The sequence below is a fragment of the Monodon monoceros genome, unplaced genomic scaffold (genome assembly GCF_005190385.1).
Source record: "Monodon monoceros isolate NGI ecotype Baffin Bay Population unplaced genomic scaffold, NGI_Narwhal_1 Super_Scaffold_6, whole genome shotgun sequence".
NCBI classification, from domain to species: Eukaryota; Metazoa; Chordata; class Mammalia; order Artiodactyla; family Monodontidae; genus Monodon; species Monodon monoceros.
Window position 1 is genome coordinate 37,581,678 of NW_021703783.1, and position 67,904 is coordinate 37,649,581.

Below are 67,904 nucleotides of genomic sequence, written 5' to 3' on the forward strand. Positions count from 1 at the left end.
AGGAGGAATTTTGCATGCCTTTAAGGAATCAGAAGGCATATTTCCCAGGAGTTGGGGAAAATCTCTTGCTAGAGCAGCTTGTATCATTCTGAAGGTAGAAACCTGACCTTGAACATCTAATGTGGCTACAAAGCGAAGGTCTGGTCTCTGGTCTTGCCTAGTAGTTCATTAACATATCTGTGGTTTTCCAAAGCATTTTCTCTGAGTTAGGCTGTTGCTTGTGAAATAGTCCCTGGGCAGGAGTGGCCTCCAGAAATGTGCTGATCTCTTCTGAAGGTTAATAGTCATTTACAGTGAATCATTCCTAAATGTCCCACCTGATGTCATGTTCTGACATTTCCTTTCTTCCTCTCACAGCGTGAGTGCATCTCCATCCACGTTGGCCAGGCTGGTGTCCAGATCGGCAATGCCTGCTGGGAGCTCTACTGCCTGGAACACGGCATCCAGCCTAATGGCCAGATGCCAAGTGACAAGACTATTGGGGGAGGAGATGACTCCTTCAGCACCTTCTTCAGTGAGACAGGCGCTGGCAAACATGTGCCCAGGGCAGTGTTTGTAGACCTGGAACCCACGGTCATTGGTGAGTTGACCTCAGTAACCCCAATGAGATCCTGGGGGTCCGGAACAGGAGGTGTATCCTGGGGGCTCCATTGATGCTCTGGGGTCAAGCAGACTTGTGCAGGTTGTTAGTGATGGGTGGCTGCTTCATTTTCCTTTTCCAGATGAAGTTCGCACTGGCACCTACCGCCAGCTCTTCCACCCCGAGCAGCTCATCACAGGCAAGGAAGATGCTGCCAATAACTATGCCCGAGGTCACTACACCATTGGCAAGGAGGTCATTGACCTCGTCTTGGACCGAGTTCGGAAACTGGTAAACACAGTACTTTATTTAAAGTGGATGAGAGTTTTCTCTTACAGTTTTGAGAGACCAAACTGCAAGAATCACTCTTTGCACACTAAAATGAACTTTATACTGCCCACTAAATAACTGGACTTCTAAACCAGAGGGTCCTGAGCTATGGGACAACTATGTGGGGTGGGGATAGTGTTCTTTTGCCTCTTTCTGTGTCTTACAAGGCAGATTTGGGCAATTGCTCATTCAGTGAGGGCAGTTTACCTGAAGTCAAGGTGAGTACCAGGACACCTTAACCGTGTTACTGACATTTAAGACCATTAAATATCCTTGTTCATATTAATCAGGCAGCTTCCCAGCTTCAGGCCGAGACATCCCTTTTTAGGTCATCCTAGTCACAGTGAGTAGGTGGCTGACTGACATGTAACTAGTTGATCAAATTCATAAAAATTGGGCTGCTGACATGTTATTACAGAAAGTTCATAGCAAAAGAAGCCAGTGTAACACTGACTAGAAATAGCTGACACTGGGAAATTCCATCAACACTGAAAGTGGAGTCAGTGGAGCTCCCTTGTTACAGAAGCAAGTATAAGTCATTGGAACTTTGAAAGTATTAAGATATAATCACAAAAAAGCAGTACCCTCGTTTTTGTACTAGAGCTCAGGGCAGTGTGGACGGGCCCTGTGGCAGAAAAATCTAAGGCAACTATTCACATCGGTAAAGTTGCTAAGTGTTCTGTTCGCATCATTTTAATTAAGAGTCTGGCAATCAGATGACTCTGCTCCTTAGGCATGTGGGCAGCTTGTAAGTAATTAAAAATCAAGAATGAAGGCCTGGGTGGAATAGCTTGTCGGGAAAGTCACATTATGCTAAGCCCAGCAACAACTGGTCTATTTTGAAAAGAATGGCCTTACATCATTCATGGCTTCATACTTTTTCAGATGTTTATCATCGTCTTCCCAGCAGAACTGGGCTAATGGTTCCTATGTTTGCAAATCAAGCTTCAGCTACAAGTACTGACTTGGAAATCAGGACCTGCCTTTAGGGACAGGTAAACCTAGTAAAAGCCATTGAGGGTTCTGGAGTGAAGTTCATTAACTACCAAAACAATTGCATTTGTCCTTGGTGTTATTACTGTGTCCACATGAGGCTTAATGGGTGAAATTGGTAGACTAGGGCCTGCCCTGGCATTGATCTCATTCAGAGTATGGACCCACAGGAGAAGTGAACTAGGGGCTCAGTAGAGAATGTCCACAAATCTCTGGGCACCTTGAGAAGTGAAGACTGTCAACAGAATACTTTGTTTGAAATGACAAAATCATCCTTTCATACAATAGTCAGAATAGCTCAGTTAAGTGGCGGAAAGCCCCAGTGACACAGGGACATGGAATTGTGACAGTAAATCGCCTTTCCCAGAATGAATAGACTTTCTGATAACGAGTGCTTGCTGTGCTGAGCACTGTTCCGGATACTCATTTAATTCTCAACAACCTGAAGTAGGTTACTATTCTCCTCATTTAATAAACGAGAAAACTGAGATTAAGAAATGAATTTGGTCAAGGTCACACGGCAAGGAACAGGTAGAGCCAGATCCAGACCCGGCCTTACTTCAGCACCAGGGCATTGGATCTTGGCTATTCTGTTGTGTTCCAGCTCAGAAAGCAGCTGCCGAAATCTGTAAGACATCCATTGTATGGGGCTGGTGGTCCCAGGCCTGCTGTTGGTAGCTCTCCAACTGATAAGAGGTTGCCTTTGTTCTGCGGTCACAGCAAGGGCACCAGAGGTTGCCCTCCCAGTCACCAAAACTTGAGCCCTGCATCCATTCCAGACCTCATGATTCCTCTGCCTGCAGAAGTGAAAACAGTTCATTTAAAATAGCCTTTTAACAGATCCCCTCCCTCCAGCTCCCAAGAGTTGATTGTGAAAAGTTTCTCTGAATCACTTAGCACTTAGAAGCTCTTTAGGGCTGCTTTCTTAGCAGATACTGTTCAGAGGATTTTTTTAAAGATCTCAGTCAATGTAATTATGGAATTCAAAGAAGTCATTGCACCTTTCACCAAGGCTAAAATGAAAACTCCTTTCTTTCTTAGGCTGACCAGTGCACAGGCCTTCAGGGCTTCTTGGTTTTCCGCAGCTTTGGTGGGGGAACTGGTTCTGGGTTCACCTCCCTGCTGATGGAACGTCTCTCTGTCGATTATGGCAAGAAGTCCAAGCTGGAGTTCTCCGTTTACCCAGCCCCTCAGATTTCCACAGCTGTAGTTGAGCCCTACAACTCCATCCTCACCACCCACACCACCCTGGAGCACTCTGATTGTGCCTTCATGGTAGACAACGAGGCCATCTATGACATCTGTCGTAGAAACCTCGACATTGAGCGCCCATCATACACAAATCTTAACCGCCTTATGAGCCAGATTGTGTCCTCCATCACCGCTTCCCTGCGATTTGATGGAGCCCTGAATGTTGATCTGACAGAATTCCAGACCAACCTGGTGCCCTATCCCCGCATCCACTTCCCTCTGGCCACATATGCCCCTGTCATCTCTGCTGAGAAAGCCTACCATGAACAGCTTACTGTAGCAGAGATCACCAATTCTTGCTTTGAGCCAGCCAACCAGATGGTGAAATGCGACCCTCGCCATGGTAAATACATGGCTTGCTGCCTGTTGTACCGTGGCGATGTGGTTCCCAAAGATGTCAATGCTGCCATTGCCACCATCAAGACCAAGCGCAGCATCCAGTTTGTGGACTGGTGCCCCACTGGCTTCAAGGTTGGCATTAATTACCAGCCTCCCACTGCGGTACCTGGTGGAGACCTGGCCAAAGTACAGCGAGCTGTGTGCATGCTGAGCAACACCACAGCCATCGCTGAGGCCTGGGCTCGCCTGGACCACAAGTTTGACCTGATGTATGCCAAGCGTGCCTTTGTTCACTGGTACGTGGGTGAGGGCATGGAGGAAGGAGAGTTTTCTGAGGCCCGTGAGGACATGGCTGCCCTTGAGAAGGATTATGAGGAGGTTGGAGCTGATAGTGTTGAGGGAGAAGAGGAGGATGAAGAATATTAACCTGTCTGCTGTAATTTTACACTCTTGTCTTGGGACTGTCTCATTTGTGTTCTGTGGAGCTGCCCGTTATGGCCTTATCTTGTCAATAAAAGCGATATTTCTGTTTTCAGTGTCAAGCTGTATCATAGTAAATATTTGCTCTGCTTATTCAAGGCCCGTGTGGGATGGAGGAGGCTGGCGGTTTCCATCTTATCATTTGCTCAGTGTTTCAAGTGGCTTCTGTGTACTTGTGCCATGGGGTTTGTCTATTTCACTTAGACCTGAATTGACGACTGGTTATAAAATCATTTTGTGAGGCAACGGGCTCACATTGGGCCAGTGTTTTTCAAACTTCAATGTGGATGTGAATCTCCTGCAGATCTGAATCTGTAGGTCTGAGGTGAAGCTTCAGATACTGCCTTTTTTCTGGTTTTTTTTTTTTTTAAAGCTCCCAGGTGTTCTTGGTCAGCTGAGACCGTATGTGGAGTATCAAGGGGGTAGGTAACATAGCTAATAAATGGTGGAGCCAAAATTCAAGTCACCAGCCAGGCTGCCAGAACTATTGCCGTCATTATTCATAAAATATTGGAGTCATATGGGAAGGGCTTGGAATTGTGCCGATTTATCCCATACTTAGCCAAAACCTCCAATGGCAGATAAGATTGTGCTTTAAGAAGTTACTGCTTGGGGACTTACCTGGTGCTCCCAACTCAGGGGGCATGGGTTCGATCCCTGGTCAGGGAACTAGATCCCACATGCCACAACTAAGAGTTCGAATGCCACAATTTAAGATCCCAAGTGCTGCAATGAAGACCTGGCACAGCTAAATAAATAAGTAGAAGTTACTGCTTGGAGAAAGTGGAGCAGGCCGAGACACAAAATTACAATAGTCTCAGGTTGTTATCGTGTTGGTCCTTGACCCAGTGTGTGTCATTGGAAATATTTGAAGTAGGGGAATAGAATAATAAGGAAACTGAAGGAATGTGTGTGTAAGGAAGGTTGGAGAGGAGAGCTCCCTAATTCGGACACTCTTCTGAGAACCTGTTGGAAGCAATGTGGTTCTTGAGCAGGGGCAGGAGGCAACTATGAGAAGATGAGGGTGGGGGAAGAATGCACATGAAAGTGTGGGTGGCTGGAGAGCTTGGTGACGTGCTCAGGGACTAGTGGTGTGGCCTGTAAGGTTGAACCAAGCAATGAAAAATGACAAGGATGATCAGAGGGCCAGGTCATGCCAAAGGGAGGAGCCAGCTTTGGTGCTTAGGTGCTGGCCTGAGAGGGGAGGAGCTCTCAGTGGTAGGAGCTGGGGGTGGGTGCAGATCCGTTCACCTGAGCTTATTCCAATGGTGCTCTGTTACCATCTTTCTTTTCCTCCTGGTGTTTTCACCCGTTACCCATTGCTCACCTCTGCACCCTTAGTCTTTAAGGAGAGCATTTTATTTTTTAAAATATTTATTTATTTATTCGGTTACACTAGGTCTTAGTTGGGGCAGGTGGGCTCCTTAGCTGTGGCATGTGAATTCTTAGTTGCGGCATGCATGTGGGATGTAGTTCCCTGACCAGGGGTCAAATCCAGGCCCCCCTGCATTGGGAGCGCGGGGTCCTATCCACTGTGCCAAGGAGAGCGTTTTAAAAATGAACATTCTGGGGCTTCCCTGGTGGCGCAGTGGTTAAGAATCCGCCTGCCAATGGAGGGGACACGGGTTCGATCCCTGGTCCGGAAAGATCCCACATGCTGTGGAGCAACTAAGCCCGTGCGCCACAACTACTGGGCCTGCGCTCTAGAGCCCATGCTCCGCAACAAGAGAAGCCACTGGAATGAGAAACCCGCGCACCGCAATGAAGAGTAGCCCCCGCTCTCCACAACTAGGGAAAGCCTGCGCACAGCAACAAAGACCCAACGCAGCCAAAAATAAACAAATAAATAAAATGCACATTCTGGGAATTCCCTGGCAGTCCAGTGGTTAGGACTTGGCGCTTTCACTGCCAAGGGCCAGGGTTCAATCCCTGGTTGGGGAACAAAGATCCAGCAAGCCATGCAGCACACCAAAAAAAAAAAAAATTTCTGTCTTGGAGCATAGCACAGCTTCCAGCCTGCGCTATTTCAGCTTTGTGCTTGGAAGGGTCTTGCAGCATTCATCATGAGAGCAACGGTGGTCTTATGCCCCGCAGGGCGAGGCCCAGCCCAGCCCCATCCTTGAGTACGGAGTCAGCTATTGCTATTCAAAATGATGGGCCACATTCCTTCTACAGCCTGAGCATGGGAGTTCCGGGGTGAAAATGAACCTTGGAGTGGCTGGTCACCCCAGCTGTACTCAGAGACCTTCCCAACCCGGGGTATCTGCTGATTGCCACAGTGCGAGCTCTGGAGGGAAGAGGACATTCGGGTGTGAGAAGGAACAGATAAGTCATCCAGCTTCAGCTGGGCATGATACCCCACAATACCTGAAAGGTCCGTTCTCTGAGCCCGCATGTACCAAGCTGGGTGCCCCGAAATGGGATTCAGGCCTCGCCAATTATCATCCCTCAGCCTTCAGAACAGGCTGGTGGAAACTAAAGAGCCTGAAGCCCCTGGGCCAGTCACCCGTGGCCAGTAGCGAGCCCCTCCAATGACCTCTGTAAGCCTTACAGGTGAATTCTCTTCTGCCAGGATGTGAAGAGGGTTGGAAGCCTTTAAGCAGCCTCTACGGTTTCGGGGGGAAAGAAGGTGAAAGAGTTTAGCTGAGAAAAAGTATTCCGGTAGAACAGAGCCTGGAGAATTGAAAGAGCAAAGGGCCAGAGGTTGAGGAGGGATCTGTCCTTGCAGTGAGGATTTCTCTCCCTCCTGTGCTGGCAGAGAGAGTGAATAGAAGTTAGCCTGCAGCAAGAACAAACATACCCCAAGGTCTAGGTCACTGCTTTGTGGATGACAATCATCTGATCTGCCCTTGAGCACAAATGGAAAGTCTGGGCTCAGAACTGCAGCCATTGCTGAGGCCACTGAGGCTTGATGGGGATAAATGGAGAAAGCCTAAGAGGGTACAGCTCCAAGACTGGCCAGGGCCCCAGATTCTGGCTGTGCAGCTTATACGCTGCCCTCACCTGACCTGATCCGTGGAGCAATCTGCTTCCACCCCACGGAGGCTGCCCACCCTGGGAGAGGCCAGTGGGCAGCCCAGCAGAGCTGAGGTTCAAGTTGGGGTGAGGAGGAGAGAATGGCTGCGAGGACCAGTGTGCTGGCTTGTCTACCTGTCATCCCAGGTGTTTGGGAGGCAGCCGGCAGGTGTCTCTGCTCCCGCGGGAATCTGTCAAACAGCCCGCTATCAGGCCAGAGGTGGCCAGGTGGGGTAGAGCTTAGAAAGAGCCTGTCTTCAGGCCTCTAACTTCTGGAAGGTGTGTGGCAGCCCTGCCTGGGGTTGTGGGAGGGAGGGGAGGAGGCTCTGTCAGGGTGGCAGGAAGACCCTTTCATGTCTTGGGTGTTGCATGATCTTCACAGCACCTGTGAGGTGAGGTCATCACACCCCTCTCCACAGCTGAGGAAATCAAACCTTGGAGCGATTAAGCATCTAGCTTAAAGCTACAGAGCGAGTGGCCGAACTGAAATCTGAGCCCAGAGCTCTGACTCCAAAGCAGCACTCCACTCTGCTGGGCAGTCTCCGAGCACCCTGAGGGGAAGCTGTCACCGTGCCCGGAAGCCTTTCCAGTTCTCAGGGAGAAGGGACACGGAGGCCAGCCCTTGGGTGGAGCTCTAGGTGGAGCCACCGTTGGAGAAAGGATATCTCGTTCTGCTATTGTCAGATCGCCTCCCAGGAGCCCCATTCCTGGGACCAGGCGGCAGCACACTGATCCAGGGGCAAAGTCAGCTGGTCGCCACTGTCCAGGCGGCAGCTTCCTAGTGAGGGAGCCTTCATTTCAGGCCTCCTTCTGATCTCAGGGAATCAATTCTCAGATCGTAGAGATACGGAGTCTCTCCTTGGTGGGTAGCTGCTACCACCTGGCTGGACTCGTGCAGACAGGACAGCTCTCACCTGGAGCGTTGCTCCCCTAAGCGCTGGGGCCAGGATGGTCAGCTTCTGTCCACCAAGGCCACAAGGTGAAGCTGGCAGAGATGACCCAGGCAGATGGCTCCTGCAGCCCACTGCCATGGCCCATCATTTTGAGTAGCAATAGTCACAGGACAGCAGAAGGTGAAGGGAAAATACACCCAGTGTGTTAGGGTGGGGAAGGTTCCCATCTTCAGCCCCGTGAAGAAAGAAAGTCCCCTTTGCTGACATCTTATTAGCCTGTCACTGCCCCATTCATTGCAAGAGACTGGTGTCTCTTGAGTTTGTCAGCCCTGATCAGGTTCTGGAAAAACTGTTCTTTCCTCCTCTGAGGGTCCCTCTGATTCTGCAGCAGGAGAAAACTATTCAGGAGCAGAGTCTTACAGAACTAGAGACATGTCTTCTTTAGTCATAATACAGGAAATGCTTTTGAACACTGGTCTCCCCACCAGAAGACTTCTTTTTCTCTCTCTTATAAAAAAGAGAACAGAATATAAAGCATTCCTAATTACATGAGAATTTTGTCTACATTCACAAATTAGTTTAATTCATTGGGGAGGTGGGTATAAGTACAATCTCATTGCTGTCACACTTCATCCCCTTCCCCCACTCCACTCTGTTCTTATTAAATATTTCGTTTGGCTCACTGGAGATGTCTAGCCCAACAGTAAACTAATACTGAAGTGTCTTTGACAAAGGTAATCATGGCCAATTATACCATTATAACAGTTACTGCAGTTTTTAAGTTTAATTCATTCATTATTTTTGAAGAACCTGTTTGGTGCAAGTCACTGTGCTGGGTTCAATAGGGAATATATTTAGCTTTTTTGTCCCCATCAGTTTTTAGAGACAGATCGCATAGGCACAGTCCTAATTCAAGGCAGTATATGCCGCATGTCAGAAGAGGTGGGCAACCGTGGCAGCCACTATCGCATATCTACCCCCAAAGCCATTCCCAGCTGGTGGTTTTGTTTGCCAGCGCACCCTCTGGGCCTCTCCACCACCAGGGCAAATCTCAGTCTAAGCTCATCAAGGTAATTCCAGTTCTCTTGCCTGGGACTGGTTAAGGAAGCAGCAGGTGATGCAATTATGCAAATGAGAGGGGAGGTAAAGTCTTCTGGATGGGGGTTGATGGGAAGATATTCTTGGAAGAATTTCCTTGCTCTTAAAAAGGAACACAGCGGGGCTTCCCTGATGGCACAGTGGTTAAGAATCCGCCTGCCAATGTAGGGGTCACTGGTTAGAGCCCTGGTCCGGGAAGATCCCACATGCCGCAGAGCAACTGAGCTTGTGTGCCACAACTACTGAGCCTGAGCTCTAGAGCCCGTGAGCCACAACTACTGAGTCCACGTGCCACAACTACTGAAGCCCGTGTGCCTAGAGCCCGTGCTCCGAAACAAGAGAAGCCACCGCAATGAGAAGCCCGCGCACTGCAATGAAGAGTAGCCCGGGCTCGGGGCAGCTAGAGAAAGCCTGCGTGCAGCAATGAGGACCCAACGCAGCCAAAAATAAATAAATAAATTTATTTATTTAAAACAAAAGGAACACAGGGGGCACTTCCCTGGTAGTCCAGTGGGTAAGACTTCTCGCTCCCAATGCAGGGGGCCTGGCTTTGATCCCTGGTCAGGGAACTAGATCCTGCATGCATGCCGCAACTAAAAGATCCCGTGTGCAGCAACTAAGACCAAGTGCAGCCTAAATAAATACATAAATAAATATTTTAGAATTAAAAAAAATAATAAAATATCCTGCTTATATTAAAAAAAAAGAACACAGGGAAAGGATTTTCTCTTTTGAACCTTTGACATTATTTTGTGAGCACATAATACTTGAAGTTGCCACAGTTATCTTGTGACCACAACTGCACAGATATGACGACAAAAGCTAACATTCCCAGCCTAACAGAACAGAAAGATACAAAGAACCTGGGTCCTGGATAGGATGTTGAGCCCCTCAATAACTAGTCCTGAAACTTCTCTCCCTCTGGATTTTTCATTATGTGAGATTATAATCCTTTTATTGTTGGGTCATTTTGAGTTGGGTCTTCTATTGCTTCCTGCCAAAAGTATTCTAACTAATATAAAAGCCTCATGTGACAGTTCATAGAAGAGTTTAGTGAAATAGTAATAAAAATATTAAGACCCTTTTAAAATTGTATAATCCCCTTTCCAGTGCAGACACTGGCCTGGGAGAGTAAAGATTCCATGCCTCCCTTCCTTTCTTTGGTTTTTGACCTTCCTCTGCCTGCAGTGCCTGGTCAACCAAACTGATCTGCTGCTTCCTTTCAGTCTTTCCAGGAGCCTTGGATGGACTTAAGCCACAGATTAAAAGCACCCAGAAGACATCTGCAGGCCTGAAAAACTTCTTCCCTTTGACATGCAACGGTGAATGGAGCCATAGCCTGATCTGTGGATCAGAAGATATAGATACCTTCTGATACAGAAGACCAAGGAGGCCCACTCTGGAAGAACCAGCTCCTCCTAGGAAGCCCAGCCAGAAGGAGCTGAACCCCAGGGCAGTCCCAAATCTTGCAGAGCCTAAGGAGCTTTGAGCTGCCCTTGTAGACAAGGGGGTGGTACTGGGGGACTCTTGGGACAGGAACCAGGCCAGGTTCTGGGGACTCCAGGGTATGAACAGGGGTCATTTGACCAGTTATTCTCTTGTGTGGGGGGCCCTTGGATCCTTGAGAGGAAAAAGCCTGAGAAGCTTTTTCTCCTTCTCTGGCCCATTTGGTTTCTTTTACTCTCCCCCACTGCTCCCCTCTCTCCCCACCCTCAACTTCTCCCTCCACTTCCATTTCTCCCTTCCCTCTCTCACTCGTCTCCTCCTTCCCCATCCTCATGTCCTCCATCACCTCCTTTCCCTCTGGCCAGGTGCTAACACAACAGTGTGTGGCGGAGAGAATTCACCTGGAGAGTGAGACAACGTCTAACAGATGCTGACAATTGGCCCTCAACAGCTGTGAGATCCAACAGGCTCGCTCTGAAAGCTCAGGCCCAGCCAGACCCAGCTGTCAGATGAGTACCTGTGCGGCCTGCAGGCAGAGGGCAGACAGGGCCGTTTGTAGGGCATCAGATGCTTTGAACTTGTCCGTTCAGCTGCCACCTGGCCTCTCCCTGCAGGAGGTGGGGGGAACGTAGATGGCAGAGCGTTACGGCTGCAAAAAGGAGTCTCCTGGTGGCTGGCCTGAGGGGCAGGAGCCCTGTCCTGTCTCATCTCAGGCATGAGCATGCGCTCAAGAAATTCGTATCAGGCATAGTCTCTTATAAGAGACCTGCAGAATCAAGTGGAGACCAGGATGAGACGCCCGGTTTCTATTCTAATAAGCGGTGTGACTAACTCTTCTCCTTCTCTGTCACGCTTACCCAGTAGCCAGAACCACTGCCTTGCACCATAACGATATCTAGGACAATGGAACTAATCCACTAGAAGGAAGGTTGTGGACATTATGACACTTCACCCCTAAATGCTCCTGCAGGCACCTCCTAAGAACAAGAATCTTCTCTTATACAACCGCATTCCCGTCTTCACACCTAAAAGCGGTAATAATCATTCCATAGCATATCATACACAAATTTCTCCAGTAGCCTTTTTCTTCTTCAAATCTAGGATCCAATTTAAGTTTGAACATTGAATTTAGATGTTATATCTCTTAGTCTCTTGTCTAGAACAATCTCCCACTGTAGTGGGTTGAATGGAGGCCCCCCCAAAAGATATGTCCATATCCCAGAACCAGTGAATATAACCTTATTTGGAAAAAGGGTCTTTGCAAGATGTAGTTAAGGACCTTGAGATCGTCCTGGGTTACCTGGGTCCCCAAATCCAGTGACAAGTGTCTTTATAGAAAGGAAAGAGAAGGCATAGACACAGAAGAGGAGAAGGCCATGTGAAGGCAGAGACAGAGATTAGAACAATACAGCTGCAGCCAAGGATCTCTGGGAGCCACCAGAAGCTGGAAGAGGCAAGGAAGGATTCTCCCCTAGAGGCTTTGGGAATATGCCTTACCAACATCTTGATTTTGGACTTCCAGTCTGCAGAACTGTGAAAGAATAAATTTCTGTTGTTTTAAGCCACCACATTTGTGGTAATTTCTTATGACATCCCTAGAAAACTAATACACTCACTTTTTAAAAAAATGGCTTTGACTTCTTAGAGCCTAGGAATCATCTGACAGAATGTCCCAAATCTGAAATTGTCTTCACATTGAACTTTTAAAGTCATAAACCTGATCAAGTCATTCCTCTGCTTAAAACCCTCCAGTGGGGGCTTCCTTAGTGGCGCAGTGGTTAAGAATCCGCCTGCCAATGCAGGGGACACAGGTTCAAGCCCCGGTCCGGGAAGATCCCACATGCCGCAGAGCAACCAAGCCCATGCGCCACAACTACTGAGCCTGCGCTCTAGAGCCCGTGAGCCACAACTACTGAGGCCTGCATGCCTAGAGCCCGTGCTCTGCAACAAGAGAAGCCACCGCAATGAGAAGCCTGTGCATTGCAACGAACAGTAGTCCCCACTCACCGCAACTAGAGAAAGTCCATGCACAGAAATGAACTCAACACAGCCAAAAATAAATAAAATAAATTTATTAAAAATAAATAAAAATAAAATAAAACCCTTCAGTGGCTTTTCATTGCATTTATAATCAGCTATAGGGACTTCCTTGGTGGTCCATGCTCCCAATGCAGGGGGTCTGGGTTCGATCCCTGGTCGGGCAACTAGATCCTGCACGCGTGCTGCAACTAAGAGTCCACATGCCACAACGAAGATCCCGAGTACCACAGCTAAGACCCGGTACAGCCTAGACAAATAAATAAATAAATAAATATTAAAAATAAAGAAATAAATTTATTTTAAAAATAAATTTAAAAAATAAGCTATAAACCCTTTCCTCTGATTTAGAAAGCCTGTGGTCTGACTCCTCCCCACTCCTCTCATGTCACCTTCCCTTCTCTCCTCCCACCCATCTCACTCCAGCCTCACCTTTCTACAGTCCCGCAAACATGCCAAGCTCATCCCAGACTTATCCCTGCCCAAGTGACAACCAAATACAATTCTTAATCTTTGAGTACTGGATCAGGGGAAAACAGCTATGAAGGACATTATTGGGATCATTGTAGGGGTAGGGAAAATGAATATAAACTATATATTAGATAATACTGTTGTATCAATGTTAAGTTTCTTGGGGAGTTAATAGTACTGTGGTTGTATAGGAAAATGTCCTTATTCTTAGGAGATGCATGCTGAAGTACTTAGGGGTGAGACATAATGTCTGGAAATTACTTTCAAAGGAACTGTGGCAAAATATTAACAACTGGTAATTATTATACCCTGGGAAAAGATATATTGGTGTTGATAGCAATATTCTCTTTTTTTTAAGTAAATTTATTTATTATTTATTTTTGGCTGCGTTGGGTCTTCGTTGCTGTGCGCGGGCTTTCTCTAGTTGCGACAAGCGGCGGCCCCTCTTCGTTGTGGTGCGTGGGCTTCTCATTGCAGTGGCTTCTCTTGTTGTGGAGCACGGGCTGTAGGCGCACCGGTTTCAGTAGTTGCGTCACTGAGGCTCAGGAGTTGTGACACATGGGCTTAGTTGTTCCGTGGCATGTGGGATCTTCCCAGACCAGGGCTCAAACCCGTGTCCCTTACATTGGCAGGCGGATTCTTAGCCACTGTGCCACCAGGGAAGTCCCAATATTCTCTTGACTTTTCTCTGGGTTTGAAAATCAAAATAAAATGGCAGGGGGGAGGGGGAAATGGACAATTTAAAGAAAAAATCTTAATCCAGGTATGCTCGGATTTTTTTTTAAGATTTTTTTTTGATGTGGACCATTTTTAAAGACTTTATTGAATTTGTTACAATATTGCTTCTGTTTTATGTTTTGGTTTTTTGGCAGCGAGACATGTGGGATCTTAGCTCCCTGACCAGGGATCAAACGAGTACCCCCCTGCATCAGAAGGCAAAGTCTTAACCACCGCCAGGGAAGTCCTTGCTCAAATTTTCATGTGCATTAAAAATCACCTAGGAAGTTTGTTAAAATGCAGAATTCTAGGGATTCAGAAGATCTAGGTGGAGCACTGAAATCTGCTTTTTAATGGGCCCCCAGGTGATTCTGAGTCAGGTCTCTAGGCCACACCATGAGGAGGAAGGTTCACTTAGCATCCTGTGGCCATAAGCTGCTCTCCTGTTCTCCAGTTGACCGGTAGCTAGTTGGAAGGGTCAGGCAGGCAGATGGATGGAGATGCAATTTTACAGTGAGGGCAGGACAGGAGATTGTGGACAGAGTAGAGGATAAGGGGGGAGTTGAGGACAGACTTTACCTCCTTCCCTGGCTTTGGGCTTCTGGGGGTGCAGAGGAGGTTCCTAGAGCCCAGGGGAAGAATGAGATCAAGGCTCAGAGGTCCTAATACCAGTGCTGCTATTCTATTTTACACACTCTTGGATAATTCTCCTCTTTATTTAATTAATTTATTTATTTTAAAGAATAGGGAAGTGCTTCTTTTTTTTAAACTATTTATTTATTTGGCTGTGTCGGGTCTTCGTTCCAGCATCCAGGATCTTTAGTTGCAGCATGCGGACTCTTAGTTGCGGCATGCGGGATCTATTTCCCTGACCAGGGGTCGAACCTGGGCCCCCTGCATCAGGAGCGTGGAGTCTTAACCACTGGACCACCAGGGAAGTCCCCTCATCTTTAAAAAGGAGGTCATAATAAATAGTTTTGGAGCATTCCCCCAAATTCCAATGTTCCTGAGCCTTGAGTGTTAAAACTCAATAAACGTGGATGGATTCCGACTGCAGACATGTCATTCTAGCATCTGGCCAGAAGGTGGCAGCAACACACCTCTCTTTTCCTGACTCGACAACCACGGGAAATATTTTTTTCAGGTGCCTCTGGGTTCCCTTCAGTTTAACCAACAGCTGTTTGACTTAGGTCCTGTGCTAGACACCACAGACACAAAAGTGAATAAGATCTGATGGCTGCCCTCAAATATCATATTGTCAGGGAGCAGGAGAGTCAGACATATAAACAGATTACTAGTTTACTAGCTGTGTGACGTTGGGCAAGTTGCCTAACCTCTCCGTGCCTCAGTTTCTCCAACTGTAAAATGGGAATAGTAGTAGTACCTATGTCATAGGGTTATTGTGAGGATTAAAAATGATAACACGTGTAAAATGCTTAGCATAGTGCTTGGCACATAGGAAATGTTAGCTATTGTTATATTATAGAGTGAGAGAACTGATGAGATGGAGAAGATACCCAGGGTGCTCCTTAACAGGGAGGAGTGGAGCCCCCAAATGGAGATAATGGGGAAAGGATTCCACGCCGGTGGACTCCTTCTGGCTGGGGCTCATCTGGGCTCCTGCAGGCCCAGAACACAGAACACCAGCAAGCCCTGACCAACCAGGACGTGTCTTCCTGCAGAGGAAGCCGTAATTTGCTCACTGTGCAACCTCAGACAGGCAACTTTGTCCCTCTGAGCCTCAGTTCCTACCCAAGTGTTGGGAAAGGGGATCACAGGACCCGAGGGACGGTGCCAAGTTCCACATCTGAGACACTGTGGAGAGTTAGCTGTAAAGTCAGCCAGTTCAGGGGCAGCAGGCACCTGGAGCTAGGGATGCAAAGAGGAACCAACAGGAAGGCAAAGAGATCTTGGGGAGGACATTGGAATTTCCCCAGGATGTAGAGTGGAGGTTGAGCCAATCCTAGACCTCAAGGGGCAGGGAGATGCCAGCTAACCCTTAGGTACAAGTAATTAGGGTTATGTCATTGATTCTGTGTGTCTGTTTCCTCTCTGTCACATGGGAGGGGAAGAAGGCAATCAACAGTGTTGAGCACCTACTGTGAACCTCACAACATGCTAATCGCTTTATGCATAATACCTCATTTAGATCTCATGACACCTCTGGAAGGAAGGTATCATCATTCCTATTTTACAGATGCAGAAACTGAAGCTCAGAGAGGATATGTAACTTGCCCAGGGTCACACAGCTAGTAAGTGCCCAGTCTGATGGCCTGATCTCTTCTCCCATGACCTTTCCCAGCATTCCACCTTAGCCGCTCACTCCTTAGAAACACCCTGGGAATCTTTTTTTTTTTAATTTATTATTTTTGGCTGTGTTGGGTTTTCTTTGCTGCGCGTGGGCTTTCTCTAGTGGCGGCGAGCGGGGGCTACTCTTCGTTGCCGTGCTCAGGCTTCTCATTTCGGTGGCTTCTCTTGTTACGGAGCACGGGCTCTAGAGCGCAGGCTCAGTAGTTGTGGCGCACGGGCTTAGTTGCTCCACGGCATGTGGGACCTTCCTGGACCAGGGCTCGAACCCACGTCCCCTGCATTGGCAGGCGGATTCTTAACCACTGCGCCACCAGGGAAGCCCCACCCTCGGTATCTTATCCATAAATACCCCAGCTCCAGAATCACGAATTCATCCACCCTGCTCTCCGAAAACAACTTCCTACCCTCTCAGTGCCTCTTTCAGTTCCTTGTACTGTGACTGGTCTTTGGCCTTGCCTGGAAGTCCAGCTATGGACCTCTTTACTCTCCCAATACCCCACCCTCTCTTGTCTACACACCCCTCCTCATCCAGCTTTGAGCCCATGGCCTGTCATTTAGCAGCTCTCTTGCCAGTAACCTAAACTTCATTGCTTACCTGCCTTGCAAACCTCTGGATACAGTGGTTATTTCTCTTTGAGCTTTCGCCAGGGCAGCCAAGGACAGCAGAAGGAGGAGGGGTAATAATAACGCTGGCTAATACTTATATGGCATGTGTTATGTGCCAAGCACTAAGTGCTTCACATACTGGAACTCAATCCCACCTCTAGCACTATGGGCTAGGTACTATTATTATCATCCCCACTGATGTGCAAAGAAAATGGAAAGAATAGAGGTTAAATCACTCAACCAGACTCAAAGCATACAGCTAATTAAGTTGAGGAGCCATGATCAAACCCATGCAGTCTGTCCAGAGTCCGTGCTTTGATCAGTATACTATTTTCCCAGTGCACTGAGGCCACCCTTCCCTCCTTCCATCAGCCAGGAAGTACTGGGTTCCTGTCACCCCGGTCCAGCACTGCTCTTAGTGGGGACAGTCCAAAGGAAGTCCAGATCCTTCTTCACTGTACTTGGGGGCTGACAATTTGTAATAGTAGTAGTAATAAATTAACAAGTTTTCAGCTTTTATTACGTGTGTCCTAAGTATTTTACATGTATTTATTTAACCCTCTCAACAACACTATGAGGTGGAAACTACAATTTTCCCCCTTTTGCTGGAGCCCATGAGAGGACATAGTAATGAGACTACATTTGTACAACAGAGTGTTGGAATCAGATGGGAAGCTTGGTAGCTGGATGCCAGAGCCCTGGCTCTTAACCGGGACCCTTCCCTACTTTTCTTCCGGCCACAAGACCTCCCAGGCCCAGCTCTTTCTGAGGACGGTGGAGGAGTCTTCTCTGCATTGCCAGCAGGCCTGGTTCCCAAACCCAGGCCAGACCCTGGCCTTACAACTCCCAGAGCCCTGCCGAGGTGGTCCTGGTTCCCTCTACTCTGAGGCTTCTGGGTGGTGAGCTGGGAGCTTAAGCAGGGGAGAGGATGGGAACCCCACTGGTAATTCCCCAGGGCCAGACCTAGAGGCCTCTACTCTGAAAGGCCCAGGTCTGCCAGCAGTTCCCTGTAAAAATAAAGCCTGAGCTCGTCCTCCCCAGGCCTTACCTGTCCCTTTGCGTGAAGTACCGGCTCAGACCCCCAGTTTGTACCCGGAGGACAGCAGGCAGGGCAGGGCAGGGCCTAGGCCGGAGTGGATGGGGCTTCAATGGCAGCTGGGGCTCAGCCCAGGGCTGCAGCAGAAAGCACTTAGCTTCCCCACTCCCCTCCTCACACCTATCAAGCCCCCTCCCCTAACCCTGGCAGGACCCTACCCCTCCCCACTTCCAAGAGTTAGTGGCAACCCGCCCTGGTTTATCCATCCCACCCCTCTCTCCCATCCTCCCTCTTCCCATTCCCCTGGCAACCAAACCAGATTCATCAAGGAGAAGGACCTGGCAGCTGTTCAGGGAGAGACTAATAGCCCAGAAGGAAGGAGGGGCCTGGAGAGGAGACGAAGGCAAAGGCGGTAGGGATGTGAGCCTGAGGGCGTTGGCCCATCTCAGAGGACACACAAAGGCGGGGAGGCCCCTCTGCCCTGCAGTGCTGAGGGGATGGCCAGCCAGGGAGCCGCCCTCCTCATCCCCTCAGCCAGAGGTGCAGCCCGGAGTCCCAGACCTGTTTCCCCAGACGCCCAGCTCTTGTCCTCAGGGCCAATCCTACGCGGACCTGTCCTTACTGGAGAGCCCCGGAGCCCCCAGCAGCAGCAGCCCCTTAGCTCCTGGCAAGCCCAACAGGCCTCGGCACCTGGACTCCTGCAGACCATCCAAGCTGCCTCTGTCCACTCCTGGGCAGCCTGTGCCTGCGTTCTGGAAGCCGTTAGACATGCAAAGGCCAGACATCAGCCTCCCTGCTAACTCTGGGGTGGGGGAGGGTATGAAGGGCCCTGTGGTTGGGTGTGTCTAATGTGTGTGCACACAGGTGCGTGGTGCTATTACGCATATGCATCTGTGGCTCTGTTCTGGGCCTTTTTCTCCTCTTCCAGCCCCTGAGCCTATGGGGATGGGCACTTTCTCTTTCCCCTTCTCTTCCCATCCAGCCCTCCTCTCGCTGGGTACCTGCAGCTCCTCAGCACTGGAAACAGGTTCCTGCCAGCGTGTCTATCTCTCAGCCTTGGCAGCGGCTGCTACCCTTCAGCACCTCCCCTTCCTACTTCAGGAATCGCCCCGGTTCCTGTAAGGCCCTGACTGAGCAGCAGTGGGTTGGGGGGAGTATCCAGGAAAGCCAGACAGCACACGCTAGCTCACTCAGTTCAGCCTCCGGCATGGCACAGACCCTCCCAAGTGGGACCCAGAGCTGGGCCTAGTCACCCTGAGCCCCCTCTGATGTGCCCACCTTGTTGGGGCCTGGGGTAGATTGGGGATCTGTGTCTTTAAGGCTGAGACATCAGCAGGCAACCTCCTGGCCAAGTGTCCAGGGGAGGGGGAGGGGAAGAAGCAAGTCCATTAGCAGCAGAGCTGGCGCCAGGCAGCAACCCTTCACAGAGCCCTGGGGATTTCAGGGAGAGCAGCCCTTCCTCACCCACCTCAGCTGCCTCTGCACTCCCGTCCCCCAGATCTCCCTGGGTGTGGTGACAGAGGGGGCAGCTGACAGCATTTGAAAGCAGAGCCTAGCCTTCAGGGGCCATGTGGAGGCACAGCCTCTGGGGCCTAAGCCAGGCCAATTCTCCCTGCACCTGGGCTGCGTCCTCCCTGCCCATGTACCAGAAGCCTGCCCTTTAACATACAGTCCACCTAGCCCCCAGTTTTTACCAGCTCTTTCAGGCAGGGACCCCAGTTCCAGTGAGGCCCTCCCACTCTAGGCTCCAGCTCCGGATATTTGCTGGAAGGCACTGACCCCCCCAACACCCCCCCCCCCCCCCCCCCGCCTCCCTGTGGCCTGTGGTAGCCATCCCTGTCTCCTTCCCCACCAGCAACTGGGGGAATCATGTAGGCAGGGCGCCGGCAACCAGGGAGGGAGGGTGCGGCGCTCCTGCAGCTCCGCAGGGGTGGGGCGTCCCCCTCCCCACATAGCCCCACCGTCAGGCCAGTGGGAGGAGCAGCCCATGCCCCCCCTGAGCCCGCAGGGCTATAAAGCCGCCTCGCAGCGGTTTGCGGCTCCTTCCCAGCGCCCGGACAAGCTCTGTGAGCGGTGACTCCCCATCCTCGGCCGCCATGAGCCACCCGTCGGGCCTCCGGTCCGGCGTCAGTTCCACCTACTACCGCCGCACCTTCGGGCCACCGCCCTCGCTGTCCCCGGGGGCCCTCTCCTACTCCTCCAGCTCCCGCTTCTCGAGCAGCCGCCTGCTGGGCTCGGCGTCCCCCGGCTCCTCCGTGCGCCTAGGCAGCTTCCGCAGTCCCCGGGCGGCCGCGGGCGCCCTCCTGCGCCTGCCCTCGGAGCGCCTCGACTTCTCCATGGCCGAGGCCCTCAACCAGGAGTTTCTGGCCACGCGCAGCAACGAGAAGCAGGAGCTGCAGGAGCTCAACGACCGCTTCGCCAACTTCATCGAGAAGGTGCGCTTCCTGGAGCAGCAGAACGCGGCCTTGCGCGGGGAGCTGAGCCAGGCCCGGGGCCAGGAGCCGGCGCGCGCCGACCAGCTGTGCCAGCAGGAGCTGCGCGAGCTGCGGAGGGAGCTAGAGCTGCTGGGCCGCGAGCGAGACCGGGTGCAGGTGGAGCGCGACGGGCTGGCGGAGGACCTGGCGGCGCTCAAGCAGAGGTCAGGGGACAGGGCCGGGGCTGGGCGGCGGCCGTCGAGGCGGCCGCCAGAGGGAGTGGCCCGCCTTATCCACCTGGGCGTGTGCAGGCAGCATCCTCGCCGGCGGGCAACACCCCCAACCCCCGTCTACCACTTTGCTGAGTCTCTGGGGAGGGGAGGAAGGGGGAGTTACTATGTCTCCCCTGTGTATAAAGGGGCCACATCTCAGCTCCCAGCAGGTTAAAGGGAAATATGGGGCAAGTCCATCAGGCAGCCTGAAGGCCCCTCCTCAGAGTCCTGGGCAGTAGCAGCCTCTGACCCAGATCCTGGGGGTCGCGGTCTTACGGCTGGGCAGTGACCCCGGAGCTCAGCTTCTGCACGCCCCTCCCACCAGGCTGGAGGAGGAGACTCGCAAGCGCGAGGATGCGGAGCACAGCCTCGTGCTTTTCCGTAAGGTGAGCTCGGTCTCCCCATTCCTACCCCCGGCCTGCGTATCCAGGGTGGCATCTGTGGGCAAAGGGAGGCGACCAGAAGCCTCCAGAGGCAGACAGGGAGGGCCAGGCTCTTCGTCGACCTAAGCAACCCCTCCCTGCTCTCGAACCCCTACTGCCACCCCGTGAAGGACGTGGACGACGCCACCCTGTCCCGCCTGGAGCTAGAGCGCAAGATTGAGTCTCTGATGGATGAGATTGAGTTCCTCAAGAAGCTGCACGAGGAGGTGGGTGGACCCGGGTGTCAGGAGGTTGGGGGTGGTCTCGTTGGAGCTGGAGTACAAGCTCTGGAAGAGACTGGCGAGTGGACCTGAGGAAGAGAAGTGAGATTCGTAGGGTAGACGCAGGCTCTCAACCCCCTCTACAGGTGGTTTGACTCACACCCCTGCGCCGCCTGGTGGCGAGCAGCGGAGCTGCACCCCCGTAACCTGGCCAGAGGCTTAGTACGGGCGTGGCGCGGGCCGTGCAGTACCAAGCGCGCCGCACTCCCTAGCGCCCCCTTCTGTTCATTCAAGTGTTCCTTCTCTTTTCTGTGCGCCAACCGCGCGGCCCGCGTGGGATCTGCGCGATGAACTCGGCCTCTCGCCCTTGGCGGCAGGAGCTGAGAGACCTGCAGATGAGCGTGGAGAGCCAGCAGGTGCAGCAGGTCGAGGTGGAGGCGACCGTGAAGCCCGAGCTGACGGCGGCGCTGAGGGACATCCGTGCCCAGTACGAGAGCATCGCAGCGAAGAACCTGCAGGAAGCAGAAGAGTGGTACAAGTCCAAGGTGCCAGGGCACGGGAGGGTTTGGGAGGACCTGGAAGCGTGGAGAGCTGGGGGGAGGGCGCATCTGGTCCACTCACGGCCGGGTTGCCCCCCTGGCCGCAGTACGCGGACCTGTCTGACGCCGCCAACCGGAACCACGAGGCCCTGCGCCAGGCCAAGCAGGAGATGAACGAGTCGCGACGCCAGATCCAGAGCCTGACGTGCGAGGTGGATGGGCTTCGCGGCACGGTGAGTACCAGGCTGTGCGCCCCCGCCCAGGGGGTGGAGGATGAAGGCTGCTGCCCCATTGACGCCCCCTCTTCACCCCCAACCCCCAGAACGAGGCGCTGCTCAGACAGCTGCGGGAGCTGGAGGAGCAGTTTGCCCTGGAAGCCGGCGGGTACCAGGCGGGCACCGCACGGCTCGAGGAGGAGCTGCGGCAGCTAAAGGAGGAGATGGCGCGACACCTGCGAGAGTACCAGGAGCTCCTCAACGTCAAGATGGCCCTGGACATCGAGATCGCCACCTACCGGAAGCTACTTGAGGGCGAGGAGAGCCGGTGAGAGGCAGCGGGTCGGATAGGGTTTGGTCAGGGCTTGCGGGGGAGGAGTGGGGGGGAGGCCAGCGGCTCACAGGAGTAGCTGACCGAGTGCTTCGCCCCCAGGATCTCCGTGCCAGTCCATTCCTTTGCATCCTTAAGTATAAAGACGACTGGTGAGTCTTTCACGTCTGACTTCCAACTGTCTGTCCCCTTGTCCATTTCTGCCCTGACTGGACTCTTACTCTGGCTCTGCTCAGGGATTGGTTCTCTCCGTGAACTTCTGAGTCCTGGTCTACACTTGCCTTCGCTCCTCAGGCTCTGCCCCTCCCCGCCCCTCCCTCACCTCCCAGACGGAGTGAGGGCTTAAAACAAGAGAAATCCCAAGCCTCCTCCCTTCCACCTCTCATCTTGCTTTTTCCAGTGCCTGAGGTGGAGCCTCCCCAGGAGAGCCACAGCCGGAAGATGGTTCTGATCAAGACCATTGAGACCCGGGATGGGGAGGTAAGATGGGTCACTTGAGCGTAGGACCCCATCATTTCTCATAGTATTTCTGAGCCCCAGCCTGGCTGCAGGTAATCTTAGGGTGTTTGTGGGTTAGTGATTCTTGGGGTGGGAGTGAGACAGGGAGATGGAGGTGGATGGTCAGACTGGAGCCTCAACTGGTTATGCCAGGGAGGGGGGACACCGTGCCACAAAGGAGCTGGAAGGAGGGTGGTGCTGAATGGTTTGTGCACCTCACATGCCTCGGCCCCCAGCAGGTGGTGACAGAGTCTCACAAGGAGCAGCGCAGTGAGCTGGACAAGTCTTCTACTCACAGCTACTGAACTTGTTGGTCCAGAGCTCCCTGACCCTGCCCTAGACCTCTAAGCCCCAATCCTAACACCAGTCCCGAATTAGTCTCCTCCCCCTCTGCATGTGTCCACCAGATGGCTCCAGTCACCCCTTCCCTGGCCGTGGCCAAACCCTACCCAGCACCACAGCTGGGCCTCTCCATGCCCACAGAGACATGATCCGTATGTTTCCCATTTCTTGTCCTGGTAAGAGTCTATATGTTCCCCCATTTCTTGTCCTGGTAAGAGGCCAACCATCCCCAGGATGAGTCTACTCCTGCCACGACCCCAAGATTAGTGGGTGGGTCAGGGTCTGAGTTTCACTTTTAAATCAAATAAAACTGCTATCAAGGGAACCCTCTCCAGTGGTGATCATTTTGTAATGTATAAAAATATGGAATGACTATGTTATACACCTGAAACTAATATAATATTGTAAATGAATTATACTTCGATTTTTAAAACATCATAAAATAGTAAATGGGGGCGGGGCGGGGGGACCCTCCCTAGTGCACTTTTGTCTGTGTCATGGGAGCGTCAATGCAAAGGAGGCTCAGCGGTATTTTCCCCCTGCCTCAGGTCATTTCTCTTCTGACTCCCACTATCTCGGCATCTATGACTCCTGTCTACCCCTCTGGTTTTCCTCCTACCTCTCTGTCCATTCCTTCTCAACTTCTGTGCCCCATCTGCAGCCCCAGATGTCCGAAGCAGAGCCCCTTACCTCGCTTTCCACCTTCTGCAGTCACGTTCTTCCTTCTGGATTCCCCGCCCTAAGATGAAGGCACCACTAGGACTTCCGTGGCCCCAATTAGAACTCACCTCATCTTATACTCCTTTCTTTTCTTCACCTACCCCCAATTCTGTTAATTCTACTTTATAACTCTTTCAAGGCTGTCTGGTTCTCCCCATCTCCACTGCCACCACCCTAGTCCAGGCCACCATCATCTCTTTTTTTAAAAAAAAATTTTATTTATTTTTGGCTGCGTTGGGTCTTCGTTGTCGCGTGCAGGCTTTCTCTAGTTGCGGCGAGCGGGGGCTACTCTTCGTTGCGGTGCGCCGGGCTTCTCATTGCAGTGGCTTCTCTTGTTGTGGCCCACGGGCTCAGTAGTTGTGGCTTGTGGGCTCTAGACTGCAGGCTCAGTAGTTGTGGTGCACAGGCTTAGTTGCTCCACGGCATGTGGGATCTTCCCGGACCAGGGCTCGAACCCGTGTCCCCTGCATTGGCAGGTGGATTGTTAACCATTGCGCCACCAGGGAAGTCCCGCCACCGTCATCTCTTGCCTGGGTTACATTGTCTGCCTCAGTGGTCTTTTCCCCTGGCCTGGCCCTGCCACCCACCTAAACCTATTCATCACACTTAGCCAGCAGATCAAATTCTGCTGCCACCACCCCACCCCTTGCTTGAAAATGTCTATTTCCATGCTGTCCTCCAACTCCATTCCATCCTACCCTTGCCTTGAAGTCAAAATTTACTTCTGAATTTAGAATGATCTTTTTCACTCAATTATAGTGCTAGGTGCAGGGAGTAAGCCAGAGTCCCTGCTCTCAAGGAGCTCACAGTCTGGGTGGGGGACATAGATAAATAAGCATACAATTCCAACCTCGTGACGAGTGATGTGATTGGGATAAGGAGATGGTGTTGTGGGAACATGAAGAAGAACACCTAACCCAGCCTTAGGGTAGAGATGGCTTCCCAAAGGAGGCACCATCACAGTGAGCGCTGGAGAATGAACAGCAGTTATTCAGGTGAAGCAGGGAGAGGAAGAGGACTTTCTAGGTAGATACATCAGCCAGAAGACAAGAGGGAGCATGTCTGGAAAGTGAAAGTAGTTCTACGTTGCTGGAATGAAGGCTAGAAAGGAAGGAATTGCATTGAGGTTGGAAAGATGCAATGAGGGCCAGGTCACCGAGGGCCTTATATGACATATGAAGGCACTTAGAATTTATTCTAAGGAAAAGGGAAAGAAAAGGGTTTAACGGGTGAAGTATTCAGATCTGCCTCTTAGAAAGGTCACTCTGGCTGTGGTGTTCAGACACAGTTGGAAGGAGAAGGAGGACCAGTTCAGAGACTGTGCGGTGAAACATGCAAGAGATGGTGGTGGGCAAAGAAGTGGATGGATTTGAGAACTATTCAGGGGGTAGAATCTGCAGTTCCTAAGTGGGAATTGTCAGTGTGAGGGAAAGGGAAATAGCAAAGATTACCCAAGGTTTTGAGTTGAACACCCAGGCAGATGGTGGGACTTTTCACAGAAACAGGGAAGATTGGTATAGGGAGACAAGGGGGCCCAAGACAACAACATCAGTTTTAGACTTACTGAGTGTGAGATGCCATGGAACAGCCAAGGGGAAGGGCTGGCAGGCATTTGTGTCCACAGGTCTGGAGTTCAGGTGTGATGGAATATTTTGAGATGCTGAATCTATCAGGATGCTTTCTGCTACAAGTAACATACAACCTCATTTTTTTTTTTAAAAAAAGAAAGTAAACTACTTCATGTAACAAGGAGCCAGAGGTAGGTGGGCTCTGAAGTTGGTTGATTCAGCAACTCAATAATATCACGGACCCAGGCTCTGTCCATGGTTCTGTTCAGCCTTCCTCCTTGGAGGGAAGTTTCATCCTCGGGATGATTCTCCTCATTGTCTGAAGGTGGGTGCCAGTAGCTACTGCGTGATGCTTCTGTCTTCATATTCAGTGGAAGAAAGAGAAACCCCTCCTCCCAAGGATGAGATATAAGTCCTTTCCTTCAGACCATCTGGCAAGGATCATTGGTGTGTCCGCTCCTGGAGCAGTAACAGTCATCACTGACTTGGGCTAATTGTCTGGTATGGAATGGACATTGGGGATCAACCACAATGTCCATTGCAAATATTACTCAAGCTTCCCACCCTTTTCACCCTCCACCCCTTGCCTTCTCTCCTTTTCATTCAATAGCATTTCTTATCTCAGAGGAGAAATGTCACTGAAGAAAAGCAGACAAAAGCTGTGGAGTTTCAAATATTTAGATTTTCAAGTGAGCAAAATTTCCAGTTTGGAAACTTTCACATCAGAGTCTGTGGCCTATGACTTGTACTGGATAGAAGGAAGAGTTTGAGCTGGGTTTCTCAGGTGTCCCACATGAGGAAAAAATGAAACCACTCAAGAACGGTGTATTAAGTGAGAAAAGAGAAGTGCCTTGGGGAGACTCGTAGAGGAGCAGAGGAAGTGAATCTTGAGAATTAACTGGCAGAGAGGTAGGAGGCCTCAGGAAGCCAGGGCAAGAGAGAGCTTTCCAGAGGGAGTGGCTAGCTGTGTCAGAGGATGCTGGGAACCCAGGTTAAGTAACGGGTGGGAAATGTGGGATTTATCAGCAAGGAAGATGTTAGACCTCAGTGAGGGCAGCTTCAGGGCAGGGTAGGGTCAGAGACAAAACATGGTCAACTGAAGAGCGAATGAGAGATGGGGAAGTGGAGAGCAGACTACTCTCATGAGATGTTTGATTGTTAAAAGAAAAGAAAGAACCAGAGCAAGAAATATCTGTGTTGGAGAAGTGAAATTTTGAAGAAAGGAGAGACTGCACCAATCGTTTTCAAGCTGCGGGTCATGAAACATTGTAATAAAAATTATTGGGTCAAGACAAACATTTTAAAATAAAAAGAATAGAAAACTTTAGGGTATGGTGAAACTGTCATTTTCAGTGTATATATGTGTGTTCTGGGTTTTCATGTAAAATACATTTTTTTATCTTGGATTGCAGGGGGGAAAAAATTGAAAAAGACCAGACTTGAACGAGTTTAAGTGCTGGGGAGAATTGAAAGAATCAATTTGTCACGTGTGGATCCAGCCACCTATTGAAATTATACAACCTCAGACTTGGCTGTGATTGAAGAGTTTTAGGAAAACTCAAAATCCAATTCTAATAAAGCGATCTGATGTTAACCTCAAGAAGACAGGGCTGGGATTTGATTGTGATTAAGAAAGCCTATACCGTATTGACTTTATTGTATTCTGCTTGTTGGAAGAGGGGAAGTAGTTTTCATGTCATCTGTAAGAAGGTCACCTCAAAAGTGAGGACGTGACCACATTTACTTAGCAGTTCCTAGAGCGAACCAGTTGTGGTGGGTATCCTGGACCCCAGGGAGGTGCCCACTCTTGTAGTGGAATAATTCCTTAGGGGCCACCTGCCGTGCGTGGAAAAGGGGGTTCAGTTATCTGAGTTGTGAAGAAGAGAGACTAAATGAATATCTCAAGCAAACGGGAGTTCATTGTGAAGTTACACGTAGAAATAAGGGGGACAAGAATTGCAGCTGCCTGGGGTGGAGTGGGAGTCATTTCACAGGAACCCAGAAACACCTGTGTGACACGGGCTCTGCAGCCCCGTCAGGCCTCACGGAGCATGACAGGTGACAGGAAGCCCCATCCACGGCAGGAGCACAAGGCTCCCTGACCGGTGCTCCTACTGCTTCAACTGCTCCTGTCACAATAAGCAAATGACCTCACCCTCTGTCCTGGCTCTTGCTGACTCACAGTTTCTTCTTACTCGTGGCTTCAATTGTCCTACGGTTTCCATGACCAGATAGCAATTGCGCAAGCCGAGAAGATGGTGGGTTTGTGCCCCCAAAGAACCATCTCGCCCAAGTTAGAATTCAGGCTCCTTTTATACTAAAAGGGGAGGGAATAAAGTCAAATGCTTCCTGGCTCCCATCTGCCTCATGAGGGGATGTGTTCATTTCTTCCTCCCTGCAGTCATTCACAGGTGGACCTGGTCAAGATGTTTCCTGTGAGCTAAACAAAGGTATTTTAGCTTAATGCTCATTACCTGGGGAGCAGGGTTTCCAGAGATGGGCCATTATGTATAATTTAAGCTTATAGGCAACATCCCTTTAGTGATTAACTTGTAACAGAATACAAAAGGTTCTTCCTTATTCCAGTTAGAGTGATGGAAGAAGGGGTCACAAGCTAAGGAATGCTGGCAGCCTCTCGGAGCTGAAAAAGGCAAGCAAACAGATTCTCCTCAGAAGGAATGGAACCAGACCAAATTTTAGAATTCAGACCCCCAGACCTGTAAGAATAAATTTGTACTGTTTTAAGCCACTAAATTCGTGGTGATTTGTTACAGCAGCAATAGGAAACAAGTATACAACCCTACATATTTTATAAGCACACATGCATAGGTAAGAACTTATATCAATCACATTAGAGTGGTGCCTATGGGGGAGAGCAGACAGGGAGTAAAGGGGGATTGATAGAATAAAACAAGAGAGGTGGCTTGCACCTCCCCATATTCGAGGTCCAGCAAAGACAAACAGAAGCAGGTCGCTCTGACTGCTGTATAGAAAACAGGTTGGATGCTATGACAGGCATAGCAGATATTCTGAGCATTGGCTGTCTGAAAGACTTTTATGATATAAAATCAGTCTCCTTGTACCTCGATTCTGTGAAGGTGGTGCCCTGAGGAGCAGGCATAAATATTTTGTTCACCAAAAGGCATATCGCTCATAGTAAATCACTCAATTTCTCTTACAAATTCGATTAGTGTGACTCCAAGATCTACTCTGGGTAGCCTGACAAACTCAAGTTTCCAGGTTTGTGAACTTGGACCCGGACTGCGCCAACTACCTTAAAATCATGTAAAGCCACTGTGCAGCCAACCTCCATCCTGGTGCCTCCCCATCCTTCAAACTTCAGCCTTATTCCTCCACGTATCCCAAATGTGTGATAAAGGGCCTTACACACAGTAGGTGCACAATGTTTGTCAGTAGCCATCCCTGCTAATCTAGTAGTCAGGATCTAGCACATTCACAGTACCTGTTAGTGGAATGAGGGGACTGTCCCCTTCCTTCCAGTCAGACCATCTTTCTAGTTTTATTTCCTACTATCCTACGTTCCATCTATCCCTAAGGACTTACCCTCCTCTGGACACTCCAAGTTTTCTTGCCTTTGCAAGTGCTGTTCCGAGTGACTAGAAGAGCCTTCTCTCTTTTACAGGAAGTTCAAATATTACTTCTTTTTGGAGGTCTTCACTATCTCTCCAGGTATTCATTTGATCAATTATTCATTCATCCATTGACTCATTCAACAAATAGTGAACACCCTTTACAGGCAGGCACAATGCAAGGCATTGAAAATATAATGTAAGCCAAAAATAAAAGGTCACCACCTTCATGGAGGTCTAGCAGGAGAGATCAGGTTTAATAAACATGATACATTAGGTTCACATTGGTGAATATACAATTACCAACTGAGATACATGCTCTGAGGAAACACTGTTCTTTGAGAGCACACAACTAAGGAAACTTTTTTAGATTAGGGTGGGTTGTGAGTGGAGGGGTTCAAGGAAGCCCTCTACAAGAAAGTAACAGCGAACATCCATTTGGAGGCATGAATAGGCAAAGTGGAAGGTATTGCAGACAGAGAGACTAGAAGGAACATGACAAATTTCAGGGACTGGAAATGGCAATGGAGTGGAAAAGCAGAGAACAAGGGGGAAAGTGGTACAAGATGGGGAGTATGAGTGGGGAGAGGTCAAGGCACAGTGGTAACATGACCAGATTTGCATTTTGGAAAGATTACTCTAGCTGCTATATATGGTGAATGGATTATTGTGGAGAGCAAGAGAGAATGGAGGGTGGGAGGCTTTTGCAATCCTCTAGGTGAGATTAGGGTGGAGATAATGAAGAGGAAGAAACTAAATGAAATCCAAAGGTATAATGAAAAGGTGTGAAGGAGAAATTGGAATGGGAGGGCTTGTATAATAGGAAGCACGAGTCAGGGAGAGAATCTACCAGAGTCCTGTATGCTTGAAACCATCGCCCATTTCCCATTAGAGGTTAACCCCTTCCATTCTAACCAGAGTGTTCTAGGTTCCCTCATTTTCACACCCCTGCCTGCCAACAACAGGCCACACCTCTCCCCAGTCCTCCAGGCCTGTTGAGTTCCAATGACACTGTTTTGAGCCTTGTTTTCTTATCTGTGAATGGAGACCACACCTCACCATTCGTAAAGGTGGAGTGAAAAAAATGATTCTTTTTATTTTTGTTATTGTTAGCCTCAGTTCAATTTTTTCCAGCCCTCTCCGCCCGTTTGGAGGCAGTTCCTCGGCCTAGGCACAACGTACAGACGTTTCCTACAATGTGTCTGGAGCGGAGTCCCCACAGCTTGACGCCGAACTCTGATCAGAGTCGGGTGAGTGGCTCGGGCCAGCCTCCAACACCGTCAGTTGGCCTCATTCAGGACACCAGCCCTTCCCACAATGCCGCGAGACTGCACCGTCCCGCACCAGTCCCGAGACCTCGCGAGAGTACCCAGCGCCCGTTGTCTCCCAGACTCCGAGCCCACGCCTTCGCCGGCCTCAGAAAGGTCTCCTCCTTCTTCTTCCACCCCGCGCTCCGCTCTCGGATAGGCTGGTTGAGTCGGGTCAGTTTTTTTCCTGGCCAGAAAGCGGCTCGACAACTAGTCCTTCTTTTGGCCTCGCCTCCGAAGCCTGCGGATTGGACAGCTGAATCCTGTGACACGCGCCTCCGCAGGAGCGCAGACAAGCCAATCAGGAGCTTGGCGTATTTTACAAACTGGGGAAGTATCTGCAGCAGAAACCGAGAGAGTCCGGGGAAAAAGCGAAGAAAGTGAGGGCGACGCTGAGGGGTTCCGGGGGAGGTGCGGCACCGGGATCTTGGAGGGAATGAGGGCTGCGGGGGCTCGTAGGGAGGAGAAGCAGTTTGGGGTCCTGGGGCTAAAGAATAGGCTCAGAGGGTTAGGAGGAGACACCCAGAAAAGAGGCCTTGCAGGCGCCGGGTCCTCTGGGCGCATGGATTTGGGTGGAGGTGGGAGTATCAGGGATGTCAGGACCGAAGCCCCGAGCTGGCTGACCTTTGATCCCTGATCCTGCCTTCTTCTCCGTCTCAGTTGTAGTCGTCATGACTACCCTCCAAGCCACGAAGGATCCTCTCCTCCGGGGTGTATCTCCTACCCCCAGCAAGATTCCCGTTCGCTCTCAGAGACGCCCGCCTCTCCCCACAGTCAAACCCAGCGCCCTGGACCAGGAGAACCAAGATCCAAGGGTAAGAGGGGCGTGGGGGGGTGAAGACAGTGGCTACAAGGACGCAGCACACATCAGCAACGCCCCCCAACGCTGAGCCCCAGCTTTTTGTTCTCCCTTCCCCCAGAGATTGGTGCAGAAGCTCAGTAGTCAGCGCCCCCTCGTTGACTCAGCAGGCCCCAGGCCGAAAGCCACACATCAAACAGAGCAATCGGAGAGACTGGTGGGGAGTACTCAGCTTCGGAACCCCTTGGAGGAGCTCAGGCCTAGCCCTGGGAGACAAAATGTGGGACCTAGGCCCCCTCCCCAGACAGGTACCTGTTGGAGGCTTGGAAACAGTTTCTTTGGCTGAGTAGGAGAATTGGTTGGTGGCAGTGGGGTTTGGGGGCTTTGCATTCCCTGGGTCTCCTGCTTACTATAATTCCTAGTCCCTGCTCCTAGAAAGCTCTTTGCTCTTAGAAGCCCTTTGCTTTCTTCAGCAAAGTGTCATCTCTTCTAAAGCCTTTTCCACCTCTCCCAGTCACAATCAATTGCTCTGTGTCCGAATGCTTTGCTGTACTTCTTTTATAACATGTCCATACTTTGACTTGAGTCTGTTACCTCTCTATAGTTTGATGATAGCTTTCCTGAGTATGGGGGCTTTGTCTTATTTATCTCAGGGTGTCAGTGCCTAGAATAGTGTCTTACACAGAGCAAAGTCCTATGAATGTTTGGTGAGCTGAGTTCAGTTATATGAGTCTCTTTGGCTCACTCTTGCACCTCAATGTGACTCTGCTAGGCTCCCTGACCCCTCAGCCTCCCCGCTTCCTGTTCCTTCTCACCTTTCCTTCTCCTCTTCCCTTGCAGAGGCTCCAGGGACCATAGAGTTTGTGGCTGACCCTGCAGCCCTGGCCACCATCCTGTCAGGTGAGGGGGTGAAGAGCTGTCGCCTGGGGCGCCAGCCCAGTCTGGCTCAGAGAGTACTGGTTCGAGGGAACCAGGGAGGCACCATCCGGAGGGGCCAGGTAATGAGCCAGGATAGGAGGAGATCAGGCTGGAGTAGGCTGAGGAGGGAATCCTGAGCCTGTACTGATAGCGTCTCTTGGGGTCCTAGGATGCCCGGGCCTCTGCATACTTGGCTCCCAGAACCCCCACCCACCGACTGGACCCTGCCAGGGCCTCCTGCTTCTCCAGGCTGGAGGGACCAGGACCTCGAGGCCGGACCTTGTGTCCCCAGAGGCTAGAGGCTCTGGTGAGTGCCCTTGGGGGGCTGATACTCAGTGCTTCTGGGAACTCCTTCCAAGGACAGAGCTGGGCCTTAGGAGGGAAGGTACCTCATGATGAGCCAGAGGGTTGGTATGGAGGCCAATGGGGTTGTTGGTGAAGCCTGAAGGTTTGAGGCCTACCTCTGACTCTGTTTTTTCTCTTGCTCCTATGGCTCAGATTCCACCTTCAGGACCTTCCTCTCACCCCTCCGCTCCTCCCGGTTTCCAGGAGCTAAGAAGAGAGACAGGTGGCAACAGCAAGTGAGGAGAGGGTCATCTGGAAAAGAATGATTCAATGTCTGATACAGGGGTCCCTCAGAGCTGGGGCCTTCCAGTAGCTTTAGGACTTCCCAGCAACCCAGGGCGGAAGGGGGAAATCTGTGAGTGCTCAGGGTGAGCCCTTGCAATAGGGGTCAGGCCTTCATAGCCAGGCCTCAATATGACATCAGTTTCATCAGGTTGTGGGACAAGAAGGGGACAGAACTGAGAGGTGCCATCTCTTTTGTTTAGTGGCCAGAGCATAGACCGTGGCAGGAAATGGGATTGGGGTTTGATTCCTGACTCTTAGTACTTATGATTTGTGCAAGCTTGCCTTACCCTCCGAGCTCCAGTTTCTTTTCTTTTTTCTTTTTTTTTTTTTTTGGCTGTGCCACTGCGTGGATTGTGGGATCTTAGTTCCCCAACCAGGGATTGAACCCGGGCGCTTGGCAGTGAAAGCACAGAGTCCTAACCACTGGACTGCCAGGGAATTCCCACTTCAGTTTCTTTAATCTGTCAAATGAGGATAATGTTTGTATTATCATTTGAGGTTATCGTGAGAATTAAATGAGATGATGTTTGTAAAGCACTTAGCACAGGGCCCAGCTCGTACTTGGTACTCAGTGACTGCTAGCTGCTGTCCTTATCGCCATCAGGACTTCAGTGAGCCAAGCCTCAGGATTGCTTCTGGAGACCCTTGTCAAGCCTGGTGAGTGTGTCTGGCCATGGGGAGACAACAGGGGCAGGGGAGCTGCTTGTAGGGAGCAAAACAAGAGAAAGCTCAGCAGGCTGTGGCGGGAAGCCCAGATCAGAAGGAGACAGAGAGGACGAGATCTTCTTGATAGGCCAGAGGTTGGCCCAGTTGCACTTGTGTCGGAGGAGGTGGTCCCCGTTTCTACCCTCTCTCTGCCACTTCCTGTAGGGTTTACCTTCCACTCACTGTTCTGTCCTCAGCCCCTAAGAGCCATCACCACACCCCTAGCCCACTCAGGGTATTCAGATTAATGATTTACTACTGAAATCGTGCTGGCCTGCAAAGGGATGCTGGATGGGTCCCCACCCCTGATGGTGCAGTGGGGGCTGTCAAACTGGCATACCCTATTCGGAGGTTGCAACCTCCGACTAGGGTTGCAGGGCCCTGTGCCAGACTTTGATGTGTGTTCCAGACACTGCAGCAAATTTCCTGTCTCCTCCTAGCTTCCTCTCTCCCTGAAGGAGAATATGAAGTTGTCACTCACTCAGATGAAAGAGGAGGGGGCCCCCTCGGTCTGGCTCAGCGAGTACCATTAAAAGAAACCCGAGAGATAACACACACCAAGGTGAGCTGGGACCTTCCTCCTCTGTGCTGGGGGAAGGGCACAGAGGAGATGCATGGGGGGATTCCCCAGCAGCAGCGGCACTGAGGATTGTGGGTAGAGCCAGGCAGTCCCAGCCTGGATCTCAGCATGTTAACTTGGTCCTGGTTTGCCCTAGATGGACCCAAGGCCCTCTCCAGAGTGGTACTGGCCTCTGTTTACCAGGTGTCCGGGGCCTGCGAGTGAGAGGTCACAGTCTGGTATACATCTGTATCACCATCAGATCAGTGCTGAGAGTAAGATGGATCTGAGAGTTCATTCTTTCACTCCACAAGGGTTTATTGAACAGCTACTGTGTGCCAAGCAATGTTCTAGGTTCTGGATATACAGTAGGAAATAAGTTCACATTCTAGAAGGGGGAGACAAAAAATAAACACACGCGTAAAATATATAGTAGGTCAGATGGTGCTAAGTTATCTGTTTAAAAAAAAGAAAGTAAGGCACTGAAAGGGAAGGAGAAGTGGAAGGGGGTGATTGGTACTGTAGTTTCAGGTAGATCGGTCAGGGGAATCTCACTGAGGCGCGGCTAAGTGAAGAGCAGAAAGAGTTGAGGGAGTGAGCCATGTAGATAATCTGGGGGAAGAACGTTCCAGGCCACAAGAACTGCAGATGCAAAGATGGCATGTACCTGGTGTGTTTAAGGATCAGCAAAAAAGCGAGGCTGAAGCAGAGTAAGAAGGAAAGGAAGTGAGAGGTTAGAGCAATGACAGAATCAGGTTGGGTAAGGATTTATAAAACAGCGTAAGATCTTGACTATTACTTGGAATGAGTGCAAAGCCATGGGGAGGGGGGATGAACAAGGGAGGGACATGACTTGATTAGATCTCAAAAGAATCACACTGGCTGCTCAAGTGAGGACAAGAAAGAGCAATGCCAAGCGGGAGGGATCACTCTTCCACCTTGTTCTCCACAGGACGGCCGTGACTCCTGCCTGATGCCCTCCCCTGGCCAAGTGATACCACCTGCCATCACCCGGCCATCACCCTTTGGACGGGCTCAGCGTGTGCCTTCCCCTGGCCCCTCAGCTCCAGTTTGTATCCACGACTCCTGGGGGCTGGGATCACTGCGAGGTCTCGGTTTTGTCCCTGCCCAACCACCCCCATCTCTCCCCAGACCTCATATTCAGTGTTGCGGCGTCTCGCCATCCGCCCCAAAACCCAGTTCACACCCCTTCCATCGGCCCCCAGAGCTCAGCAGGTGAGAGAGGGCAGGGGAGGTAGCTGGCTTAGGCCAGGGCTGGAGGAGGAAGGGGATGGATGGGTACAGGGAAAGTCATGGCATCTCACTTCTGTCCCAGGCCCAGTGGTTGAGTGGCCTCTCCCCTCAGCCTTGCCCTGAAGAGCCTGCCCTGCCCTGGGTAAGTATCTGAAACCTTCCCATGCTGAGATTCCTCGCTCTGTCCCGTTGGCCTGAGGCCCAGCAGTTTTGAAGCAAGTGGGCTCTCTGGAAAAGCTGCCTGACTCTCCAACTCCCCCTGCCTCTCTGCTGCCCCTCCTAATCCAAGTCTAGGGCCGCTCAGTTAAGGACCTGACCCCTTCCTCACTAGCTTGAAGACCCAAACTAGTCTTCTTCCTACTCCAGCCTGTCTTCCTCATGTGGCCCCTCTCCTCCCATGTGGCAGGAGCAGATTGCAGTCCGGTTATTTGACCAGGAGAGTGGTATAAGGTTGCAGGAGGGTCCTGGGAAGCCACCCGTGTCAACTTCTTATGGACCCCACCCCAGTAGAACCCCCAACCTCCAGGAGCTGAAGCTGCAGGTGGGCTGGTGTGGGCAACAGCTTTGATGCCTGATGGGCAGTGACAGGGCTGGGAAAGCGAGAAACGGCGGGGGTGGGGGTGGGCATGGAAATAGGACAGTGTGGGTACAAGACTTGCACCCACTTCTTGACATCACACTCTGTCCCACCCACAGCGCATCAGTATCCTGCAACAGCTTTTGCGACAGGAGGTAGAGGGGCTGGCGGAGGGCAAGTGTGCCCCCCTTAATGGAGGCTCCTCTCTGGATATGGTTGAACTTCAGCCCCTGCTGGCTGAGATTTCTAGAACTCTGAATGCCCCAGAGAATAAATCTGGGGCTTTTCATCTTCCTGGAATGTTACAGCACTCTGGGTTGCCCAAACCCTACCTTCCAGAGGGGTGTGGGGAACCAGAGCCCTGCCCTGGAGCAGAGCCCGAGGTAGCTCTGCCCTGCCCTCCAGCAGAACCAGGGCCCCCAGAGTCCTACCATAGGAGGGGGCCTGAGATATCAGAGCCCTCCACCCAGGAGGCATCAGAGCCCTGCCCTCTGGGAGAGCCTGGACCCCTTCAGGCCTGCCCCCAGGGGCAGACAGGACTCCCAGAGCCCTCCCCTAGGGTAGAGCCTGGGGTATCAGAGGCCTGCTCCCGGGAACCCAGAAGTCCAGAGTCCAGCCCATGGTCCTGCTGCAGTCAGTGGGCTCCAGCGACCACCAGCCTGACCTTCTCCTCCCAACGCCCACTTTGTGCCAGCCCCCCTATCCACTCACTCCAGTCTCTGAAGCCCCCAACAGGCCAGGCAGGTAAGGAGTTGGTTGGAAGGGGTTGTGAACAAAGGAGGTCCTCATCTCTCGCTGGGAGCAGGGCCTGCCCTGCACCAGGTGATTCTACGCTTTCTTTCCCCTACGTCCCTTGCCCCAGTCTGGCTCTCCCACAGGAAGAAGTGGGGGGCTGCACCTTCAGCCCTGTGCTCCTAATTGGCTTGGCCCTTGGTCGGGGAGTGGGAAAGGGCAGTATATGGTGGGAGTCTAGGACTCCAGAGTCTGCCCTGATCTCTCTGTGGCCTTTGGCCCTCAGGCCCCAGCAATCTGGCCCCTCGAACCCTGGCCCTAAGGCAGCGCCTCAAAGCATGTCTGACCGCCATCCACCGCTTCCACGAGGCCCGACTGGACGACGAGTGTGCCTTCTACACCAGCCGAGCCCCTCCCTCAGGCCTCACCCGGGTCTGCACCAACCCTGTGGCCACATTGCTCGAATGGCGGGATGCCCTGGTGAGCCTCCAGTCCACAGCCAGCTATGCCTGTGGGAAGTAGGAAGTAGGGCAGGGGGCCATCCTCAGCTCCTTTACAGAGGTCAGGGGGAAGAGCTGGTTACAGTTCAAGGACAGCTGGGCTGTGACGAGGTCAGGGGGAAGAGCTGGTTACAGTTCAAGGACGGCTGGGCTGTGACGAGGTCTTCTCTCTCCCTAGTGTTTTATTCCAGTCAGTTCTGCTGCCCCACAGGACTCTCCGTCATGAGGCATACGCCTCCACCCACTCCTGTCCTGCCTTGCACCTTCCTTTTAACCCTTATTTATTTTCCACACCATGTACTGGGAGCTGACACCCTTTTGTCCTTCAATAAAGTTTCTAAAATGTCCAAATGTCTGTTTTCCTCCGGTCCTACTTAGGCCAGCTACTGCTGTTTCTCCTCAATTGTCCACATGGTGGCAGTGTCCTCCAGCTTAGAGGCCAGCCCTGGGTTCTCAATCTTCCCCAGGCTCCCTCGCCCAGAAGCTGTCCAGGTCATCCCACTCCTGCACACCCCACCCTCCCAGCAAGCACTATGAGTGAGTGGTTTTTTTTTTTGGGGGGGGGCGCGAACGTGGGCCTTTGGGGAGCTGCTTTTCTCCTTGCTCCCTGAGATCTTGGCCGCTCCCAGGAGCCGTCAGCAACTCCTGCACCGCCTAGAGTTCCCTAGAACTCTCCCCCTGCCTCAGCAGAAAGCAGAAGCACCAGACCCATACCTCTGGAATCCTCCCTTGCTAGTGGCCCTCTGGTTGGCGTCTCCCTACAGTGTAAGGCCTCAAAGCTCTCCTGAAGCTGATACCCTTCCCCGTATCAGAGTAGAAACCCTGGGCTACTCCCCTCCTCGGCTTCCCCAGAGGCAGGCCTTGCCAGGAATAATGAAACCTTTGCCTCTGGCAGAGAGCGATAGGGTAGGGGTCCTTGAGAGGAGTGAGGAAAGGGTCAGCCACTTTCCCCCACTCTGTGCACCGAGTTAAGAGGCACACACATTCTCCCGCTTCACTTTATTGGAAGAGGCAACAGCAGCTGTAGCCCCAGGGCCTAACCCCCGATGGGGGTGAAATGGGGACTGCAGGATGAGTTTTAAATGCTAGGAAAGAATTTACTGGTTCCTCCAGTTCACAGGGAGGCTGCCAAGGCTAGAGCCTGAAGCCTGAAAATGGAGATGAGGGGAGGAGGGGATGGCAGAGAAGTTGTCATGACAGAGGACCAGCGCCTACCCGCCCTGATGTCTCCTCCCGCCTAGAAGGGCTCCTTCTGTTTCTGTTCTCTCCCTCCCCAAAAGCCAGGGCTTCCCTTCTGTTTTCTGCTTTCCGTGCCTCTGTGCTGCAGTTAGTGAAACTGTTTCCTAGCTCCCGAGAGAAGAGAGGGCCACGACCTGCGCCCCCCTCCTGGCCCGGCTTTCACAAGCATGTGCGCGGATGCTGGTGGTCCCTTCCCAAGCCGCTCTGCTCCTCCGGCCGGTTTCCTCAGCTCCCCAGCCACTCAGTTATACCCCGGAGCACCAAGAGTCCGCCCATTAAAGGCCACCTCCGGGAGCAGGAGGGTCCGTCCCACCCCCAGTCTCTCAAAGGATGGGGTGGCGCCTTGGGTGGGGCAAGCTGAAGGTGGGTGAGGGGGGTAGCGGAGGGGGGGGGCGGGGGATGGGGCCCGACTCAGTCCGGGTAGATGATGAAGCCAGAGAAGGTGCTGTACTTGTTGGTGTTACCGCCGTGCACCTTCCCGCCGTCCAGCTTGATGAAGACTTCATCTCCCACATCCAGGTGCAGGATGACGCTGTTGCTGGCGTAGTCATAGTTCTGGTCCGCGTCCTGAGCAATGGCGCTGGCCCGGACCTAGAGAGGGGGAACAGAACAACCCACTCATGCCCTGTGTGGAGCTGGGGTGATGAGGGGTCGGCCGAGGAGATGCAGCTGGGCCTGTGAAGGTGACGCGAGGGTAGCAGGCTGCAGGGTTTGGGAAGGACAAGGTGCTTCGCAGGCACTGCCATTCACTAGCTGCTGGGACTGGGGCAACTTTCACGCTCTCTGTGGTCCTTAATTTGAGCTATAAGGTAGGAGGTAGTAATAGAACCTACCTCCTCAGGTTGTTAGGGTTAAATGAGTTACTACGTGTGAAGTGTGTTACAAAACAGCGCTTTGCACAAAGAAAATGCTATATAGGTTTTGCTATTATTATTATTTAAAAAATAAAATTAGACTGTAGGATAATTTTTAAGATTCTGAACCCACTCGGACCTTCTAAACTTGGGCTTCCTTCCCCCAGAGATAGGGCACAGGTGTGTCTGTGCGTGTGTAAGCAAGGGTGCAGGCTGTGGGAAGATGCCATGATGTATCCTCACCCCTCCTCGATTGTCCCTCCTAGTGCCCGCGGGCGCCCCGACGTGGGGGTCGCCTTCCGCCCAAACAGGTAGTGCCTCTTCCCCTCTGGCCTCGCTGCTGTAGGTCGCCTCACCGACGCCTCAGCGTCGCAGCCAGCCCCCTCCCCAGCCCCCCTATTCCTGTCCCAAGGGGGCTGGTTATTAACTGATTAATTATTCATCATTATTCTAATCACTATTTACCTTCCCCAAAGCCGCAGCGCCCGCACCGCGGAATACAGAGTGGGAGCCGCGTGGCCCCCGCCCCCTCGGGAAGCGACGCACTCTAGATACATACTCCCCCCCCCCCCGCCCCTCACAGACACGCCGTACAGACCACACACACCTACTCAGTGCCACAGGCAAGCAGCCACCGCTCTACTCTCGCACCTTCGCACCCTGCACCCACAGACACACTCGAATCACGCACACACACGCTACAGTCTTACACACATACACTTTCACTCCCTTTCCCTGGGCTCCTGGGGCGGCCCTGCTTGGGGGAGACCTCAATGTAGTGCCTTCGGTTCTTGGAGCGGAAGGGTGCTGCAGCGGTAGCAAGACCTGGGGTTCGGACAGGTGGGATAAGCAGGCCTGATGCGCCACGGTCAAATCACCCCATCGCGCACGGGGCATTCGGAGGTCACAGCTCAGCCCTAACCTTACACCCTGCGGCTTGCGTGGCCCAGGCACATTTCCCCAGCCCCACCCCTGTGGCCTCTGGCTCCCCCTAAGCGTGTCCTGGACCTTGAGCTGAGTCTTTGGGACTTTTCTTCCAAGCTAAGGCAGCAGTGACTCCGACTCTGACCACAGGAGCAGGGACCAGGCCGGGGTCCAAGGCTTCTGCTTTATCTGTTCTTGCCTCTTCCCTTCTCCCAAATTCGTTCCTGCAGGCCGCCTGGCTGGCCCCAGTGCTGCCTCATTTTCCACCTCTGCCTATGGACTCAGTATTAGCTGAGGGTAAGGCCCACTCTAGAATTGACCTCAGGCCCTGGGACTAGTAATAGAGTTGCCTGGAAAATGAGACAGTGTTTTCTTTCTTTTTTTACCTTATCCTTGAAAATCCAAGCTTAATGACCCCCATACGGGAACAGATACCAACTGCCCACGGTGTGATACCCGGACTCCATTCTAAATCGAAGGAGCCAGACTCCGGTAACTCGCCCATCAAGTGGCTGGGTAACCCAAAGGCCAGGAGGGCTGCCCAAGACAGGTGAAAAGAGGCTAAGAGGCAGGGTGAGATACCAAAGAGGTTTGGTGTATAGTTGCCTATAGTTGGAGTGTGAGGCTCTTGAGTTTTAATTCTGACACCATTCCTAATGCTCCATAAGACCCTGGGCAGGTTGTTTTCTTTCTCTGGCCCCCCAATTCCTTTTGGACTAAATGAAGCGATTTCTAAGTTCTTGGCAATGTGGCCTTCTTGGATTTAGTGACGGTGTTTGGGGAAGAGGTTCGGGTTGCGTAATGAATGCAGGGAGAATTAGAAAGCTACCCTGTCTGGGGCTGGGTGGGAGAGGGGCAGCTCACCTGTCCATTCTTCATCAAGTCCGCCCACATGCTGGTGCCGTCACCGCCGCGCATAAGCACATGGTAAGCGAAGAAGTAGACACCTGGCATGGGGCAGGTGAACTTGCCACTGGCTGCCTCGTAAGCGTTGCCCACGTTGGTCACCACGTCGTCGAAGCGCAGCACTTCGTAACCTTCGTGTGGCCGCCGCAGGCCAGCATAGAAGGCAATTCGAGGCACGTAGCCGGCAGGGGGCGCTACCCCGCCGGGGCCTGGGCCTGGAGGGCCCGGGGGACCTGGCCTGCCCGGCTCTCCTGGAGGTCCTCTGGGACCTGGTGGTCCCGGGGGCCCTCGCAGACCTGCCTTCCCGCGCCGGCCCACCTCTCCCTTGGCGCCCTGAGGGAAGGGGGGTACGGAGGTGGGCGCGCCGTCGGGTCCTGGGCCTCGCGGCCCGTGGGGGTCGCACACCATGCGGCAGCGACCCAGCATCTCGTAGTGCGCCGGCCCGCGGGAGCTGTGCACTAGCAGCGGAATGGCCACCAGCAGCAGCAGCACCATGGCCACCCCGACGGCCGCGCCCGCCACCCTCTTGCGGCGGCTCAGCCGCGACGCGGCCAGGGCCAGCAGATCCTCCTCACTCTTGGGTGCAATGGTGGCGGAGGCCCGAGGCTCTCCGCGGGCGCCAGAGGCGGTGACCGGGCTCGGGCCTGGGTCGGGATCCCCCCGACGGCTGCGCCCGGCCCCCCCGCCCCTGTGGGCTCCCGCCTCAGTGGTGCCGTTCCCCAAACCTTCCGTCAAGGCGGAGGTCCCCCCGTTGGTTGGACCAGGGACAGCTCCCGACAGCTCAGAGTCCGTGGTCCTCTATTACCCTCTCGTTCAGTCTAACGTTCCCAGGCGCCTGAAATCGGTGGCTTCTCGGACGGCTGGTTTCTTACAGATCTAGGATGCCTGCCCTCCGGACAGCTGCTTTCTCGAGGATGGCGGCGCCTAGGTCCCCGGCTACCCAGACGGATAGCTCCCGGCCGGAGGTGGGACTACTCTCCGCGCTCTGGACGTCCGGGGCTCTGCGCTGCGGGTGGCGCCCACCGGACGCGACCTCCTCGCAGGTTTGCGCTCTGGCTCTTGGCGAGCCTTGACCCACCTTTCTACCCTAGCCGCGGCCCCAGCCCCTGCTGAAGCCCTGGCCCCGCGTCTCTCTCCAGCTAGCGCTCTCCCTCTCTGCGTCCCTAACCTTCCTCCCCTCCCTCCCGGAGCGGCAGTGCGGGTGGTGTGAGCCGCGACGCGGCGGGAGCCGCTCTAAGAGGCCGCGGCGGGGGGGGCGGGGGCGGAGCGACCCCTGGCGCCCAGAGAGGGAAGCGTGGAGGCGGGGCAGGCCACGGCCCCCACCCGCGTCCCCCCAGCCTCTCGGTTCCTGACCGGCTCTAAACCAATTCTGCAGGGATTCACTGCCCTCACCCTATCCTTACTTTCACCCTCTACCCTGAGTTTGGTATTCTCAGAGCCCGGAGGAGGCCAGAAACGGGGATGGGATAAAAAGCGGTGGAGATGCACACACACAGAAGACAGACGTGGATTCCAGAGCTAAAAAGAGCCCTCCCCGGCTCCCCCCCTCAAAAAAAGAAAAAAGAAAAAAAGAAAAAAGCCCACGAGCAAACAACAAGGACTAGAAAAAAATAGAAATTCGCCACTCAGTGCCCGTGACCGAATAACATATGGTAAAGGGTTCAACGGGTACGGGTTGGCCTGAACTGGAAAAGGCAAATCTCCAGGCACCTCTACCCTCGACCCCCAGTGTTGGCGGAGGGGGCCGCAGAGCAATCGAGAGAGTGAGGGAACAGAGAGAGTGAGAAAACAGACCAGCCTGGGAAAGCGAGCAGGAAACCGACAGGAAAGCAGAGGAGCTACAGAGAAATCAAAGGGATGCAAAGCCACATAGAGACGCAGAGACAGAGACAAAGCTTGAAAAAGAGACTAAATGACAGCCCCAGAGGGGGAGAAGGAGAGACAGAGACGGAGAGAGAGAGACAGGAACCAAGACAGGTTGACAGATCGAGAGAGAAATGTAAATGGCGCGCTGCAGAGAGACACCCAGGTCCGTGTTCGGACTCCAATGTGACATATCAACTGTGGGGACGACGTGGAGGCGGGGCGCTTCTTGGAGCGGTGTGGTAGGCTCTGGGCCTGTGCATTGTGACAGTGTGCTGGCAAGTGTGGACGTGTCCATGGGACCCTGGCCTTGTGTGTCCCTGGGTGAGTGGGATTGTGGATTGTGGATTGCCTTTGTGTGTGTGTGTGTGAGGGCTGTTTGAAGGGAGGTTTTATATTTGTCTTCCTCTTAGTCCCTAAATGTGGAACCCCATGAATGTCATCTTTCTTATCTCAGGACTGAAGAGTAGAGAGTTTACTGGGGAGAAAGAGTCAGAAGGCAGCTCTTGCCCTGGCAGCCCAGCCCAGTCCCACCCCTGCCCTGGTCCCAGACCTTGTCCAGCCCCAGGATCTCTGCCCCTTCACCCTTCCACAAAGGGCTGTGGTTAGATGGAAACTCAGAGAAGTTGGACCCCACATAATAAATGTTTGGGGGAGGGATTTGAAATTTGAAATTGGTTATGCAAAGTAATATAACTAAAATGCAGTTTCAGTGCTAGGCACCCGCCTGTGAGGGGTGGCTGTGTCTGTCATCCGGGTGACCAAGAGGAAACACAAGCTTTGATAGGTCCCTCTCTGTGAGGGGTCTGCATCCTTCCTCAGGGTCTCGCCCCTCTGGGAGAAATTTCTTGCTCACAGGGACTCCAGGGCCAGAGGCCTGGAGAAGAGGTTCCAGGACTGGCGAAAGTGGGGTATTTGGAGGCCCTGGAGGTGGACAACTGCAAAGGATCTCTTAGAGACTAGGGTAAGCCAGTACTGTAATGTATAAGAGTACATTATGTAAAATGGAGAGCACAGGGCACATCAGGGCATAATTATTGGGTGGAAGATGATTTCCTCATCTCTTGTTTCCTGTACTCTTTCCCTGCCCCTCCCAGCCCGTAACGGTGCAGGAAGAAGGAGGTTGCTGAGGACGGGCCTGTGTGGAGGGAGGCCCCTACATGCTTGAAAGGGTTGGGAGAGAAAGGATTGGCAGTCAGTGGGGGTGGGGCCTCCTCCAACCATAAATACAAATTTTATTCAAGGTCTTTGTTGCCATTTGTCTTCCTCGGGGGGCTGAGGGCCATGTCGGCCCGTGCATGTCTAATTCCGAATCTGCTCCCCTAGGCTGGATGATGGATGGATCAGAGAGGAGAGAGCAGGCCAGGGCTCACACTGACCTCACCACCCGATCCTCAAGCCTCATCGGCCCCAGGTCCTGCCACCCCTCTCCCTCCTCCTCTGCCCTCTCCTGCCACCCACTCACTAAAGGCCCTCTCTGCTCAGCCCCGCTCCCCACCCCTCTCTCCTACTAACCAAGGCCCTCTTTTTGAGCCCCTCACCTCAGCCCCTTTCAGGTCCTAGCCCTCTTCTCTCGGACCTTCCCTTCTCCTCCCATCCCCAGCCCAGGCTGTGAGCTTCGGTGACCAGCAGGGCTGCAGGCGGCAGCGGGTGTGTATGGTGGGGGAAGCAGGCTTAGCTCACAGGGAGCTGAGGGGCCAGCTCCATGAATTTATTCATGTTCTGTTGCTCTTTCCCCACGCTCTGGAATGAAGCTGCCAGCTCACCAGGTCCTTACTGCTTCCTCTGCAGCTGTCAACGTTCGGCAGAGAAGGGACCTGGGTAGGGTCAAGGCCAGCTAGTGCTCCTGGGGCCAGAAGCCAAGTGTCTGGGCTCAAGAGGAAATACTGGGGCCCAGGCTGGGGTCTGGGACAATTTACCCAGAGCTCCTTGGGCAGCCAGACTGGGAGGCCCCAGGGAGGTGGTGTGGTTGGGAATGTGATGTAGGCCGAGACGTGTGCTGCAGGACATAGAATGGGCAGTGGAGGAGGGGAGAGGAGAGGAAGACTGAGTTCCCCAGGCTCCCCTATTTAAAAGCACAGCCCAGACTGAATCCTGCCTTACCCTCTGCCCTTGACTCTGCACTAACCCTGACCCTAATCCCAAAGTATACACTTGACTCCTCTCCAACCCTAAAATGAATCCTAACTCCATAACCTGACTCTAAATAGAACCCGTCCCGACCTGTCCTGTCCTGGAACCTAGGGGTCTCCCAAGAATTTCCCCCAGGGCTTAGGGCCAGGTGTGTGTCAGAGTTCTGAGGACCAGACTTTAGATTAGCATGTGATTAGCATATGATTTGCATGTGATATGTGCCTTCTACTCTGAGGAAGTTTTCTTGTTAAAATTTTATGAAGTCTAGCGGAAAGGTCCTGGCTCCTTGAAGTTTTTCTCTTTTTGTTCCTTCTCCCACACTCCTTATCACTGACCCAGACCCCTTCAAGGGAAGAAAGGGGGTGAGGAAATGAGCAGTAGGAAACTCATGGGAGGAAAGATGCTGGTAGAGTGATCTACCCCTGTCACTTGCAGTATAACCTCCACAAGCCTCAGTTTCCTCATCCATAAGAGCAGAGGAACCAGCTGGCTGATGTTACATTAAGATCTAAGGAAATGCACTCCACCGCCCGCCGCACCCCGCCCTCTCTCCTTCCTCACCCTTCAGGGCCGTCTATAGTGTGGTTCTTCTCCACTTCCCTCCACCCCACCCATACACACACTCTGGCTCTCAGCTCCTACATGTAAGATCACACAGAACTGGAAGCAACCTGGGTTGCCTGGTACCAGACCCCTGGTATGAAGAGAAGGGAAAAATGCCCACCTGAGAGGACAGGGAATAACATGGATAGGGAAATAACATTATTGAGTGCTTACAGCATTTTAGAGCTTTTACTTGAGAGTTACTGCATCCTCGATGCATCCCTGAGAGGATGTATTGTCTCCATTTTACAGATGAGGAAACTGAGGCCTGGAAATGAGGAATGCCTTGTCCTGTATCACCTTGTAGGTGGCAGCCCTAGAACTGGAGTTCCCATCTCCTGGCTTCCTTGTCACTGCCCTGGAGAAGAGAAATGACACCCAAGGCAGTGGAAGGGTGAGAGAAGCAGGACAGGAGTGGGGAGAGAGATTTGAATTTGTCTCAGTGGAGACCTATGTGTGTGAGGCCAACGGGGCAGGGCCTTGGCTCAGGGTGTCCCCCATCCCCCACCCCCAGCGCTGACACACAACAGGTGCTCGGCTGTTAGCTAAAGGATGTCGGGCGAAGTCAGCTGCGGAGAAGAGCTGTTCAGTCCGAAGAGGAGAGAAAAGGGAGGGAGAGGGAAACGAAGCGAACTGCAGAAAAATGTGCTCAAGAGGCCAAAGGCAGGAAAGCTGGCCAGAGTGCTGAGGACCGCTCTCCACTCACCACTGGTGGGAAAACAGTAGCAGCCCAAGAGCCTGCGCACACTTTGCCCTCTGGCGCAGAGGGTCGACAGGCCCCAGCGAGCGGCGAGAGAGCAAGTATGCCGCCAGGCCTAGGGCTTCTACTCATCCGCCGCACGGATCCCCTGGCACCGCAGCTCAGTGCAGCCTGAGGTTCTAAGGGCCGCCGCCAGAGCCCACGGGGCTGAGAACAGGCTCCTGGCTCCACAAGGAGGGGCTAGATATTGTTTCCAAGGTATCTGTCAGGCCAGCCCTTGACCCCTGGCCAGGTGCGGCTCCCCGCCATAGCCTCTCTCTCCACCTCATTTTGCTCCCCTCTCCCCGCGCCGTCCACCAACTCCAGCCTGCAGTTAATGAAATGTGGCGAGCGGCCGTACAGACAGCTGTCAGACCCCTCATTTCTCCTCCGGGATATTGGATCCCGCCCTGGGAGACCGACAGGTGAGCAGAGGACAGGTGATGCGGGGAACGGAGGGCTGGGCTCCGGCTGGTGGGAGCCCGGAGCGCAGGGGGCAGCGCCAAGCTGAAATCTTCGAAGGCTCTGCGAAACGAGGTCGGCCGTAACATGCTTTCTGCCCGGGGCCCCTAGCTCTTTCCTTTTCTCCATCAAGCAGGAGACTTCACACACCCCACAGCCACGGCGCCCTGACCCCCGTCGACACGGGACTCCTGGTCCCGCACCCTAGAAGATCTGGCCCCCCTTGTGCGCTGCGCATAGCGTCTCTGAGCCGGCGGCCGCGGCCCGGTGCTTCCTCCCACCTCCTTCCATCTCTTCCTTCTTCCTCCCCCTCCTTCCCGAGCTTCCTCCCCGGCGGCCGCGGCCTTTATTAGGGATTCCGCGGCTGTCGGTCCCGCCATCCATCCTGTCCGCTGGCAATTAGGCGGCCAGACAAAGAGCAGCTTCGGATGGATGAGGGTCCCGGCGGATCGGAAATGTGAAGGGTCAGCGCTGCCGCCCGCGGCGCACCCCGCTCCCCCTCCGCATAATCACCGGCCGCCCGTCACTCAGCCGGCCTCCCGGGGAGCTCCGGGGCCCGGGCTGGGGGAGGGCAAGGGCGGGACTGCAGCCTAGGTGCCTAGGGCATGGCGAAGGCGGACCTGCAACAGGGGCGCCTCCTGCTGGAGAATGGAGGACTGCGGGAGGCCGGAGGTACCTGGAGGAGAGAGAGGGCAGGACATGGCCCCCTCAGATCCCTGAAGGCGGACTGTGGGACTGCTGCCTGGGGGCTTCCTGTACAGAAGCGGGGACTTCAGCTGCGGGAGAGAGGAAGATGGTGGCCAACGCGCCCCCTGCTGGGAGGCTGCGGGACGAAGCCCTAGGGCCTCGGGTCTGAAGAAGTGGAACCGAGCCCAGGACGAGCCCCCCTAGGGTCTGTAGCCTGGTGCGCCTCCTATTGGAATAAAATGATACTGCGCTTCTATACCCGGATCTCTTAAGTGAAATCCAACCCATGCACATCAAATCCAGAAAAGCTGCAAGGCTGGGCGAGTCCGAATGGAGCCAGAGGAAGTTCAAGGAGTCCGGTTTTTACTGCGGGTTCTTTGGCGCTAGCTCCCAGCTGACAAATCAACATCTCAATCTGATAATTATTAGTCGAGGTGGGGGGAGACGGGCTTTCGCCGCCTGGGCCGCTTAGCCCTCCCTGAGGGCGGCAGAGAGGTGGGCGGTGCTGGCAGTGATGAACGACTTGGGGGGGGGGGCAGGGCCCCGAGCGCGCATTCATTACTCGACTGACAGGCGGGCGGCGGGCCGGACGGGCCGCGAGTGGACGTGCCGGGAAAGAGGCAGTGGCAGGAAGGAGAATAAGGGAGGCGTATAGCAGCCCCATTGCCCCGTCAGCTCCCGGTTCTTCACCTCGACCCTGGTACTTACTTGACTTCCTTAAGCTCAGCCTTTTACCTGTTGGAGATGGCCATGGTTGAAGAATTTGGGGAGCGAGGACGGGGACCTAAGCCCTCTGCTTAGGTTAGGCGATTGAAGATCTAAGATGTCAAGACAGGGTGTAGACAGGCTTTAAGACTAGGCGCTTGTACCTGACCTAGGAGGAACCGTGCATAATTTTGCGCACGCAGAGGTGGTGCGTTGTGACAGGGATTGATGGGTGTGGGTCGCGTGTGGGGGTCAGTGATTGTGTGTGTCAGTGTTAGGGACGTGTCGGCCTGATTTTGTCAGTGGAGGTGTGTGCTGCGTGTGTCTGAGGATGAGCTACCACCTCCCCCCGCGTGACTGGGCCCCCCCACACATTTGCTGTCAGCTCTCTGTCTCCTGTTCTGTAGGAAACAGTAATGTGCACGGTGACAGCTGAGGTGTGCTGCCGGGGGGGGGGGAGGGAGGGGGGATAGATGTTAACTGTGAGGGTGCTGGTTTGGACAACTGCTCCCTTCCACCACCTCCACCCCAACATCATCCCTTTCCCAAGCTTCCTGAAAGTAGTGGATGGTTTTTTCCAAAGTCTGGAGACCCAGTTGCTAAGTCCCGGGGAAGGAAGTGGTTACCACCAGAGTTTTCTACAGTCCACATACATATCCACATATACACAGTTGCCATCACATATACAGTCTCCAATATAAGATGTGAGCCACAACCCATCTGGCTTCCCCAGGCTGGTGGTGGACAGCGAGGAAGAGGTAGATCTCAGGACAGGAAAGGGCAGACCATTAGACCTCTCAAAGAGCCCATCTCTTTGGGGCCTGGGCTATTGCTTCTAGGACCCTTACCTTTTGGATTTCAGGTCCAGTTCCTAGTGGACACCTTGGGAGGATAATGCTAATTATATTCTAATTCCTTCCCCTAATAACTCTCTTTCTCCACCTGGCTTTGTCTCCACTCTCCTTCCCCACTCTCAAACACACCAAAGGGGGACCTTCCCAGTCCTGAATCTCCTGGGTCTATAGGGCAGGGAGTTGAGGTGATTCTGGGTCTCTGGTCCCCTGTTTTGTTCAGTGTGCCTTTGAGCCACCTTCCCTTTGCCTTGCTCTTCTTTAAACATAGGGTATCTCTTGGAGCCTCTATATCTTTGTCTCTGCACCCCTCCTTGTGTCTGTATGTCTCTACGTTTAGGAGTCTCTTCCAAATTTGTCTCCCTACTTTAGAGGTCTCTCTTTGTTCCTCTGGGGCTTCTCCCTCTGGGAATACCCCAGCACAACAGCGAGGCCCATGGGGATGGGGAAGGCCCCGTAGGGCTTCCTTCCTGCCCCCATCCAGAGGGGACTGCAACCTAAGGATGGCTAGGTAATGTCAGGGTCCGGCCACGGCCTGGGCCTGGTAGCTTCTCATTCAGGGCGCAGGCACCTGGTCGATGTCCTGCTATCCGCCCGCCCCCCCCCACTCCCAAGCCGCCCTCCTCCAAGCCCCCGCCCCCTCCACCCGCCTGGAAAAGGCAAATTTGACATTTTTAAATCTCGAGCCTTAGAGGGATCGATGCGGCCCGGGGGCCCCGCCCGGGGTCGATATTCCTGATTGGGAAGCGGCCGCTGAGCGGAGCCGGAGTGTAAATCACCCGAACTGGGGGAGGGGGCGCGGGAGCCAATAGCTTCCCAGGCTTTCGGAGCTAGGCGAGGTCCCGGCCCGGCCCAACCCCAGGGCAATGGAATGAGGAGACCGATAGACCTTAGAGACCGAGAGACAAGCCCGCCCTTGGGCTCCCCACTCCCCAGCGCAGCTCTAACTCTGCGGGGCGGCTCTGGTCTCGCTTCAGCGGCCGCCACCCTCCGTTGCCCCTGGAGCCGCCGGGGAGGCCGGTGTCGGAGCCAGCCATGCGGCGGCTCCTCTCCGGCCGCTCCCGCGGGGCCTGGGCTTCAGCGGCGGCTGTCACGAAGCTGACAGGCCAGGCCGACCGGGAAGGGGAGGGTGGCGGGGGAGAGGTGGGGGGAAGGCTGGCGCGGATCTGGCTCACAGTGGGCGCGCAACAGATGTTTGCGGAATTGAGGGACAGCAAGGTGGCGTGGGCACCGAGCGGCGCAGAGCCGGGGCTGCAGGCGCGGGCGGGGCGGGGGACGGCCCAGACCTGTCGGAGCTGAGAGTCTGGCCATCCAGCGGGGATGAGCAGGCACCCGAGGGCGCTCTGGGGAGGCCAAGCTGGATAGACCCCCTCTCCATGTGACCGGGGTAGCAGAGAACAAAAGAGAATGGGGTGAGAAGGCAAGTTCGGGCCCCACCTACAGCCGCCTCCGCCGCTCCTGCCCTCCAAGCCTCTCAGTTCTCTCTTGGGGAAACCGAGGCAGCCGAGGCTGAGAAGGGCCAGGAAGGTTAAAAGCGATGTCAGCGACGAGGCTGGGGCAGCAACCAGAATTCCCGCGTGGGTCTCTGGATTCACCTGCCCGCCCTGGGTCCGCCCTGGGTAAATACACCACCACGTCCCCACCGCAGCTCAGACCCTTCCTTCCCGCTTCAGCTTGTCAGATCCTTCGCCGGTTTATAGAACAACAATTTGGGGAAAACAATCCGGGCCGAGTGACGGCCCCGTAATTGTGACAAAGTGAGTGCGGGCGGCTGGAGAGAGCGCTAGGGCGGGAGCGCAGCGGGGCGAGGCGGAGGTAGGGGCGCCGCCAGCTCGCCCTGCCGCCCCCTCGTTCTCATTCCGGTCATCTCCCATCCCTCTCCTTGACTCTTCTCCAGTTCTTTTTCTCTCGGCTCCCCTCGCCTCCCTTCGCTTGTTCCTCCATCGCTCTTCCCTTTCCTCTCGGTAACGGCTTTTCTCCCGCCCCCGCCCCGCCGCAGCCCCTCCCCCGGTGCGCTTTTTCCTCTCACTTCTCCCTCTCTCCTCCGCCTTTCACTTGTTTCTCCATCCTCTCCTCGTGCTCAGTAGCCCTTGGGGCCCTGGCTCCCACCGCACAATCCGCTTCTCTCCCGCCCCGGTCCCGGCTTCCTGATGTCAAGCCCTGAGCCTCCTCCCCGGTCCTCACTTTCTGGGAGGCCAGCTCAGCCGGGCACACGGGGGTTCCTCCTGCCTCACAGCCAGGGGCGCGCGGCGGCCCGGGGGCCCAGGCGGCCTGCGTTTTCTCTCCCCCTCCCGCCGCTGCCTCTCCCACCCCTCTCCCCGCGCCCGGAGTCAGTTTGTTTGTCCAGCGGCGGCTGCCGACGCTGGAGCTATTTGCCGAGCTTAGCGCGCTGCTGCGCAGTGCCTGCCCAATTAAGTCTCACTCATTATTCAGCGCCCCCGTCCGCCCCCGCCCCCCAGCTGGCGGCTCCAGTGTCGCTTTGAGGCCCCTCCCAGCCCTGGCCCCTCAGCGAGCCCTAGGGGGCAACATGGGGAGCCGCGTTCCCTCGCCGGGCGGGGATAAGGACTGAAGGGGCTGGGAACGTAGGAAGGGACAGAAGCATTCGGCCGACTGCGGGGAGGCGACATGGGTGAGGCCCACCGCAACCCCAAGTCAAAGCTGGGGGACCTTGGAGATCCACGCTTTTCCTTTACAGAGGAGGAAACAGGCCCAAAGAAGCGGCCAGACTTGACCGAGGTCACGTAGCAGGGTTGGAGCCCACGACATTAAAATGAAGGCATCTTGAATCCCAGTTCTATTCCAGCATCGAGGCGTGAGGACGCAGACTATTCTCCTCGCGGGGAGGCCCTCACCCCCATCCCTTTTTGCTCCTGGTTCTCCCTCTCGCCAAAGTTAGCGACATACAGCTGACTTGGGGTTCCTGGGGGAACGGGAGGCTCCTCAGGTCTCAGGCTCAGATCTAGACGTAGTGCCCCTGACTGGCAGGCCTGGAGGCGGGGCAGTGAGGCAAACTCAGGGGGAGACCCCCTCTCTGCAGCCTGTCCACTGGTGTGTCTGCCTTAGGGGAATTGGAAGTGGAGCCATCCAAGACAGCCTTGAACGGCATTGGAACAGGGAGAGAGGACTGCAGCCTGCGGTGAGGGAGGAGCCACCCTCCCATTTGCGGGGGTGGAAAGGGGAGATCAAGGGCTTGTGTTTTGCTTTTATAGGGGACCGCCCGGGGCTGCTTTGCCCGGGCATCTGGACAAGGTGAGTCTGGGGACCCGCCCGGCACCTCCCGTCCGCGAGCGGCAGCGCCACCTGGCGGTCGTGGTGTCGCTGTGCAGGCGCTCTCGGCCTGGAGTGGGCCCTGCGTCAGTCGGGGTGAGCCTGGGAAGGCGGAATACGCCGGGAACACCTTAAACCGAGTTTACCCGAGCGGGCGGGCGAGAGGAGCCCCAGCCTGAAAGGTGATCCCTTAGGGGCCAGGGAGGGCCTTGGGGAGGGGCCTGGCCAGGACGGCCCGACTTCCGTGACACAGCAAACACAGAAAGACAAAGTCCGTTTGCGTGGACGTGGGAGCGGAAAGAGAGGGGCCATTTTGACTCTGTGGTCAAAGGAGATGACTGATCTGATGGGGTTTGGGAGCCGAGGTGCCCAGGTACTGCTGCTCACTCTGGGACTAGCGGGTGCTGGCTGGTGGTCAGGAGGCCCGCTCTGTGTAGAGGGGAGAGACTAGCAGGGGCACTTTACGTCTGGTTTGATATCCTGGGGATTCATCGGGCCGCTGTGGAGAGACTTTACAAGTTTGCCCTGGAAAGAGGTGGTTGAATTGCGGGGTGCCAGGGTCTAGGTCAAAATGTAGTTTTTCAGAGCTGGAGGGAACTGAGGACTTCTTTCAAGGTTGACTTGTGGAATGATGTCCTGGTCTGGAGAGATGGGAGGCTGGAGAGGGGCTAAAATCTCCGCCAAGTGTCTGAGGGCAGCCACAGTCGGAGCTGGGGCCGGGTGGAGCGGGCTGTGTGGCAGGGGACTTTTAAAATGTGTAGGAACTTTCGGGGACATTGTATTCACTCCGATTCATTCCACCTCGACCCCCGCACCCCGCTGACCAGGAGGTCAGAGGTCTGAGGGAAGGTCTGAAATTTAAGCTTCTGCTTTTTATTGTCCGTGTGCTGAGTTCTCAGTTACTCAACTGAAAGCATTTCAAACATTCTTCTCCCCTAAATTTGGAGTCACTGTGGTTGTAAAACACAGAGATGAGGTGCTAGACCTAAGGGTATGGGAGAACCACAATTTCCGGGAAACTCAGGAAGATCTGGACTTGACTAATATTGGAAGGAGAAATGGTTACTGTGTGGGGACCTGGATATAATCTTATGACTGCTTTTTTCCATGTCTTAGGGTCTAAGGATAACTCTGGACCCGTGACTGCCATGATTCTCACAGATGATCCCAGATTTTGGCATTCTGAGCAATGGCAGGGGCCACTGGACTTGTTCTGAGACCCTTCTCCTAGAGGATGGCCACAGGGCTCCTGATGACCTATGCCCTCTGGGCTGTAGGGGGCCTTGCTGGGCTCCATCACCTGTACCTTGGGTGGAACAGCCACGCACAGCTCTGGATGCCCCTGGGGGGCGGGGGAGGGGAAGGGGTGGCCTAGGCTGGCTCTGGGAATTCTGGAAGCTCCCAAGCTTTGTTGCTCAGGCCAACAGACCCCAGCGGCAGAGGCAGAGTTCAGGAGGGGGGGACACACCCTTTGAGTCCCATTCACTTTGCTGCCCAGATGATAGTGGGCATTTATTTTGGCCTTGTGGCTCTCATTAGCCTCTCCTTCATGGGCAGCTTCTATATTGTGGGCCTCCCACTGGCAGTTGGCTTAGGGGTTTTGCTGATGGCTGCTGTTGGTAACCAGACCTCAGACTTTAAGAACACTCTAGGAGCAGCGTTTCGTACTTCCCCTATTTTCTATGGCCACCCCATAGCCATCCTGCCCATCAGCTTGGCTGCGGGCATCACAGCCCAGAAGCATCGCCTCTGCAAAGCTTCAGTTGGGTCAGAGATGCTCAGTGTGAGGCTCTACTGCCTGGGCTTGGCTTACCTTGCTTTCACATGCCCGCTAGCATACAGTGCCCTCTGCAACACGGCTGCCACCCTTAGCTATGTGGCAGAGACCCTTGGCTCCTTCTTCAGTTGGTTCAGCTTCTTCCCCCTCCGTGGGCACCTGATGGAGTCTGTCCTCCTGCCTTACTGGGTCTGGAAGCTGCTGGTGGGAGATCATGGCTTCAGCAGCGGCTACTTCCCAGAGTGGTAAAAGCTCTATGAGTTTGTTCACAGTTTTCAGGATTAGAAGTGTCAGTTGGCTTACCAGGTAAGTTTTCTTCCCTCTCATTCCTGTCTGGAATGGCTCCGGAAGTGAGGCTAAGTCTTTTTTGAAAATATAAATTTATTTATTTACTTTTGGCTGCCTTGGGTCTTCGTTGCTGTGCGCGGGCTTTCTTTAGTTGCGGTGAGCGGGGGCTACTCTTCGTTGCGGTGCGCGGGCTCCTCATTGCAGTGGCTTCTCTTGCTGCAGAGCATGGGCTCTAGGCTTGTAGGCTCAGTAGTTGTGGCTCATGGGCTCTAGAGTGCAGGCTCAGTAGTTGTGGTGCCCGGGCTTAGTTGCTCCGCGGCATGTGGGATCTTCCCAGACCAGTGCTCGAACCCGTGTTCCCTGCATTGGCAGGCGGATTCTTAACCACTGTGCCACCAGGGAAGCCCTAGGCGAAGCCTTATTGGAGCAGGTACCCGTAATGTGGAAGTACTGTTTTCATGTCTGCTGGGTCAGCCTCCGGAAGGGTGTCCTGGCTTCTTTGGGCTTCTGTGTGCAATGGGTGAAGGTTCAGAGGCTCTAACAGGGAGTGGGGAAAGATACATGTATATTATTTACTTTTTATTGAGGTATAACATATATAGAGTACGATAGTTTTATATAGATACCTATGTAACCACCACTCCAATGAAGGTATGGAATATTTCTAGCACTAAGAAGGTTCGCTCATACCCCTTCCCAATCTATCCTCCTTTCCTGGGAAAAAACCTCTATTCTGACTTCTATTACCATAGATTAGTTTTGCCTATTCTTGGGCTTCATATAAATGGAATCACTCAGTGTGTACTCTTTTGTGTCTGAGTTCTTTCATTCAACATTATGTTTGTGAGATTTATTCATACTGTTGCATGGGATTATAAACTGTTTGTTTTCATTGTTGTATAGTATCCCATTGTATGAATATACCACAGTTTATCTATCCACTTTTGTCAGTGAACATTTGGGTGGTTTCCAGTTTGGGACTGTTCTGAATAAAGCTGTTATAAACATTCTTGTACATGTCTTTGGTGGACATATATGCTTATTTCTCTTGCAAGGAGGAGATCTTGTCAGGGATGCCAAGTTCCAGGTTGGAAATTGAGCATCTGTGATTAAAAGCGAATCCTGGTTCTTGCCATGAGATCCAGAGGTTGTCCATGTTTCAAAAGGCTGGAATTCTAATCTGAGGTTCTGTGCCTTTCCCACCAGCAAGTGGAAGCCAATTCCAGCCTGATTTAGGAAGGGAGCAAGGAGAGGCTCAGGAGCCCTGACAACTTATGAGGTTCTAATTTGTTAGCTTGTGTCTCCCTAAGGTTTTGGTTCTCTCAGAGGGGGCAACAAATGAAGAAATACATTGCAGATACCTGGAGCTCGTGAAGACCACAATTGGCACCAGGTGGAGGAAGCTCAGAGGCATTTTCTGGAGATCCAGGCTGCGTATGAAGTCCTGAGTCAGCCCAGGAAGCCAAGGGGATCCTGCAGGTGAGAAGAAACTTCCCTTGGAGGATGGACTCTTCCTGGCACAGCTGAGCAGCTTGTCCCAGCCCAGCTTTGCCCACATGAGGCATCCCAACAGTGTTTAAGAAGCTGTCACTTGCAGTGGAGATGAGAAAACCTTAAAGGGGTGAGAAAGCTTTTGTGGTAGAAGAATGTATTTATGTTTTGAATTTCTGAATTCTTGGCTATCGTATTCCTGATTATTTTTTCTTAAAATGAGATAATGCAATGAAAGACATATTATAAAACCAATAAAATATCTTTTAGAGCCTATACCACATTATTTCACCCCTGGTACATTGATGGATGATGGAGGAAGTTTACTTAACAATTTTTTTTTTTAAATGTGCAAAGCACTGAGTTAGGTGATTGAAGAAAAATACAAGGGTTCTAATACTTCACAGGGTGTCCTGTGACAAGAGGGATTTGATCTATTCTGTGGGCTACCAAGGGGTAAGACTGGGGTTAAGTTTCAAAATTTCAGAAAAATATTTAAATTCCATTTATAGGAGAACTTTCTAGGAGCTATACTTTTCCCAAGAAGGAACAAGCTGCTGGGGGGTAGGGGGGTAGGGTGTAATCCCCTATCACAGACTCTTCTGCTTGGTATATTGTGGAAAGCCCTCAAACTTTACACAGGTGGTTAGACTGGCTGAATTGTCAGGTCTTCCTGAAACTTGGGATTTGATTCTGAGCTACACACCTTGCTCCCTCGTTGTTTACAGTCCATTGGGGGATAATAACACAGGTACACAGATATCAAAGTCTGCCCCATTCAGTGTTCTGAACTGTGTCCTAAGAGGTGTAAATAGAATGCATTAGAAAATTGCAGAAGGAACAGATGACACTGTTTTATGGGGACTCATGGGAAAATTCATGATTTTATATCTCATATGGCTTTATGGGGACTTTGGGGAAACTCTAGGGAACCAATAACTTGAGCATCTCAAGGGGGCCTTATTTAATTCCCAAGTGTGGAAGGAACAGCCCAGGATGCCTCAGTTTGCAGAGGAAGACTGGAGACCAGGAACGTGATGTTAAAATTACGTACACTTACTCCAGCTTTCTTGCTTTTCTTTATTTGTGTGTACAGCACTCAGTCCTTTTCTTTTTTCTGGAAGTTAACTCTGAGTGGTATATGTATTCTTTTTAAAATTTATTTTATTTGTTTATTTATTGGCTGCGTTGGGTCTTCGTTGCTGTGCGTGGGCTTTCTCTAGTTGTGGCAAGCGGGGGCTACTCTTCGTTGTGGTGCGCAGGCTTCTCATTGCGGTGGCTTCTCTTGTTCGGGAGCACGCACTCTAGGCGCGTGGGCTTCAGTAGTTGTGGCACGCGGCTCAGTAGTTGTGGCTCACAGGTTCTAGAGCGCAGGCTCAGTAGCTGTGGTGCACAGGCTTAGTTGCTCCGCGGCATGTGGGATCTTCCCAGACCAGGGCTCGAACCCGTGTCCCCTACCTTGGCAGGTGCCACCAGGGAAGCCCTGGCATATGTATTCTTAAAAAGTAAAATTACTTTGGCTAGTTTTCCCTACTGATTAAAAAAAAAAATGGTCAGATCAATTGAGAGGAATGAAATTTGTAGATGTGTTTTTTTTGCATCCATATATTAAAAAAATTTGCCAATGAATTTATATACCATGATTTTAAGACCAAATTAGGGACTTCCCTGGAGGTCCAGTGATTAAGGCTCCGCGCTCCCGATGCAGGGGGCCCTGGTTTGATCCCTGGTCCGGGAGCTAGATCCTGCATGCCGCAATCCCGGTGCAGCCAAAAAAAAAAAAAAAAAACCAAATTAACTTTCACACTTTTTTTTACTATTAATTTACTCAAATGTTTCATCATATCAAGTTATTTTTGTTTTTTTGTCAGTATTTTTAAATTGAAGTATAGTTAATTTACAATGTCACACCTTTTTAAAGTTGTCAGAAATTGATATACATTTCCTTTGAAGAGCATAATTTGTCAAATTATCATGTGACATTTTCATAGGCTATTAATTAGTAATTTATTGACATGTTATGTAGTACTACATCTGCAAAATGTAAATATATTAAAAACAGTCTATAAGGAAAAAGAAACAAAAGAGTGATTGAGGTTTTACTTGATTTGGAAAATTATTTTACTGTTCTCAAATTTTCTTATGAGTTTTTGTTATAAAAATATATTTTAATTTATTCAAACAGGAACTATTGATGAGGAGTTTCTATTTTTCCAACATGAGCAACGCTACAATAAATATCTTTAAATATGTGTATTGGTGCTTTTTGTTTTTCTAAGGCTAGATTCCAATAAGTGATAATGCAGGGTCAAACAGAATGTATGCTTTAAATCTTGATTGATACTGTATCAGGTTACTTTTGGAAAAGACTGTAAACAATCTACACTTCCACCAGCAGTACAAGTGGCCCTTTCTTTGTAACCGGTATGGACTGTTATCTTTCTTCTAATTTTTTGCCAACATGATGGGTGAGAAATAGTATCTGATGACTTCAGTTTGCCTTTCCCTGACTCCAAGTAAAGTTCAGCATCTTTTCAAATGTTTATTGGGCCCTTGCATTTCCTCTTCAGTGAATTGCCTGATGATTTCATCTACCTTTTTTTTTTAAAATTGTGTTCCTGCTTGTCTCTGTGAAATCTATTTTCTTGGTATCTTTGCTTGTTAGGAACCTTAGCCCTTCGTCGTATGTGTTGGAGATATTTTCCCCCAGTGTATGGATGGTCTTTTGACTTTAAGCTTTTGGGTTTTAGAGTCAGGAGGATTAGGATTAGGATTTGAATCTGGTTCCATGAGTTTTTAGCTCTGTGGTCTTGGGTTTCTTTAGCCACTTAAAACCTTAGTTTCCTCTAAAATTGAGATAATAGTACGTACTTTTAAAGAGTTGCTGTAATATAGAAGCTAGCACATGTAGAGTAAGCAAATATAACTAGTAGTTCCCTTTCAAATAGTGCTTGAGTGTCTAGTGAGTTACTGGTATAGAATGAAGGTTCTACCTGTAAGGATGAATTTTCCTAGAGTGTATTAGTGTATTTTGTATTAAAAAAAGTTCCTCTTGGCTTCCTGTAAATCTGTGTATGAATGCTTGCAAATAATGGTTAGAAAGAAATAAATAGGAATGATGGATTATATTGTGATGGTAGGGTTACAAGTGTTCCCCTCCCCTTCTCTAGACTCTCTTGTTTTATAATTAAGAAAATTCCAGGACTTCCATGGTGGTCCAGTGTTTAAGACTCTGCGCTTCCACTGCAGGGGGCACGGTTCGATCCTGGTCGGGGAGCTAAGATCCCAAATGCCTCACGGTGCAGCAAAAAAAAAAAAAGAAATTTCCAGTCTTTCTTAGCTGTTTATGGGGAACCAGGGAAGTGTTTTGGGTTTGGTCATTCTCGGACTATCATTTTAAAATGGGGCGGAGCTCCTCTGGGCCAGTGATTATAGCAGAAGGCCTCAGAATGCAACAACTCTGAGGGTAAGATGAATTTAATGGGAAGGAGATGGGGAACTGCTTGTAAGATGGCCCTTTTTACCTGCAGATTCTCCTTGCAGAATTCTTGTCATCCTTTGACAGATTCATTTCAATTAGGGAGGCTGTTCCCTGACATCTGGAGTTTCAGTCCTTCTATGCCGAAAAGCAGGGGTATTTATAGTTTATGAAATGCTGCAGCATAGGTCTGCTGCCCAACTCTTACCCCCATTGGTCACTTCAGTGTGGATTGGTATGAAGCTTTCCATAGGAGAGAGTTTGTGGGTGTGGGCTGGGTTACTACTTAAGAAGTGAGAAAGAGGTTAAAGAATGTTTACCTCTTAGTAGGAAAGACTGTTTGATTAAACCATCTTTGGATTTCATCTTCCCTCTTGTCCTGGCCTGTGAGCAGGTACTGAAATTGAGTGCTTCCCAGGATTAGGCTACCTACCCACCCCCAGAGGACATCTAGATGTTCATGTATCTAATAGCCAGTGGTGTAGCCCAGCCATTTTTTGAAAACAAAGAAATGGCACAAATCATATGAATTTAGAACTTCTGGAAGGAAATTCTGCTTTGCTACCAGCCCTAGAATATTATAATCACTAAGACTTTTCTGGGAATGTGCTTCCTAAAGGACTTGACATAGTGAAAATCAGCTGAAAGCAGAAATTCACTATAATATAATTATTTTTAAAAAACCAACTAAGATATTAGCAAGTGAGAGGTCTTCCTTATTCTCTACCTGGGTTGATGTAATGAAATCCAGTGATGCTGTATTCTCCCACTCCCACGAATAAAAAGTGTATAGACCCTTTAAAGAGTTGGAAGGGAACTGAGAAGGCCTCTACCCCAAGCACCTATCCGTAGCAGGATCTTGAGAATAGCCTGCCTCAGAGATGACCAATTCTGGCTTTTGATTTAATTGGAAATCCCCTACCTGTCCCACCTTTTGGACATCCTTAACTGTTGTTCTTTTATTAGACTGAAATTTGCTTCCCTGAAATTTCTTTCTAGATCTGCCATCTCTCTCTCTCTCTCTCTCTCTCGCTTATTATTATTATTATTATTTTGTCTGCGTCACGCCGCTTACTGAATCTTAGTTCCCCGACAAGGGATCGAACCAGGGCCCATGGCAGTGAAAGTGCCGAGTCCCAACCACTGGACCGCCAGGGAATTCCCTAGATCTGCCACTTCTTGCTGCAAAGAACAAAAACCAACAAAAAACCCATTCTTGATAAGAACCTGCCCTTCACCTCATATCCTTCTAAAGCTTTCCTTTTCTAGATTAAACATTGCCTTGTTTAAGGAAGCACTGTAATTTGGTAGAAAGAGGATGGGTGGAGAAGTGACAAGGGGGGGTTTTGCTTCTGCCTCTTGCGTGAACAGCCTGCTGACTTCGGATGAGCCACCTTACCACTCTGGGCCTCAGTTTTTTCCTTGTAAGGTGAGGAAATTGGACTTAGATGACCTTTAAGATTGCTTTCCACACTGGATTCTGGGTTTCTAACTGTTCGGCTGAAGCTTGTGAGAAGTGGTTTGGTTTTTCATCTCTCTGCCCTCTTGTGGACACTGTCTTGGGAAGAAAATAAAATATCTAATTGCTCAAAGAACAATATAATGGTCACCCCCCTATCAAATATTCACCTGTATCGAACTGTCAGTTTTCATTTATTCATGATGTCTTTTAGTCCTCACCCATAAATGTACATATCATATCAGGAATATAACTTTATAGTTTTTTCTCCTCCCTGAATCATAAGCATTTATATATATGACTAGGAAGGCTTCATATATACTTTACTGAGATATAATTCACATAACATAAAATTTACCCTTTGAAAGTAAAAAGTTAAGTGGTTTTTAGTATATTCATGAGGTTGTACAACCATCAACCTTAACTGCAGAATATTTTTACCACCCCAGAAAGAAGCCCCATACATAGGGGCAATCATTCTCCATTCTCTCCTTGCCCCCATCCCCTGGCAACTATGAATCTACTTTCTGTCTCTATAGATTTGTCTATTCTAGACATTTTATATAAATGGGATCATAAATGTCTCCTTTTCTGTCTGGCTTCTTTCACTTAGCATAATATTTTCAGGATTCATCCATGTCGTAGTATGCATTATTATTAAATATTTTTAATTTTTTTCAAATAACATAATTATACTGAAATGCTGTATAATATTACCTTCTTGGGAGACATTTAAGCTATATATACACACAAATATACACACCCACCCACATATATATATTTGTTGTTATGAAGAATGCTGCATCGATATTTTCATGCTTCTAATTCATCTAGTCTCCTGAACTAGTTCAGAATAAATTCCCATGCGTGGGATTACTGGGTCAAAGGGTATGAACATTTTTATGACTGTTGTCAATATTGCTCTTAAATTGTGGTGCCCAGAACTAAATGCAATTCTCAGATGTGTTCAGACAGAAAAGGGTACTGTGGAGCTATTAAGTTCTCAAGGTCTGGACAATATATCATCCTTTAAATCAAGCAGTCTAAGAATTTCTTAGCTTGTTTTTTGAGGGGGTGGTTTGCTCATGGGGCTTATAGCCAACTAAGGCCCTTAGGTCTTTTCCTAGGCTCTGTGTCTTCAAGCTGCGTTTGCACCTACTCTAGGACCTAGGAGGCTTTTGAGGACTCCCTGGATGGAATTTCTTTCTTTCTTTCTTTGTTTTCTTTCTTCTTTAACAGTGGGTGGTCCTAACAAGCTAGCAGGAGGTCTAGGTTTACTGCAGTCTTAGCTGAGAACTGCAGATGGCGCCTGAAGGCTGTCACAAGGGTAAAATATATCCACTTTTTTTTAGAATCTGGTAGTGGTACCTCCTTAGTTGGTTCATTACCAGAGTTCAGTCCCTTCCTTTTGTTGGGAAGGTGAGAGAAACTGTGAAGTTGTCTTTGGGTGTTATTCAGGTCAAACTCCAAATGAAGTATGTTTTCTGGATGTCATTTGATCTCGCCAGAAACTCTGGTGAAATCTCATGTTAGAGCTTTGCTTGAACACAAATTTCATGCCAGTTCACACCCTGAGAAGCTGCTTTTTTGGTTTCTCTTCATGTTCCTTGCCATCTTTTTCTCTTAGTCATTCCAAGGGATTGAAACTTGTTCAACTAACTGGTTTTGTTTGTTTGTTTTGCTAAGATGGGTTTTGAACAACAAACGCAGAATATTTACATAGGGTTCCAGCTAAATGCGGTTTCATTTCTTTCTCTTTGGCTGTGTCGTGTCTTAGGTGCAGCACGTGGGATTTTCGTTGCTGCGCACAGGCTTCTCTCTAGTTGTGGCACGCAGGCTCTAGAGCGTACAGGCTTAGTTGCTCCACGTTGTGTGGGATCTTAGTTCACAGACCAGGGATAGAATCTGCGTCCCCTGCATTGGTAGGCAGATTCTTAACCACTGGACTACCAGGGAGGTTCCCCCCCCTTTTTTTTTTTTAATGACTTTAGTCAAGGTCAATTTTTTTGGGTTAATATTTATTTATTTATTTTCCTTACTTTTTTGGCTGCATTGGGTCTTAGTTGCAGCACGTGGGATCTTCGTTGAGGCATGCAGGATTTTTCGTTGCGGCACGCGGTCTCTTCGTTGTGGTGCTCAGGCTTCTCTCTAGTTGTGTCGTGTGGGTTTTCTCTCTCTAGTTGTGGCACGCAGGCTTCAGGGCGCATGGGCTCTGTAGTTTGCGGCACGCAGGCTCTCTCGTTGAGGCACAAGAGCTTAGTTGCCCCGGGACATGTGCGATCTTAGCTCCCTGACCAGTGATCGAACCCGCGTCCTCTGCACTGGAAGGTGGATTCTTTACCACTGGACCACCAGGGAAGTCCCGAGGTTTCATTTCAATAGTTTGTTGCTTTCTTCATTTTCCTTTTCCTTTTCTTCCCAATTCTCTTCTTTCTCTCCACCTCTCATCCATCTGCTTACTTGCAAACTATTATAACTTTCAGCAAGACCTTGGATTTTCTGGATTTAAACCTCAGTGATAAGTTTCAATAGAATAGAGAAGTGCCCTATGTGGGAAAGTTGGAAGGGAATGATTTTAACCCATTCTGGCCAGACCTTAGGTCCATTTCTGGGCTAAGAAGCGTTGTGGGGAACATTGTCTGCTGCGCAGTGACTAAATTAGCATGAGAGCCTGGCTTCCAAGCATCACTTAAAGGGGCATTTTCCTTACCATCAGGAGGTCAGGCACCTTTCAAATGATTTAGTATCAGGAAAGGAATGGGAAGGGTATAGAGGAAATATAGATGTCTTCTATTCATATATTTCCCAATCACAGATCTGAGGGCCAGTGAGGCTCATGTTACTCCCCAACCTCTCCTTCCTACCCATAACCACCAGTTTGGACTTGGCTTCTGTTGCTACTTTCTCATTTTCATTCCTGGGGTCCACAACAGAGAGTGTAAGTTTATTGCTTTTCTGTGTAATTTGGGTTGGAAAGCACTCGCTCATTTTATATTAAGTGACTGGGAACTCTGCCTCTTAGCAGGTGATTTTTCTTGTACAGCCAAGAGACTGATCATTTCAGACCCATCTCCCTTCAAACTCTAATTCTTTTCCAGCAGTGTGTTTTTTGTTCTCATGTTTATGTCTTTGCTGCTGTCACTCTTCTTTTCTATAATCCTTTTTCCCCTCTGCTAATCCAAATCTTTACACTCCTTTTATGATCCAGCTTAAGGTTTATCCCTAAATGATGCCTTTGCTGATTAAGTCCATCTCCAGTAATCTTTCCTCCTTGAATTCCTTCTGCAGTCTTGTCCAGTTTGTACCATTCTATCAAGCATTTTCTTACATGTTGCCATATAATCATTCTCTATCTCACATTTTTAAGTCTTGTCTCCTTGACTATACCAAAGGCCCTTGACAGCAGGACTGTCTTCTCTCAATGCAAATAACAGGACATTTACTAAGTATGGTAAATTGCTACTTAAGGGAGTCCAGGTTTTTTGAGCATGAGCCACCCGTTTCTTTGCTTGGCCTTGCAATAAACCTTTCCTCCAAAAACCAAACAAACAAAAACCCCCTGCTATTTAACAATTTAGAGCCTCGGTTTCCTCATTTGTTAAATGAGGACAATGATGCTTGCATCACAGGGTTGTTGAGACATTCAAATGAGATGTGTTGAGGGCACTTTATAAACCATAAAACATTTTACAGAGGGTGGCATTATCACTTTAAAAAGTGGTGACAGACTGTATAAGTGAAAGAGCATGCTGAAATTCCATGCATGAACTTTCAGTAAAGCAGTATTAGTTATATATCTCACACATAGAAACAAATTCAATTTCAAGTTTTTAATGAACCTGCAAGGCACTTTCACTGAACTGAGTGTTTCAAATCTGAGTTTTGGTTCTGACATTGCCACTAATTTCATGATTTAACAATTCAACCTTTGACAATTTAAGGCCTTTTGCAGCTCTAAACATCTGATGCACAACTGAATTTGGGTATGTTACCCATGTCTTTGAACCTCAGTTTTGTTATCTATAAAATGGGAAATTACAACCTAATCAAACCCCCTTTTTTTTTTTTTTTTTTTTTTGCGGTACGCGGGCCTCTCACTGTTGTGGCCTCTCCCGCTGTGGAGCACAGGCTCTGGACGCACAGGCTCAGCGGCCATGGCTCACGGGCCCAGCCGCTCCGCGGCATGTGGAATCTTCCCAGACTAGGTCACGAACCTGTGTCCCCTGCCTCGGCAGGTGGACTCTCAACCACTGCGCCACCAGGGAAGCCCCAGGGAAGCCCCATCAAACCCCTTTAATAGAACTTTATAGAGTGGCTGTTCAAAGAAACATTAATCCTGCACAAAAAGTTTCCTTGGGGGAAAGCTGCACACTATATACTACATTCCCTTCAATATTTTTAAAAATTAATTTAAAATTAATTAATTATTATTATTTTTTGCTGCGTTGGGTCTTCGTTGCTGCACGCGGGCTTTCTCTAGTTGCAGCGAGCAGGAGCTACTCTTTGTTGCGGTGTGTGGGCTTCTCATTGAGGTGGCTTCTCTTGTTGCAGAGCACGGGCCCTAGGCCCGCAGGCTTCAGTAGTTGCGGCACTTGGACTCAGTAGTTGTGGCTCTGGGCTCTAGAGCGCAGGCTCAGTAGCTGTGGCGCACAGGCTTAGGTGCTCTGTGGCATGTGGGATCTTCTTGGACCAGGGATCGAACCTGTGTCCACTGAATTGGCAGGCGGATTCTTAACCACTGCGCCACCAGGGAAGTCCCTCCCTTCAATATTAACAATGCACATTATCATGTTAAATGCTCTGGGAAGTAAACCAATTTATTTTTATTTTACCCAGTATTTCCCAAACTTACTTGGACCTGGAATAGTTTTTTCAGATAACATCTATTCAGCATCCCATGAAACTAAATTTCTAAGACACACAGTATGAACTGCCAACATCAATATTCTTAGGTATCAGAGGTAGTCCAAGCAAAGGGAAAAGTACACCCTTATGAGATATTCTCTGCTGGTCTTCATGCTCGTTGTGGTTTGCAGCTTCACCTTTAGTCAACAGAGACTTTAACTTCAGCCTCTTTTTTTTCCCTAATAAAAACATGGAATCTGACAATCCATCACTTCAGATACAAAATATCAACTGAAAGAAAAACATGATAAAAGTTCTGATCTCAAGAATCTATTTGAAAATATTTTAAATTAGGTCGTGTTAATTTCTGCAGAATATATCTGCCAAGGTGACAACTGTGTCATGACTTACCTTTAGTTCTAATTTTGCCTCAGTCATTAGGTAACCTGGGATAAATCAATGCCCTTAAGCCAAACTAAGACGCATGGATGTTATTTCTAAAAAGTCTTCTGTTGTAATCCATAGCAGTTACTCTAATCATTTCAAAAATTTGGTTGTTATTGTGTTTTCTTCAGAGTAGGTCACAGTATTATATGTTGAATTTATTACAGCATTTCTTTTCCTCCAATATAATTTATAGGCAGCTTTAAAACAATTTGCCACAATTTTTTTTTTTTTTGCAGTACGCGGGCCTCTCACTGCCGCGGCCTCTCCCGTTGCGGAGCACAGGCTCCGGACGCGCAGGGCCAGCGGCCATGGCCCACGGACCCAGCCGCTCCACGGCATGCGGGATCCGCCCAGACCGGGGCACGAACCCGCGTCCCCTGTATCGGCAGGCGGACTCCCAACCACTGCGCCACCAGGGAAGTCCCCAATTTGCCACTATTTTAAATGCTCACTTTGTTTTATTGTGAAGTATAGCATATAAAATGGAAAATGTGTATGTAGTGTAAAGAACAATGATAAAAATAATCTTTATAGCTCAGGTCAAAAAGGCATTTTTGAAACATTTGCTCAATGTCCTTTTAGAGAGGTTGAGTGCTGCATGGAGAAAGGGCAAAGGTGGACCATGATTGCAGTACCCCTCTTGCAAATTCCATTCAACAAAACATATGCTCGGTGTGACCCACCCTTCTTGGAGGGCCACTATTTCTTGAGTAAAATCCTTGTGAAGAGTCTACCCTTACTGTCAGTCCAGGGACTTAGCAAACTGTTCCTCTCAACAACACTCAGAACTCTCTCTTAGAGGAGATATGATTCCATCTCATTAGATTTCCAGTGATGTTTTGACAGCTCTTATAGATCTGACCTAGGCATGTTCCTTTATCCACCTCCCTTCTCTTTGAGTGGCATATCCACATACAAAAATTCTCTCCCATTAGATCAGGGACTCTCTTAGGAAAGGCGTTATGTCTTTCCTAATAGACTGTAAGGTTTCCAAAAGTGGGGATTTAATTTTCCTCCCAAAGAAGAAACTATTGGCTTGGCAAGCAGCATCAGGCCCTCTAATGAAGGCGTTTCCCAAGTGACTTTTGGTAGGTGAAACCAGTTATGGAATAAGATCTTGGATCCTATTGGTTCAGGCCCCATTCTTTAGTATGAAGTTTTCTATTAACCAGGGTAATATTATCCCATTCCTACACTGTATGGGAAGGAAGGAGAATTGTGGAATAATTAGTCACTCATTCCTCTTTGTTCCTATACTACTTTGCACTTTTCTGTTTCAGCACTTATCCCATGTTATAGTTAATTATTTACTAGCTTTTATCCTCCGTTGCAACTGGATACTCTCCTTGAGGATAATGATCTAGTTTTGTGTTTTTTCTTAATTTTATTTATTTATTTTTGGCTGTATTGGGTCTTCGTTGCTGCACTTGGGCTTTCTCTAGTTGCGGGGGCTACTCTTCGTTGCGGTGTGCAGGCTTCTCATTGTGGTGGCTTCTCTTGTTAGGGAGCACGGGCTCTAGGCACAAGGGCTTCAGTAGTTGTGGCACACGGGCTTAGTTGCTCCGCAGCATGTGGGATCTTCCCGGACCAGGGCTCAAACCCGTGTCCCCTACCTTGGCAGGCAGATTCTGAACCACTGCACCACCAGGGAAGCCCAATGATCTACTTTTATTCTTTGTAAGTGACCCACACCTAGAACAATGCCTCCCACTCACTGGGTGGTCAATTTAGTAAATGAAGAGAGAGCAGGTATTTGGATGGTTTGCTTCTATTTGAATCTTTGAAAGAAGATTCAATAGTAAGCAACACATGGTGTAGTGCCCTAACTAGTTGGATGACCTAGTCTTCTGTTTCTTTAGATCTGTAAATGATATATGGTTGTATTAGGTTAGGCATTATTAACCAGGGGCCAGTGGGCTCCAGAGGATTTTTGACCCTTCCACTCCATGCGAGGTTAAAAACCAAAGGACCAGATGACTTCGTAGAGATGTACTAGTACTGCAACTCCAACAACAAACCTGTGGAAACCAAAACTACATTGTGACTGTGGTGTCTGTACACACTCATATATACTCTCTGGCTTGTTGTTGGTGCCTGTCCAGAGCCCCTTATGCTTTGGCTTCAAAAGATAAGAACATGGGGACAGATTCTGATTAACCTTTTCACTGCTG

The 67,904-nt window shown here is 51.1% G+C and overlaps 6 protein-coding genes across 10 annotated transcripts in view; 5 read left to right on the forward strand and 1 right to left on the reverse strand.

Annotated features, from left to right (window-relative positions):
* Positions 1-4,035, forward strand: part of LOC114885106 (tubulin alpha-1C chain-like) — a 6,653-nt gene extending 2,618 nt beyond the window's left edge. The window contains exons 2-4 of the mRNA XM_029204484.1: positions 358-580; positions 723-871; positions 2,945-4,035. Of these exons, the coding sequence (XP_029060317.1) occupies positions 358-580; positions 723-871; positions 2,945-3,919 (1,347 nt within the window). The 3' untranslated portion in view covers positions 3,920-4,035. The remainder of the gene's footprint in view (positions 1-357; positions 581-722; positions 872-2,944) is intronic.
* Positions 4,036-19,689: 15,654 nt separating this feature from the next.
* On the forward strand, positions 19,690-23,174 carry PRPH (peripherin). Of its 3 annotated transcripts, none has more exons than XM_029204475.1 (9): positions 19,690-20,240; positions 20,614-20,674; positions 20,842-20,937; positions 21,309-21,476; positions 21,578-21,703; positions 21,793-22,013; positions 22,119-22,168; positions 22,417-22,496; positions 22,751-23,174. In XM_029204475.1, exons 1-9 carry the CDS (start codon positions 19,699-19,701, stop codon positions 22,817-22,819), a joined length of 1,413 nt encoding a protein of 470 aa, XP_029060308.1. In that variant the 5' UTR covers positions 19,690-19,698; the 3' UTR covers positions 22,820-23,174. The 3 variants fall into 3 exon arrangements, with proteins under 3 accessions (XP_029060308.1, XP_029060309.1, XP_029060307.1); XM_029204476.1 differs by having other exon boundaries at positions 22,754-23,174; XM_029204474.1 differs by lacking the exons at positions 22,417-22,496; positions 22,751-23,174 and having other exon boundaries at positions 19,699-20,240; positions 22,119-22,362.
* Positions 23,175-30,145: 6,971 nt separating this feature from the next.
* Positions 30,146-37,093, forward strand: TROAP (trophinin associated protein). 3 transcript variants are annotated; one of them, XM_029204442.1, is made up of 15 exons: positions 30,146-30,421; positions 30,702-30,856; positions 30,962-31,148; positions 31,681-31,838; positions 31,928-32,065; positions 32,257-32,339; positions 32,993-33,045; positions 33,534-33,655; positions 34,605-34,721; positions 34,805-34,888; positions 34,989-35,048; positions 35,313-35,447; positions 35,603-36,227; positions 36,502-36,695; positions 36,894-37,062. In XM_029204442.1, the coding sequence occupies exons 2-15, from the start codon at positions 30,713-30,715 to the stop codon at positions 36,939-36,941; spliced, it is 2,148 nt and encodes a 715-aa protein (XP_029060275.1). In that variant the 5' UTR covers positions 30,146-30,421; positions 30,702-30,712; the 3' UTR covers positions 36,942-37,062. The 3 variants fall into 3 exon arrangements, with proteins under 3 accessions (XP_029060275.1, XP_029060273.1, XP_029060274.1); XM_029204440.1 differs by having other exon boundaries at positions 35,603-36,695; positions 36,894-37,093; XM_029204441.1 differs by having other exon boundaries at positions 30,395-30,452; positions 35,603-36,695; positions 36,894-37,093.
* A 1,272-nt stretch (positions 37,094-38,365) lies between these two features.
* On the reverse strand, positions 38,366-41,133 carry C1QL4 (complement C1q like 4). The gene is made up of 2 exons (XM_029204504.1): positions 40,597-41,133; positions 38,366-38,545 (listed from the first exon to the last, which is right to left on the reverse strand). Exons 1-2 carry the CDS (start codon positions 41,131-41,133, stop codon positions 38,366-38,368), a joined length of 717 nt encoding a protein of 238 aa, XP_029060337.1.
* Positions 41,134-52,129: 10,996 nt separating this feature from the next.
* Positions 52,130-56,675, forward strand: DNAJC22 (DnaJ heat shock protein family (Hsp40) member C22). The gene is given in 5 exon segments (XM_029204653.1): positions 52,130-53,302; positions 53,305-53,403; positions 53,405-54,031; positions 55,324-55,384; positions 55,387-56,675. Coding segments are annotated over 5 exon segments (1,140 nt in total). The 5' UTR covers positions 52,130-53,182; the 3' UTR covers positions 55,620-56,675.
* The window catches only part of SPATS2 (spermatogenesis associated serine rich 2), a 152,901-nt gene continuing 140,356 nt past the window's right edge, over positions 55,360-67,904 (forward strand). The window contains exon 1 of the mRNA XM_029204649.1: positions 55,360-55,492. The gene's annotated coding sequence lies outside the window, so the exon portion shown is untranslated. The remainder of the gene's footprint in view (positions 55,493-67,904) is intronic.

Excerpts from the sequence above, each read along its gene's own strand:
- C1QL4 (XM_029204504.1), bottom strand. The coding sequence starts at position 41,133 with ATGGTGCTGCTGCTGCTGGTGGCCATTCCGCTGCTAGTGCACAGCTCC. Across the intron at positions 38,546-40,596 it reads ACTTGATGAAGAATGGACAG|GTCCGGGCCAGCGCCATTGC; the intron begins GTGAGCTGCCCC and ends CCCCCTCTCTAG.
- PRPH (XM_029204474.1), top strand. The coding sequence starts at position 19,699 with ATGAGCCACCCGTCGGGCCTCCGGTCCGGCGTCAGTTCCACCTACTAC. Across the intron at positions 20,675-20,841 it reads GCCTCGTGCTTTTCCGTAAG|GACGTGGACGACGCCACCCT; the intron begins GTGAGCTCGGTC and ends CACCCCGTGAAG. Across the intron at positions 21,477-21,577 it reads AAGAGTGGTACAAGTCCAAG|TACGCGGACCTGTCTGACGC; the intron begins GTGCCAGGGCAC and ends CCCTGGCCGCAG.
- TROAP (XM_029204440.1), top strand. The coding sequence starts at position 30,713 with ATGACTACCCTCCAAGCCACGAAGGATCCTCTCCTCCGGGGTGTATCT. Across the intron at positions 32,066-32,256 it reads CCCAGAGGCTAGAGGCTCTG|ATTCCACCTTCAGGACCTTC; the intron begins GTGAGTGCCCTT and ends CCTATGGCTCAG. Across the intron at positions 36,696-36,893 it reads TCGAATGGCGGGATGCCCTG|TGTTTTATTCCAGTCAGTTC; the intron begins GTGAGCCTCCAG and ends CTCTCTCCCTAG.